Source organism: Ictalurus punctatus, chromosome 2 (assembly GCF_001660625.3).
Source record: "Ictalurus punctatus breed USDA103 chromosome 2, Coco_2.0, whole genome shotgun sequence".
Classification (NCBI taxonomy): domain Eukaryota; kingdom Metazoa; phylum Chordata; class Actinopteri; order Siluriformes; family Ictaluridae; genus Ictalurus; species Ictalurus punctatus.
The window spans coordinates 27,345,689-27,417,777 of NC_030417.2; the positions used below are offsets into that span (position 1 = coordinate 27,345,689).

Below are 72,089 nucleotides of genomic sequence, written 5' to 3' on the forward strand. Positions count from 1 at the left end.
AAAGTTTGGGGATAATGTGGTTATAGAGTTTAAATGTGTTTTCCATACAGTCAAAAGTTCCACTTGTTATTTTATGACTTGGCTTCTGTCTGTTACATTTCTGCAGGTTTAGGAGACATATTTCACTATAAAATGTTCATACAATGTTAAAGATTACATCTTTGTTATGTTCAGGGTTGGGCAAAATTGACAGTATTGATAGCTTGTATCTAATACATTTACATAAAAGTGACATATTCAGAATACATTTGTGAATAAGTCCTTAAAAGGTACACTGTGCTGTATCATCATTCTACAATATTATTATAAAGGAATGTAACTGTAGGCTAACTGTAAAAAGTTTTTATATTTAAAATACAAATGTTTTCAAAATTGTATAATGGACCAAATATAAATACTGTTTTGTATTAGATAATGGACTTACTTGCATTACATTCTACATTCATACTTTGTTTTTTTCATATTTTAAGGCAGATGCTTTTTGCAGTCGAGTAAGCAATGGAAATGTACACTTGTTGCATCCACTTTAGCCATTTCCAATATAATAATGTAACCTATAACATTAGCTTCCTTGCTAACTATTGTTTTTAATAACACACTAAAAAGGTTTGCTAGCTTCATGAATTTTGTCATTCCTTTAATTACATAGTGCAATAATTATCCTAATGTTAGGTAGCTTGGTTAAATACTATGAAATACAGACCAAGGGTGTCTCAAAAGTATCAATACTATATATATATATATTTCCAGATAGCCTTTTAAAATGCCTTTGACAAATGAAGAACGTATTGCAGTCATTTTCAGGGTTGAAATGGGAAGCAGTTGTAAGGTTGCGATAGACACCAGATGTCTTAACACGAGTTCATCATGAGTGGGAGAGATGTTGCCATGTGTGCTTACAAATAAATGTATTAAGCAAATTAACAGTGCATGCTGTGTTTAGGTAGTTAACTTAGTTGTTTTTGCTAAACCATTAAGACCACAAGAAGTAAAATAAAAGCTAGTGGTGATCAGGTTTGTGCACTTGTGTGTGTGTGTGTGTGTGTGTGTGTGTGTGTGTGTGTGTGTGTGTGTGTGTGTGTGTGTGTGTGTGTGTGTGTGTGTGTGTGTGTGTGTGTGTGTGGATACAAATAGTTTTACTGTGTCCAGTGCTACTTTCACCCGGGTGTAAATACACTCCTTATTTTGAATGGTCTCTGAGTAATAACAGGTTCACAGGGTCCTTATAGTAGTTCATCTGGAATAATGCTTGAAGCTGGAGGTTGACATATTTCACTAATAAATAGAGCCACCTTCTTAAACATGTACAGTGGGGGAAATAAGTATTGAATGCATCAACATTATTTTCAGTAAATATTTCCAATGAGGCTATTCACATGAAATTTTCACCAGACATCGGTATTAACTCAAGAAATCTGGAAATATAAAAAAAATTCACAACATAAAAGTCCATAAATAAAGTTATGTGTAATAAAGTGGAATGGCATAGAAAAAAGTATTGAACACACTAAGAAAAATCAGTTCTCCAAGGCAAGGTAAGGCAAGCAATCCGCTGAAATCCATAAGTAATTATACCCCCTATCTGTGCAAATTAATTTCAGCTGGGTTAGTAAATTGATGGTCTATAAAAAGGCTTTTCGTTTCCACTTTTTTCATTCCACTTTATTACATATAACTTTATTTATGGACTTTAATGTTGTGAATTCTTTATATTTACGGATTTCCTGAGTTAATATTGATGTCTGGTGAAAATTTCATGTGAATAGCATCATTGGAAATATATTTGCTAAAAATAATGTTGGCGTGTCCAATGCTTAATTCCCCCACAGTATTAAGCAAAGTTTGGGTCTAGAGACATTTGTAAAATGGGGAATCACTCTCATGAAACAGAGCTTCTGTTTCATTTGTAACCACAAACTGCTACCTATGAGAGAGTCATGGCCCTGAAGAGTGCCAAGGATGGCAACCAAAAATTGCTAAAAAAAAAAAAGAAGTATTATTCAGTAAAGTATATTGTATTTATAGACATTATACTAGATTCTCAATAAATTATTAATTGTGAATATTTAATATTTACTTGTGCTCCATTACAGTACATTCCAACCCGGTTTACCTTCTACATTCATACATTTTTTCATATTTTAAGGCTAGCTAGCTATTGTTTTTAATCACACTAGCTTCATGAATTTTTTCATTGGTGTAATTACAAAGTGCAATAATTATCTTAATGTTAGGTAGCTTGAATTTGACTTAGCTACTAACATCAAATACAGACTGTTGGAGATGTAACTGATCTATTAAGCTAATGAAAAGTGCAGTGCTGTGTTTCAGTAGCAAGTTTAGTTGGTATTACTAAACCATTACATTGTGTAATTAAAATAAATAAAATGTCAAATAAGTATTTTATACTAAGTGAATGTTTAATATGTAAATATTTAAGGTAAAAGGCTGTGACAGTGGAAACCAAAATGATCGAAATAATGATTTAGAAACTGACCCTCCATTAAGTAACAATTAACTAACTTGTGTAAAGTTATTAAAAATAAAATGTGTAAACATTCTTCAGCTTACTCATAAAAAGCCTGTCAATGTAGATTCCAGAGCAGTTTTGCCTTTACCACATGATTTCTACTAGGTGTTTTGATTTGGAGTTGTTTCAGTCCAGTGCCCAGTGCCAAAGCTGGGCTGTGTGCACAGAAAGCAAAGAGGAATAAAAAAAAATACTACATTCTCATCTTCTTCTTAATGCCTGCAGGGAATCAGCTACCAAAATTGAACAACACAGCCTTCTGGATTATTAAGTGTGAAAACACACTCTCCATGAAAATGTATTGCAATGAAGAAGCAGGTCTGGTCATTCTAACACAGTTCACAACAATGTCTGTCTCAAAGCACAGCATGCCTCAATCATTCTCAGTGTCCATCCACAGCCAGTTTGCAAGGTGAGTTAAAGTTACAGCTGCTTCTGATTGAAATTCAAAAATACTGGTCTAAAGCCAGACGTTTGGTTTAGCCTTGATATACAGAGCTTGATCCCTGACCCAAATGCAAATCCACAAACACAAATAATTGTTTCTCTCCAACTTCAGGAGTCAAATAGAGTCTGTTTGTGTATAAATAGCCTTGGATGTACTCTTTCCCCTTTATCTCCCCTGCCTACACCCACAGCCAAAAACACTTCAGGGAAACGTAAATCACAGCAGTGTCCTACAAAACCAGAGGACACCCACAGTTTGTGTATCTCTATGTGTGTCTGCATGCATGTATGTGGGTCCATGTACGTATGCATGTATATACAGTGAGGTCCAAAAGTCTGTGACCACATTGAAAATCAGGATTTTTAAACAGTATATATATTTAATTGGAAATAAACAGAAAGTTTTAGAATTTTTAAATCTTTAAATCAAAGAAACTAAATTTCCACTAGCTTGCATATTTAATATTCAAGATTCTGCACTATTTCTAGGTCTCTATTTAAATGTAAGCAAATTTGTGATATTGACCATGTTAACTACTTTGCACAAAAGGTCAGATTTTCCTCATGCCTAACATGTTCTACTGAATCTTTTGTTCAGATGACACGCTGATAGATTTATTCAAATAAGGCTCATAAGGTTTTGCACAAACATGTGGAGTCCATGCCAGCTCGAGTGAGAAATATTACTAATATTAATTTAATATTAATATTAAATACTACTTTTCACTCAAGTTGTCAATAATGTAATTTGTATAATTGTTGTATTTAATTAGAAAAGTGTGTGGGGGGAGGGGGGGGTCTAGAAAACAGAGCATATCAAAGTGGTTCTTTTACTCAAAGCATGAGACAAAAGGTTTCTATTCAATCCGAAAGAAACTAAGGACTTGCTTTGTGCCGTTTCATTTCAATCCACTTCCTTCCTCCTTTTCTACATTGCTTTTATTGCTGCACTTCTCACCATTTGTGAAGGGCCAAGGAAATTTCCACACTTAATTCTGTTTTCTTTATTAGGCACCGCAGTTTCCCTTTGTTTTTCTTCTCATCAGTCTTGCTGATAAAAAAAAACAATGCTGGAGATGTTTAAACAGGAAAGAAAACTTTATACATTAAGGGATTCTGGAATGTTATGTAGTAATTCCTGTTAATATACATTTGGCTAGAGAATTTTTTCCAGTCACATCTTTAATCACCCAATATAGCATTTTTCATCAAGATTTCATCATGTTTCCCTACACAGAGAACTTCAGATATAAGGGAAGTCTAAAGGCAGTCACTTGGACAGTCAAAACTCTGTGAAAGACATGCATTTCTGTAAAACACTTTTAATTCATTGTTAATCAAAGGTTTCTGTAAATGAACCTGTAATTCTGAATAATTTGTTCTTGTAGAAATGGGGCTACATAAAAATGGAAGTGCCTCAGTTTCTACCTGATTGTGGATGGATGGATTCCACAAAACCAGATTTAGTAAGACATTCTCTCATATCTGTTCATATGAAGACATTTATTAGAGTATAAAGATTGCATTTCTAAATTTACACTATATAAACACAAAGGTTTGTGGACACTTGACCATCACAGCCATATGTAATTCTTCCTCAAACTGTTGCCACAAAGTTGGAAGCACAAATTTGTACAGGATGTAGCATTTACAATTTCCCTTCACTGCAACTAAGGAGCCCAAATCTTTTTCCAGCATGGCACAAAGCGAGCTCCATGAAGACAAGGTTTGCCAAGTCTGGAGTGGAAGGACTTGAGTGTCCTGCACAGAGCCCTGCCCTCAACCCCACTGAACACCTTTGGGATGAACTGGAACACTGACTGTGCACCAGGCCTCTTCATCAGTGCCTGACCTCACAAGCACTCTTGTAGCTGAATAAGCAAATCTAGTGGAAAGCCTAGTGGAAAGCTCCAAAATCTAGTGGAAAGCCTTCCTAGAAGATTGGAAGTTTGTATGATTGTAAAAGGGAAACTAAATATGCAATGGGATGTTCAAAAAATACATATGGGTGTGATGGTCAGGTGTCTAAAAATTTTGGCAATATACTATTTAAAATGCTTATTGGAATAATTAAATAATAAAAAACTACCATTATATGTCTATTAAAAATGAGTTCAAAGCAAATGGGTTTTTTTTTTCAATTCTTCTCTGTGAAAATGAGTACACACTAGAGATTTGGAGATTAGTTTGTAAAAACATAGCCATATTTTAAAAAATAAATAAAAAATAAATATATAAATAATAATAATAATAATAATAATAATAATAAAGACTGAGTTATTACACATGTGAAATTTGACCTGTGACCTGTGACTCTTTAAAAAAGAAAACACTTGCACTTGCATAATACATTGTTCTCATCTTTAACCAGGAATGGACACATGGCACATGGGTCAAAGAATGGAGACTGAAGGGCTTTTCCTGAGGGCAGTGGAACATGTTTGACTCATAGCGGTGCACTGAGAAATGCCAGACATGCTGAGCATCGGCATATGGTGCAGATGCAGTGCTGTGACAGAGTGACCCAGGATAAAGATTTTCAGCTGAGGAAGTGATGTCCTGGTGAATGCTGGACATCATATTTATTGAAATAGTGATATAATATATAATGCAAAAAAAGGACTTTTCTGTGGATAGGATTATGTGTTTTGTTTGTGCGAAGTTAAGAGCAGCTGTTCGAACAGCTGTGTGTGGCACCTGCGATTCCTATAGTCCCTTTTTTCTGTGTTAATAAATAACTGAACACAATGACTGGATTCCACAAAAAAATTTGTCCCTCTACAAAGCTGCTGTGCTAGTGCTGTTCTCTGCAAGGTCTGAGATAACGCTGTGCTATACAAGAGTGCATATTTCAGCTAACTCACAGGCTGCCAAAAACACACAGTGCATTTGCTTGGCCTCACTTCTTCCACAATTCTTCTCCCTCCAGCTTAACTTCCATAGCCAGGATGGATAGAGAGCTCATTTCTGACAGCTGTCTTATCACACATAGTTACACACAGACACATATTGTCTCTCTCTATCTCTCTCTTTCTCTGTCACTTGGCATGAAGCACCTGCCTATGATAGTGTTTCCCCCTCTCACTTTTGCTCACACAATCAGCCGGACTTTCTGTATAATACGAGGTCGCCCTTGTCCCTGCTGATACAGGTTTACCTTTATGTGGCTTGTAATCTGAGCTTTTCTGGCCAGGCCAGCCCTCCTCTCCCTACTGAATGGACTGCACTGTGCCCTGCCACTGTTTCCTGAGCTTTCACTCTGCTTAGCTCGACACTATGATTATAGTAGAGCCTGTGGTGGGCTGGTTGCATTTGTGCTGAGGAGACACTGATCTACAGGGTCACCTCACAGTTGCCCACACAATCACCACAATACACAGAAAGCGGCACAGAGTTTGCAGAGACGTCTGATGACTGATGGCTCACAAGGAGAAAAAGATATTGTGAGACATATAGTTCAAGTGGAGCAGTAAATCACAGCAATTATTAGAAATCTGCAGCTGCTTTTATGTATAGGATTTATGAACATAAAGAGGTCTTATTACATACTGTAGGCATAGCTACTGGCCTTTATAAGATCATTTGGCTGTTACGTGCCAAGATCAATTCTGCTGACTTTTTTAAATGTAAAATCTAACTTTCATTCAGTGCCAGTGATATAGAATCTGTGTCAACCATCCATATAACTTTTTAGATTATATGATTTATTGTCATCACCATTAAATGCATGTGGCTGTAATATTGTATATTATCCTCATATTTTACATTCTAATATAATTTTCTAGACTATAGGAAATTGATCAATCTTGCTTTGTTTGCATTGCATTTGTAGTTTAACCCTTAAAACCTCCAGCGTACTATCTGCTTCATTTTTAAGCATACTATTCAGTAGCTACTATTAATAAGTCAGTAACAAATGTAATAACATATTTATGGCCATGGGGGACACGGTGGCTTAGTGAGTAGAAGGTTTGACTCCTACCTCCAGGTTAATTCCCACCTTCGCCCTGTGTGCGAGGAGCTTGCATGTTCCTGAGTACTCCGGTTTCCTCCACCAGTCCAAAGACATTTATTATAGGCTGGTTGGGATCTCTAAATTGACCATATGTGTGTGAAGGGGTGTGTGACTGTGTGTGACTGCACCCTACGATGGACTGGCACCCCATCCATGGTGTCCCAAGTTCCCTGGGATAGGCTCCAAGCTCCCCGTGATGATGTATAGGATAAGGGGTACATCAAATTGATAGATGGATGGATGTAGGGCCATATACAAAGCTGAATGTTGCGCCCAGAAAATGAACAGCTGCATAACTCATCTCTGAATAGGAGTAACTTTCCCTACATAAATATAGACATAATATTTGGACTTATGTGGCCAACTCTAAATGCAGTTATAAATGTAAGTCTTGACCCACTGACCGTTCTTGTGAGATTAAGAGGTTAATTGTACCTAGATATCCCATTAGCATAAAAATTTCTTTTCTAAATTCATGTCTAAAATACAGAGATGAAATGTCCCTTCCAAGGTGTATTCCCGCCTCACTTCCAGTGTCCCCTGGATAGGCTCTGGATCCACTGTGACCCTGATCAGGATAAAGCGAATGCTGAAAATGAGAACCCCTCTTCCACCATCAGACCACCTGGTTTTTCATTTGAACTATCACATACAATAACAGGCTGTAAATATACATTGTAGAAGGTTGGGAATGTTCAACCAGCCTCCTGACTGCATAGTTTTCTATCAAGTTAAAGCAAGCAATACACCCACTCCCCCCCTCCAACCCTTCTTTTCCCTCATACTACTTTTGTTTTTATTGCTCTAATTGGCAAAGTGACTCATGCAGACTCCTTCTCGAGGGAGCAAATTAATATGTATGCTCAAAACAACTCAGGAGCCTCAAAACAGACCAGGCACTACAAGAACTGCATGGATTTACAATGTGTGAGTGTTACCATGTAAGGAAAAAAAACAATTCTACATTTGTTGTTCATCATATTAAAAGGCATGTTGGTTGCACGTTCTATAAAGGCTTTCTATATATATCAAACGAACTATGAACATATGAATAAATTATAATGATTGCATTAGGCATTACAGGAATTGTTATCATTTTTTTGTTTATTGTGCATAACATGATGCGTTATAAGTAAGGTTTGTAACGTTATAAGGCAATAGCAAAGAAGATCGGTTTCATTTTGCTCTATGATTTTTTTTTTTTAAACTGACGTATAGTATACTGTTTATTAGTCAGTGTTTTAAGTGTAATTTTAGGTTTGATACAATTGTAAGTAATGTAATATGGTAATGAAAGTAAATGTCTCACTTTGTCAAGAGCTTACAAATACTTGTAATATACTGTATTATAAATGTTAGAATATGTTTGTCAATTATTTACATGCATTTAGGTCATGAGCTATGCCATTTCTTGTGACTACCAAATATACTGTAGGGGGAAATGCTGAGCTTCTTTGATCGTGCTATGTATACCTAACAATTCATAATGCACAATAAACATTGCTATAAAGTGTAATGAATTTTCATAATTTTAACAATGTGTGTAATGCTTTGAATTTACTATAATACGTTAATGAATCTATAGCTCATTATGCAGTTGCTATGGCCTTTATAGAAAAAGTTAGCAGCTTTTCTTTAGCATATACAGTATCTTTTGTCCAAAGCATTCATCTGTGATAGATTTTCCTCAAATCCTAGTTGAACGAATTTTCTACATCACCCCCTTATATTTATGTTTTAAGTTTTAAAAAAGGCCTGCAGAATTATAGTTATTGTGGGCGGCTGTTGTTATGAAGATAAGTATAGATGGGGAACAGAAATACTTGTACTCGATATTACAATGTCCTTGTGTTTTGTGGCTTGGCTCTCTACTAGTTCAAAGAAAGAAAAGCAACATGGTTTTCTCCCACACATGTTAAAGCAAGCACTTTTCCATTGTGCTTTTGTTATTTTCTGAGATGAAAACCTTTCCATCGCATTCCCTGTGGTGAAACAAGCACACAACCTGAATTTGCAGCAGTGGAAATCTAAAGTCCCACAGGGAACATGCTCTCTTCTGCACAGCTCTTTCCTCTACAGTTAAATATAGAATTGATTTCGAATTGAACCCAGACACTCTAATAAAGCAGCCAACGTCAACTCCAATGTTGCAGACACATCTCGCATAAAGAGTTCTAATTTACATGTGAACGACAGCGCTGTAGGCAGACAATGCTAAATTCTGAACGTCTGATATGTAGGCACTTTAACAAAACCGAGCAAATGAAAGGCGGGCTGTTCTGGAAGGCCAAGCACAAAAGCCATAGCCTTGTTCTGCACATAGGCCCCCTCACATATGCTCAGTGATTGGTTGCTTTTTTGCTAGCATGTGCTGCGTTGGTGGTGACAGTAGTATTGTGTGGGTGTGTGGGGATGTGTGTGTGTGTGTGTATGTGTGTGTCTACAGTGTAGCTGAGCGGATGGGATATGTTGCTAGAAAATGGGTGAGGTCAGGGTTAGAGGCCCCACAGGCAGGCTGCCCTAAAGCTCAGAGAAAACAACTGGGCTTTGTCAGTGTGTCGGCATATCTGTACAGCATTACAATGGACAGAAAAGAGAGAGAGAGAGAGAGAGAGAGAGAGAGAGAGAGAGAGAGAGAGAGAGAGAGAGAGAGAGAGAGAGAGAGAGAGAGAGAGAGAGAGAGAGAGTGAGTTTTATTTATTTATTTATTTTTGCAAATAAAACCCTGACATATGCAATATTTATTACACTCTGGGTAGAAAATAAATCACTATTCTCCAGCCTCGCCCTTGCCTCTTTTTTGCTTTTTAAATTCAAGCTGTATTATTATATAATTGCATTGTTCTTCAATGGCGATGAGCTACAGTAATGTCACTGAAATGTTTAAACTCCTAGCATAATGTGGACATTTGGTTCCCACAAAAGCCTAAATACATACTCCCTAGTGCCCATCCCTTTACGCACACACACACACACACACACACACACACACACACACACACAGAAGTGCACAAAGTTTAACTTGATCACCACTAGCTTTTATGTTACTTCTTGACTTGACAACTTGACAGTATTTAATGTGTAGCATAAATACAAAGATTTAAAGGACAAAAGTAATCTTTTATGCTTAGTATAAAATACTCATTTTACATTTTATTTACTTTAATTACGCAATGTAATGGTTTAGCAACAACAACTAAGCTAACTACCTAAACACAGCATGCACTGTTAATTTGCTTAATACATTTATTTGTAAACACACACGGCGTCATCTCTCCTACTCATGATGAACTCGTGTTAAGACATCTGGTGTCTCACACACACACATACACACACATACACACACACACATACACACAAACACACACACACACACACACACACACGATTCGGTTCACTTACAACTTATTGTGTTCTGGGTTTATATTTATTGATTTCATGTCAATCTCAGTTTCTATGAGGGAACAATGGCAACAGAGTGTGAACTGGATTAACTGTAGAGTAAAGGGGGGGGGTAAAGTAGTTAGTTGTTAGTAATTCAACCTTGACAGCAAAGGACTCTGCCTGTTATATAATGAGGATCAATTCTCTGTGTACTCATATACCATTTGTGTGTGTGTGTGTGTGTGTGTGTGTGTGTGTGTGTGTGTGTGTGTGTGTGTGTGTGTGTGTGTGTGTGTGTGTATAGAAATGGTAATTTAAGAGGATTATAGCTCTTCCTGAGTAGCAGTTATTATAAATTTCATTGTTCTTATAAAAACCATTAACGTCTTTGGATTTCTATTTCACTCTAAAATTCACTCACTTCCGTTACCCATCTGAAATTCCCTGGAATTATTCCAAGATTGTCTTACAATTAAATGTCTCTTCTATGAACTTTAAAGATCTGGTTAATAGGTGAATTGTTTAGTACAGTAAATCATTTACAGCAAGACAGAAGATTTATTTTCAAGAGCATGTTAATGTTCAAGCTGAGCATTTTTATGCCTTTAGCTAGTATGAATATGGATTGTTTGTGTCTAAAAAAAAATGTTTGCCCTTCATACCTTCATAAGAAATAACCTCTGAGCTAGCCAGTAGCAAGAAACTGAAAAGGCAGTAATTTGAAGTCGATGAACATATACACAGCGAGAATATCTGGTGATTAGTGTATTTTTAGTAATAGAGGTAGTGTGTGTGTGTGTGTGTGTGTGTGTGTGTGTGTGTGTGTGTGTGTGTGTGTGTGTGTCTGAGAGAGAGAGAGATTGTGCTTACACATATTGAGGTTTTCAGAGATGAACAGTGGGGTGTACGAAAACAAGAGCAGAGGAGTACAGCTGAGACAATTTTCCATCTAGCCATGTGTTTCTGTCTGAAAGAGTCTGTGCAACAGTTTGTCCAAGATAATGGTGTAAACTTATATTCTTTACTCATCTTCAGTAACCACTTATACTGGTCAGGGTCGCAGTGGATTCATAGCCTTCCCTGGGAACAGTGCGCAGAATACACCATGAACACGATGCCTGTCCATCGAAAGGCACCATGAACACACATTCACACACTCATTCACACCGAGTGGTAGTTTAGAGTAGCCAATCTACCTACCAGCATGTTTTTTGGGAGGTAAGAGGAAACTGGAGAACCTAGAGGAAATCCACAGAGACATATGGAGAATATGTGAAACTCCACACGAACAGTAATCTGAGCTCGGGCTCCAACCAGTGACCTTGAGCTGTGAGGTGGCATCACTACCCACTGCACCACTTTTCCACCATGTTCTTCTATTTTCTAATGGATTTATACCTGAACTTAATCCATGAGGTCATTTTTTGTTCTACTGAATGTGTGAGGCAATAAGATATTTTGATGAGCTGTCCCTAAGGACTCCACCTGCCAAGTACCAACTCATCCCACGGGTACATGGACAGGCAATCAGTGGAAATGAAATCAAATGTTTGCCTGAGGACACTGGCATAGTGAGCTGTTGTCATGGTGACAGTGCTTTGAGGGGCGTGATTTAGCTGACAGAGTTGTCCTGTATTCGGGAGTGTTGTTTAGGGAGATTGTTTCATAATCGCCGACTCATTAGTTTCTGATGCTTGGCTGAGATTAATCTGAGTGCTCTAGATCCTCTTGGCTCTGCATTTGTACTGCAAATGTCTTCAAAAAATGATTACTACTAACTAGCAACAAATTGTGGCAACACAATAACATCCATCCACCATTTTCTATACTGCTTATTCTATAAGGTCACGGGGATCCTGGAGCCTATCCCAGGAAGCATAGGGCAGGGTGCACCATGGATAGGGTGCCAATCCATTGCAGGGCACAATCACATACACATTCACACACCCATTCATACACTATGGACACTTTGGACATGCCATGCATGTCTTTAGACTGGGAGAGGAAACTCCCGCAGCACAAAAGGAACATGTAAACTCCATAAACACAGGGCAGCCGTGGCAGGAATCAAACCCTCAACACTGGAGGTGGGAGGCAAACTTGCTAACCACTAAACCACTGTGTGCATAAAACAATATCAGTGGATTCAAAGTTTTCATCATGTGTGATCCTTACAAATAAGGATTTCAAAATGTTTCCTTGTTCTATGAAAACAAGAGAAAATATTTTTACTGAAACTTCATTTATAATGGACGTCTGAAGACAGTTGTTGTATTCTTTCAATAAATGATGATAAATGAATAAATGTGATCATTACACTCTAGCAATAAATAACTCTAATTAGTGTTACACTGTTGTTACACAGGTCAGGGCTGCGGTAGATACACTCATAGACATGCATGCACTGAATCAAATGATCTAAACACAAGAAGCATAAGTGAGCAGAGTCTTTTTGTCTTAAGATTCAGTTCATTTATGACTTATTGTGCTGTAGGCTTATGTGTGTGTAATGTATAAAGGTATTATGAGAGAACTTGTAAAGGTCTCAGGAGAAAATGTCATCTATATACAGGAACACCTGCTCATTTATGTAGTTATCCAATCATCCAATTATGTGGTAGCAGCGCTATGCATAAAATCATGCAGATACAGGTCAAACGATTTAGGTAATGTTTACATCAAACATCAGAATGGGGAAAATGTGAGCACGGTGACTTTGGCTGTGGCACTGATGTTTGTGCCAGAAGGTTGGTTTGGTGTGGGTATCTCAGAAACTGCTTATCTCTGTGGATTTTTACACACATCAGTCTCTAGAGTTGACACAAAATGGTGTAAAACACAAAAAACATCCAGTGAGTGGCTATACACCAGGGCCTGAATAGCCACTCTTTACAACGGTGGTAAGGAGAAACTCATTTCAGAATGTGCAGCACATTGATCCTTGAGGCAAATGGGCTAGGGATGGGCTACAACAGCAGAAGCTCATTGGGTTTCACGCCTGTCAGCCAAGAACAGGAATCTGAGGCAACAGTGGGCATAGGCTCAGCAAAACTGTACAGTTAAAGACTGGAGAAATGTTACTTGGTCTTTTTCCAAGCTTCAACTGTCCACTACTGTAGGCACACTGAGACAGATATTCTTTTGTCTTTTTGAAAGGACAAATTATATAGATTTGGAGCTTAACATAAATATATTGGACTGATGAGTTCATGAAGGTGTTATACAAAATGTTTCACATTAAATTTTATTTATTGCTCCACCACTTCCACTTCCATTATAAACGAGTTTTAATTAAACACTTTGTTCTTTCTGCTCTCAGTACAGGACAACATCTCAGAATTATTGTCTGTGGTAATCACACGTATTCTACTAATGTGGTAGATGCAGAAGATTAGGTTGAACATGACATGTTCATTTAAAGATACAGTACATCAGCATTCTGCCACAAATATGAATTTTAAACCCTGTAAATATTTTTCATTTCCTGGCTGTCTTGCATTTCCTGCCAGACAAGACTAAGCCGAACAAAATAAGACTCTATAACACTGAACCTTCTTTGTAATGTTAATTGGTTTCTATTCCTCTCTCTTTAACAATGAGTCATATTCACGCCAGTCTTCCGGTGCCTTCTTTCAGAAAGACTTTTTGTGTGTATAAATCTAAGAGTTTGACATGCTGAAACTTCGGTTTCCTCACTCTTACCCAAAGACATGCGTTGTAGGCTGATTGGCATTTCCAAATTGGCCATAGTGTGTGAATGGGTGTGTGAATGTGTGTGTGTGTGTGTGTGTGTGTGTGTGTGTGTGTGTGTGTGTATGTGTGTGTGTGTGTGTGTGTGTATGTTTGTGTGTGTGCCTTGTGCCATGAGTTCCCTGGGATAGGCTCCAGTCTACCCTGCGACCCTGTGTAGGCGGTATGGAAAATGGACGGATGGATGGACATGTTAACGGCATACAAATGAGCATACTCATGCCTTGTACTATCATTATTCTTTTTATTATTCAGAGGAAAATGTTTGCCAGCACTCAAAACGCCTCTCTCTCTCTCTCTTTCCACTTTGATGTGGCTATTTGTCCATAGAGTGTGGGGGGGTTCATGGTGTAGAACCTGCCATCTTCCCATATGGCATTTTGTCATCATGTGATTCCTTTAATTCTTATCCAAGGAACAGCTTGTCCTTTTGGGCCCATATTCATTTCCTTTCATGCTGCTATCTTTGAAATCAAAATGGGACTGAATATGATGCAGAGCAGTTCTCTCCATGGCAGATGGTTAGCGGGTCGCGTGCCAATTCAGTGCATAACTCTCAGCAAAGATTATCTCCTTCCAATCTGAGCTGTACAGGATATTGCACAGGGATCCTGCCACGGGAGCAAACCAATGCCTTCACTTTCATCCGATTGTCTGTGAACTCAGATGAACACAGAGACAGAATGTAGGCAGACACCTTCAGCTGACCTGGTGAACAGTGTTGGAAGAAGAAGAGCCCAGAGGACAGATGACTCCCTCCAGTGGCTGTTTGTTTGGATACTAGATACCCTCAAGCGCTGGTCCTCTTTTGTCAGGACATGCAGAGGAAATGGATGTTTACCTTTACTTTGGCTCTTTTTGCAGGAACAACACACACATCCCTAAACACTAAAAGCATTGGTGTCAATCATTTTATCTTAAGAGATACAGGGATTAATATACATAAAATCAAGCTCCTTCATTTATTCAAAGACTTCATTTATGTGTCCTGAGAGAATTTCACTGGAAGCATACCTCTTCATATTTGAATGTTTTCTGGATATCTGATATCTGATCCAGAAATTCATTATGAAGGCCTCATTTTGAATGAGGTCCCAGGATGTTTCACAGTTCTTCATGAGCCAAGCTCTGATTAACAGCATGATGATTACCCTTTAGAGACAGCAAAGTGATGGCATTGCATTCCAGCAAAGTAGAATAGAATGTAAAACACTCTGTTCATGATAAAACAACAAGCATCAGGAATTTTTGTATGTATTTTCGTGCTTTACTGGAGAAAGGGAGCTCGATGATCCCCATAAATTTCTTCTGTGTGGCACAACCTGAAATACTGTCCTGCATCAGATCCTCAGATTGTTTGTATATTATGTGCTTGGATCATTGTTTTCCATTAGGTCTCCAGAGGCCTTCAGGAACCAAACATGGCCAGAGCTTCAGCATCTAATAATAGTCGCACCGCCTTTCTCCACACCACCCGTCCAGAGCGTCAGCATGCAGCCAGGGGACACTCTGTTCAAGCGCTACATGCATTTCATACACACACACATACACACACACACACACACACACACACACAAAGAGAGAGAGAGAACACTGCTTCATAAAACACAGGATGGCGCACAATGAATATGCAGCAGCATGGTCTCCTCAGGCTAAGAAAAAGGTGTGAACAAGGTTCAAAAGAGGTAAATGTATTTTCCATAGGCTTTTTATAGCACTCAGAGCTGCAATAGAGATATATGCACATGCCCCAGCACCCTGAAGTGATTTTTAAAAAAACAGCATACGTCACAGCTCTGTCATTTGATTAAGAAGCAGAGTTGCTCCTCACTGTGCTAATTATGGCCTCATTGGCAGGCAACAATGACAAAAAGGCAGTCGTTCCATGAATGAACAGCCCAGAAGAACATGAGAACTAATTTAAATGTAAATTTACTTCTCCCCCGTCCTCTCATGAGTCAGTGAACAGAAGCTTTATAGGGCCATAGTGGGGGATTTTTTTATGGATCTGTGGAGAATATTTGAATCTTTTCAATAATTTATTTATTTGTTGTTATTCATATTTTGTGGTTGTGCACTATAGTAGTTATGTTGCATATTCTACATAGAGGCATTTACAGTAGTTGTACTAGCGTCAATTAAATTGCATATGTTTTTGGTTTTAAATATTCAGCCATATTATGTATGTTGACAGGATAAGACATTCAATTATGCCAAACACGCCTCTTAGCAGTGGTTGTAACAACTGTTAGACTATTTTATTATGTCAACCTACAATAGTGTGGCCTGTATGTAACATGGACACACTCACATTTTTGTGATCACTATAGCAAACTCATAAAATGAATTAATAACATTAGTTGACATTGACTTGGAAGACCAAAGCATATCATGCAGATGTAAAGTATTAGTATGGTATGTTAGTGAGTTATGCCTGCAGAATTCACATTATAGAGCATATATGTGAGATCATGTATTTTAATGTTTTGCATATATATATATATATATATATATATATATATATATATATATATATATATATATATATATATATATATATATATATACATACATATACTGTATATATAGTATGTAGTACACACAGTATGACCTTAATATGTATAAAGAGTATAAAGATGAATTTGTGCATATGTAAAAACACTTCATCCATCACCATGGGGAAAACAGAGAGCTTTCAGTTTTAAACAGACAGATGATTGTTCACTTGCATGAGTCAGATAATGCATATAAATTAAATATATGCAGGTTAATAATACAATTAAGCACAAACATGGCCATACATTTGTAAATTCACCAGGAAAAACATGCAAAAGTTTAGTTGGTTTTTAAATAACAATTAACTATAGTATAAGCCACTACCATCATCTCAACAAGCTATTGAGATAGATTGTAAGAAAGAAGCCGTTCCTGAGAGCATCTCACAAAATGCACTCTTGGACCTCACCAAGCACTGTAGAGCTACAGTTGAACTTGTGACCAAATCATCCATCCATTTTCTGTACTGCTTATCCTACAAGGGGTCACAGGAAGCCGGGAACCTATCCCAGGGGACTCAAGGGCATGGACGGGGTGTCAACCCAGTGCAAGGCACAATCGCACACACACTCACACTCCCATTCACACACGACGGACAACTTAGACATCTACCAAGAGGTTAAGACATGTACTGTAGGTGGATAATGACTCTAAACATGCATGGAAATCAACACAGATGGTTTTGGGGGAAACGTCATTGTTTCACAATTTCCAACTGGCAAAACCTGTGATCTGAATTAAAGATAGCAGTCCACATGCACATACTGAAGAATATAAAAGAGATATAAACGTTCTCCAGATTGGACTGGCATCCAGTCCAGAGTGATTTCCCTTGGATCCACCTTAATGACACCCTTACCAGGATAAAGCGGTTACTGAAAATGAATGAATGAATGAAGGATAAAAATGTCCTGAATTCAGGGATTTCTACCTAGATGCAACTCAGTTTCAACTCAGTTTCACCTTAATCTTCACCATGCCAAAGGTAAATAAAAAAAAAAACCCTGGACATGCAATACTGGAAAGACATTAATCCTGTGAGGCAGTATTATGTTCTATAATTTAGAGACAATCTAAATTAATCGGTATTAAATGTATGTCTTGGAACAACATATCAACATCATAAAAACTTCCTTCGGACAGTTAATTATTTCTAATCCCAACACCTAGCACTTTTACAGAGTGTGAGAGTGTTCTGTCATTAAGATCTCCAGTCCTAAGAGTTATTGCATACATAAAAGAAATAAAATTTATGACATTTCTTAATGAGAACACATCAATTGAAAAAGACTGGTGAGGAGCAATAAGTCATACTATGGTGGAAGCTGACACCACCCTGTTTAATTTGCCTTTGAGCTCATGTCTGTATGCTACATGCTTTTCTGGGGTTTTCTAAGCACTTTTACAATATTCTGTTTGAAGACTTACAAAAGAAGACGAGAGTTCCCAATTAACAATTTTTTTTAAGGTTTGCATAGAGCATAGTTAGTTGGAATTCCTAATCAACCTAGAGATCTTAAGCCTTCAAATAGGACAGTACAATGTTTATATTTATAGCAAGCCAAAAATAAAGATTAAGGACTTGAGTCAACAGTAGCATGACCACTGGCCACAATTTACAGTCTCAGGCTGGAAGCTGACTATTCTGCCAAGTCTGGAAACTGACTTTTGTGCCAAGTCATTCTCTGTATTTCATATTTTCCTCTTTTCTGTGCTTGACTGCTGCTTGGTAAGTCACCAAACTCCATATTTGCCCTTTTTCAAAGATATACACAAATTGCCCACTTTATTAGGAACACCACCAAACTAATACTGGGTAGGATCACCCTTTGCTCTCAGAACAGCCTCGATTCTTTGTGGCATGGATTTCACAGGTGTAGGAAACATTCCTTCAAAATTCCAGTCCATATTTGACATGTGTTATATGAGTTATTTGGCATCACATAATTACTGCAGATTTGTCAGCTGCACATTCATGCTGCGAAACTCCTGTTTCACCATATCCCAATGGCACTTCAATGGATTAAGATTTGGTGACTGCGGAGGCCACTGACGTATACTGATGTAAATATCAGGAAATGAATGCTGAAATTCTGATCTGTCGTCTCACATTCATTTTTTGATCTCAAACCCAAATATCTTCAGTGTATAGCAAAAACAAACACATTGGCCTTGTTGTTCAAATTCTTTCAGAGGGTACTGCATGTGACTGGAATGCAGGGAGCAGTTGATCTTACTGCTGACAATCCTGAGCACTAAGAGAAAAAATGGTGGAGAGGAACTGATGAGCACAGCTCTGTCTCTCTTATCATTTCTTTTGGTAGTTACTGTAAATATCCTCCTTTATGCTGTCCTCCATAATCATATTCTCACTCAATGTGCATCTCCTTTCCAGAGCATTAAATGGCATAGTGACCTGTGATTAAAATGGCCACATCACATTATACAGCCTTAAAAGTTTATATTCTATAGTCATTGTGTGTCTTATTTCTATTTTAATACTGCAGTGTTAATACCTGTAGCCAGGAATGACTAGAGTGAGATCAGCACATAACATCTAGCAGCTAGCAGCAGCAGGGTCTGGTGGATGATTCATAGGCAGTGCAGCACTTTCAGGACAATTTACCAAGCCATCTGCTGCAGCGTTTATGATGGTGATCCCTACCAGTGATTCCTACCAAGAGTCTCTGCACTCTTTTTGGCAGTGCACTCTAAATATAAAGAAGCACCTGATGATCACTCGGGAAAACACACACACACACACACACACACACACACACACACACACACACACACACACACACACACACACACACACACACACATACACACAGCACAGTAAGAGATGTCATGGTGTGCTGTCTGGAGTTATATTTACCAGCATTTCCTATGTCTCAAGTGCAGACATAGGAAAAAGTTTCATGGTCTGTGCTCCAGGGCTGGTCAGTATTATATAATATAATATGTATACCATGACAATACCTCACACACTGTCCAGTAGCTGATTAGGTTTGAAATATCCTTGCTATTACATTTAAAATATGTTAATTTATGTATTATATTATATAAAAATATGACTGAAATATAAAAAGGTGGCACTACTGTTTTGCTAGAAATGTCAACACATCCTAATATCACATTACACATAGTGTATAGTCTTTAGGTATCTCAATCAGGGCTGGCTGGTACAAATGGGCTAAGCCCTTCCTGTATTTGAAGAATAGAAAGACAGGATCAATAAGGTTTTTGCCAACCATAGAATCTTATTTGCTGTAAGCAGATTCAATTTTAACGTTTATGGACCCATGAGTAATAATACCACCAGCAATCATAAGAAAAAAAATATGCATGAAGTAGAGGCTGGGGCTGATTCCTTTCTAGCCCAGACTTTAGAGCAGTGGTCACCAATCTTCTTCCTTGAGATCTACCCTCTTGCAGGTTTCAGCTCCAACCAAAATCTAACACATCTGTTTTAGTTGATCAAGAACTTCTTAAGGCAATGATTAGATGGTCAGGTGGGCATGATTCTGGTTGGAGCTAAAGTCTTCAGGACCAGGGTTGGTGACCACTGCTTTAGAGTTACACAGCATATTATTGACAGCTATATCAAGTGTTTACTCCAGGGGTGTCCAATCTTATCCGGAAAGGGCCGGTGTGGGTACAGGTTTTCATTCCAACAAATATACATTTTCCAACCAATATTCCAACCCTAACAAAAGCATATCCGAGAACAATTTGTGTTCATTTCTACCAAATTAACTCATGCTCATGTGAGCCATGACTGGCAAGAGAGAACCAGAACTATAATCAAGCAGCTGTCTATATTGTTATATCAAGAGATTAATTTCTTTGCTTTTAAATGAAAAAAATTGTAATCCTGAGAGTATTCCAATTTTTTTGTACAAAATGTACCTGTAATCCATTTACTTTGTTTTTTGAACAAAGTACTTTTGTTTTTTAACTATAACGGATTACAATTACCAGTTTTTTTATATCCTGATTACGTAACGTTACATGTATTCCATCGTCCAATCAAAGTACAAATTACACAATGGGACAAACTACAGAACTATATGTTCTGGGTACCTTGGTTTGAATGAAAGAATTGGCTAATGGAAAATGTGGCTTTTCTGTGCTTGTTATTCAGTAGAGATGTGACATGAAAAATAGCTCCCTATTTGTAAGAGTTTTATGCCTATGATGAGACAATACGCTCAATTGTAATGGTTTCCTAAATGTAACAGGTACATAGTTCTGATAAATAGTAAAACAATTTTAGCAGTCCGATTCCATTTCACAATCTGATCTCAATATATTTCATTTATACAAAACAGAAAATGAAGGAGATTTGCTGCCCAAATGAGAGAGTACTTGTTTACATCCTTGTTTCCTCCATATCCATAGTGGTGCTACTACTGTATGTATGAATGAATATGAATATTTAGGCACAGCACCCAATCAGTATTTTTACTTTTGGTGCCATACAATCATCTCAGCCTGCAAGAACTTTACGAATTCAAAACACAAGGCATGTCTTTTTTTAGCCATAGACATTATATGGCCTGTGAGAGTATTAAACACATGATTTATTTATCACTGTAAACAGTTACATGTCATCTATGTTCATAAAGTGTCACAGTGATATACTGTGGTGAGTCTTCCCTATCCAGTATCTGCTGTATTGATTCTGACTTTACAATCAGTAAAGCAGATGATTTATGATGTTGATCTGACTAAATTACTGAATGATTAAATTAATCCCTACTCCATTCTACTTCATTCTAGTTATTAGGCTGTTCACATCCTCTTGTTTTCTTCCACCTGCTACAAGCAATAAGTAATTATGGGACATGAATTTGACATGCTGATGCACCCTCACTGGCCAAGAAGGTCAGCGAGCAGTGGAGCAGAGTTCACTGCCCATCTGTGTCAAGCCTCCAAAAAGAGCAGAGAGCAGCTGTGGAGTGGGTTTTACAGATTTTGATATCTCCATACTGCCAATGATAGAACAGGTAGGAGAGTAAGCTTCAGGTTGCTTTAACATACATACAAAACAACCACGTACAAAAAATGAATCTGAAATAATTTACCTAATACACACCACAATGCATTTCCTACAGTGGGCATCCTGACTGTATTTAGGAGACATTCCCACACACTAAACAGCCAGAGGAGTGACTTGGCACACAAATGTTTCACAAGGTGGGATGGGCATCAAATATTTGTTTCATTATATTTCAGACTCTCTGTGATGTCCAGGTTCATGGAACACTCCTGACCATCCATTACCACAAGGTTAACCTTTTTATTTTTTCCAAGTCTAAGCATGATATTCAGCAGTTATTCACCATACAGCATAATCAGTAACTACAATAATGCATGTTTTTGCAAGAGTGAGGATTATCAGTCTGGACCCACCAACTAGTCAAATTGTTCTTGGACGTATTATATACAGAAGCATGCATTAAGCCCATTCTCCTAGCGTGCTAAGGAAAGAAAATCTGTATGTTATGTGTAAATTAATGAGGCCTGTACATTTTTCAGTCACCAAAACAAGTGCAAGGACAAATGAGGTCATGCCTTCTGAATCATCTCATGTTTCATTTATGTAGCCACACATCAGAGGCAGACTACTTCTCCAATAGTCTATTTTAATATGACCTGATCTGTAAACCTCTGATGACTAATATACATTCATAACTCATAAGCAATGACACTGCGTAATATACTGAGGTTCTAGTTCATTTGGTACACGCAATTAGTAGATACTAAATGCAGCATGTGGTACAATGAGTTGCAGTTTATTAGGTTTATCTACTAAAATGGTAGCTCAGCATAGAAAGAAATGATCTAAAAATAAATAAATAAATAAACAAGAACATGTATCACATATGTACCTTCAACCTATAAAATAATAATCTGCATATACATATACTACACATGTACTGTAAGAACATCAGAACACACAAATGCTATATTGCCATCTAGTGGAGAAAAGAAGACAGTACGTGAGTTAACAACAACATTTCACTGTCCAGCACTGAGATAACTGTAAATTTGTAAAGCACAGAATTAGTCAATTTGATCACAGACCAATATAAATGATGAAGGGAATGTCTGTTTGTACTGTGAAAAACTACATGTTAAAACTACTTGGTTAAACATGCATTCTAGAGCCACAATAGGCCACCAACGTGAGCACTGTATCATCTGCCTTCTACCCTCTCTTTTACCTGCAATGATTAAAGGACTTGCATCACTTGCAGCACTTTCCTTTCTGCCCAGCAACACAGCCAGCCATGCATGAACTCATGAGTAAGTGGCAGAAAAGCAATCAAGGCCCATAAGAATTAGAAAGAAACTGACTGTAAATAATGAGAACAGCTTAGTGCCTGATGAAGGGGCGTGTCAGCAATTACTAGCTGAAAGTGATAAATTGAATGTGGTGATGTGGTCTTGAAAAAATATGTATAGCTTTACATTGCCAAAAGAGGTACAGTGGATATCAAAAGTCTACACACCCTGTTAAAATGGCAGGTTTTTGTGATTTAAAAAAAATAATAAACCATGATAAATCATGTGAGAACATTTTCCATCCTCAATGTGAAATTATGATGTATAAAAAAAAATATGTGAAAAACAACCAGAAACATTTTAGGGAAAATAAGAAAAATTAAAAAATGTTACAATAACCTGTAAGTGTACACACCCTTTTTTAATTGGGAATGTGGCTGTGTTCAGAATGAACCAATCACATTAAAGCTCATGTTCAAAAGTAATTATCAAACAGCTTTCATCAATGAAATTATTTGGATTTACCTAAAATAAAGAGCAGCTGTTCTGTAGGATTTTCTTGAACTCTCCTTGGTTTCCATCTGACCGCAAAGAGCTTACAAAGCATGCACGGTTTCTCACTTGTCAAAAGATATCAATAAGTAGAGACATATAAAGGAATTTCCAAAATATTAGATGGACCATGGAACATTGTGAAGACCATCATCAACAAGTGGAGAAAATGTGGCACCACAGTGACATTACCAAGAACAAGATGGCCCTCCAAAATGTACAAAAGGACAAGACAAAAACTTACCAGGGAGGCTGCCAAGAGACCTACGGCAACATTAAGCTTCAGTAATTAGTATAAACCTAACAAAAACTTATATATAGTTTAAAAATGTATCATTAACAGTTTGACGACACAGACAGATTCTTACAATGGACAAAACACACCTACCATTACATAATCCATATGTGTGCTCTATTTAGCCAAAAGTGCTAGTTTTGCATTCATTTGAATAACAAAAAAGGTTGGGGTTTTTTTCAAGAAAACCATTTTTCAGGAAAGTGCAATCTCTTTTATGTATTATAAAATATCTTAAATAGTTGTATAGATAACGCTTTTACCACCATAACAAACCCCACCACCAACCATTTTGAAATCTGATATGCTGGTTAACCATCTTAGCTTTGTCAACTATCAATCATGCTAACTGATGTCAACTAGACAATTCAATTCAAGTCAATTCAGTTTTATTTGTATAGCGCTTTTTACAATAGACATTGTCTCAAAGCAGCTTTACAGAAAAGTCAACAAGGTATACAGATATTAAAAGTGCGAATTTATCCCAGCTGAGCAAGCCGGTGGTGACAGTGGTGACGGTGGCATGGAAAAATTCCCTAAGATGTTAAGAGGAAGAAACCTTGAGAGGAACCAGACTCAGAAGCGTAACAACAGATAGTGTGAAAAAGTTCATTATGGATTTATATGAAGTCTGTTTGGCCTTAGAAGCAGCCGTAGTCCCAGAAATCTGGAATTGGAGTAGATGAGAGCTCAATCCAGTGGTAGGACATCAGAACGGATCAGGCAGGTCCGGAGAGTAGAAAGGATCAGGATCTCTAGTATCTCCATAAAATCGTCTGTGGCTCGACAGAAGGATTGAGGGAGAGAAAAGATTATTAGGACTGTGCTTAGCATAACAGTAAGTCTAGTCAGGGTAGGCTTGAGTAAACAAATACGTTTTAAGCCTAGACTTAAACACTGATACTGTGTCTAAGTCCCGAACACTAATTGGAAGACTGTTCCATAAGTGTGGGGCTCTAAAAGAGAAAGCACTTCCCCCTGCTGTAGCCTTCGCTATTTGAGGTACCGTCAAATAGCCTGCATCTTTTGATCTAAGTAGGCGTGGCGGATCATAGAAAACCAAAAAGTCATTTAGATACTGTGGCGCGAGACCATTTAGTGCTTTATAGGTTAATAATAGTATTTTATAATCAATGCAAGATTTCACTGGGAGCCAATGCAGTGTTGATAAGATCGGGGTGATGTGGTCGTATCTTCTGGTTCTAGTTAAGACTCTAGCAGCTGCATTCTGGACTAACTGGAGTTTGTTTATGCACCTACTGGAACATCCAGACAGTAAGGAATTACAGTAATCTAGTCTAGAGGTGACGAATGCATGAACTAATATTTCTGTGTCATGTAGTGACAATATATTTCTTATCTTAGAAATATTTCTGAGATGAAAGAAGGCTATCCTAGTAATATTATCTACATGAGCATCAAATGATAGACTGGAGTCAATAATCACACCAAGGTCTTTTACTACTGCACATGACGAAACAGAATGTCCATCCAGAGTTACTGTGGGATCAGAAAGAATACTTCTAGCTACACGTGGTCCTAATACAAGTACTTCTGTCTAATCAGAATTAAGTAAAAGGAAGTTAGTTAGCATCCAACGTCTAATGTCCCTTACACAATCCTCAACTTTACTAAGCTGCTGTCTGTCCTCTGGCTTCGCTGAAACATACAACTGTGTATTATCAGCATAACAGAGGAAGCTAATTCCATGTTTATGAATAATTTGACCTAGAGGTAGCATATATAAAGTAAAAAGCAGTGGGCCTAAAACAGAACCTTGTGGAACACCAAACTTAACCTCGGTATGCGTGGAGAAGTCTCCATTTACATCTACGAACTGATAACAATCGGTCAAATAGGACCTGAGCCAGGAGAGGGCTGTTCCCTTAATGCCAACAACATTTTCTAATCTATCAAGGAGAATAGTATGATCTATAGTATCAAAAGCTGCACTAAGGTCAAGTAACACAAGCAGCGAGACACAACCCTGATTATATTTAAAAGTGGTTCAATTACTCCAGGACACAGCTGTTTAAAGAAACATGTAGGTCCAGGATCTAGTATGCAAGCTGATGAATTTGCTGAAGAGATTAATGAAGCTGGTTCAGTCTCTCTAAGGGGAGTAAAACATTCTAAACATTGATCTGATATTGCTTTTTTATCGTCTATAGGGTTAGTTATAAAACTGCCTGGTTTTAATTTAATAGCCTGAATTTCACATCTAATATTTTCAATCTTACCAATGAAAAATTCCATGAAATCTTCACTGCTATGTAATGATTGAGTGCTTCTTTCTGTAGTGGTTTTATTCCTAGTTAATTTTGCTGCTGTGTTGAATAGAAATCTAGAATTGTTTTTGTTATCTCATATTAAGGTAGAGAGATAGACTTTTCTAGCATCGCTAAGAGATTTTCTATAGTTCAGTAGACTCTCCTTCCATGCTGTTTGAAATATTACCAATTTGGTTTGATACCATTTACGTTCTAATTGTCGAGTGGTCTGTTTTATGGTACGCATTTGATCATTATACCAGGGTGCTAGTTTTTTCTCTCTAATTAATTTTCTTTTGAGTGGAGCCACTCTATCTAGCGTGTAGCGGAGTGCTGACTCTAAGCATTCAGTCGCCTGGTCGAGTTCTATCGGATCAGACGGTGATCCAAATGTAATTGATGTCTCTGCAAGGTTATTTATGAAGCTCGGTGCTTAGTTGATGTGAAAGTACGTTTTACACGGTAGTGAGGCGAGATGGAAATATTATGATCAATACATATTATGAACAAGATAAGATAATGATCCGAGACAACTTCAGACTGCGGAAAAATTACAATGTTTTCTATATTCAATCCGTATGTTAGTATGAGGTCAAGAGTGTGACCACCATTATGAGTAGGCCCGATTACATTCTGATTAATTCCTACAGAATCTAGGATGGACACAACCGCTGTTCTCAGAGGGTCTTTGGGGTTATCAAAATGAATATTAAAATCATTGACGATTAAAGCTTTATCTACAGAAACGACCAGGTTTGAAATAAAGTCTGCAAATTCACTAAGAAATTCAGTATATGGCCCTGGGGGTCTGTAAATAATAATTATAGGAATTGACTTATTTTTTGTGGCTACAAAGTTATACTGGTATAAAGAATTTCCAAATAATTAAATTTATGACTAGGTTTTTCTGTGACGCCTACATTTTGACTATGGATGAGACCAACACCTCCTCCTCTACCAGTTGAACGAGGCTTATGTCCATCCATCCATCCATCTTCTATACTGCTTAATCTTTTTCAGGGTCACGGGGAAACCTGGAGCCTATCCCAGAGCATCAGGCACGAGGCGGGGTACACCCTGGACAGGGTGCCAATCCATCGCAGGGCACACTCACACACACAACCATTCATACTATAGACACTTTGGATATGCCAATCAGCCTACCATGCATGTCTTTTGACTGGGGGAGGAAACCGGAGTACCCGGAGGAAACCCCCGCAGCACGAGGACAACATGCAAACTCCGCACACACAGGGCCACAGTGGGAATCGAACCCCCAACCCTGGAGGTGTGAGACAAACGTGCTAACCACTAAGCAACCACTCTGAGGCTGATGTATATAACTGTATCCAGGAGTACTGTGATCAGATTTCATTTGCATACAAAATGAGCACATTTCAATCTTCAAAACAATTCTCCAGATGAGGAACATCGCTTTCACACCTCAAAATCAGACTTTTGGCAATAAATTTTTCAGCACTGTTATTAAGTTAGTTTTCACACTGGTCATATTTGTTTCAGTCCAAATCCAAGTGAGATTGTTCCCGGTGGTCTGGATTTAGACTCACTTGATTCTACCGAACTCTGGTGCATTTATTTTCATTTTACGTCATCACAAACTCATTATATATTTTTTTTTATTTGTTTTTGTTTATTTTAGTGGTATTATGCACAGCAGACATTCACAGCAATGGATCTCTTCTGTGTCCCACAAAATCCCCTGCCACTCATGGTACACGTGTTTTGTGGAAACTAATGAGGTCATCATCGGCTAAAACACATGTGCGGGTTACTTACTTCCTGAACCAGATAGCAAAATTTGTCTGGCCCACTTGTGGCCCACATACTTGTTCTGGCCCAGTATATGCCTGGGTCCTCGGCCTAGCCCACACACTGTAAATTGAGCAGAATTAATGGATGTGGCCCAGATCTGGCCCATGCACTTTTGTGAATAGAAATAATAAGTGTGACCCGGATTTGGCCCAGATGTTATTAAATTAACACATTCATTTTTTCATAATTTATTCAAAATTGTCATTCAAATAAAATGACAAAAATAAAGCAGTTTAAATTACTGATTTTTTTTATTTTTATGTTCAACTCAAAATAATAAAACTGTATAAAAATATTTTTCAGCCCATCAAATTTCAAGAATTACATTACATTAAATATTAACTTTTAACAACAATGACATAAATGAACAAAACAAAAACGTGAATTTAACATTTAGAACAGATTAGAACAGATTATCAGTTAGAATGTAATGTAAATGTAATGTAATGTAAATGTAATGTGTAACTCAAGGGCAAGCTACTGTTTGTTGCACCTCTTCTGTCCTCCTTCAAGGTCTGATGCTGCCACCTTTTCATGACTATCTCAGTCTCAGCATTTGTTGACCTTGATATTAATGGGTTCTTTCTGACAGCATCTAATGAACATAAGTAGAAAAATCAAAGACATTAAATTCTGACAGAAATGGGATACACTGACTACTGCACAATTTTATGATTCAAGTCTCTCAGAGGCAAAACAGACAACTTCTCCTGCAATTTGAGACACGCGATTTATACTTCTGTATCAGATCTATGCGTAGCCTGCGGTGTAGCCTGATGTGCACCCATGGACGTATGCAGAGTTTAAAAAATACAGAGTTCCAAAAATTATGTTTGTTAGCAGGGTTGGGGGGGGTGAAAAATATTGATGTCCCTGAATGACATGTGCGTTTTAAGATGTTACATAATAATAGCTTTAAAACCATGTCAGTGTAAAGTAGCAAATTGAAAAACACCATTATTTAATCTTTGTGTTTGAGTTTGCATTATTTTGGATTTGAATTATGAATGTGTGTCTCAAGCAGCACATAAATGTAGGAAAAATGTCCTTTATACTAAATGATATCTATAAATAGTACTATTGTCACATAATGGAGGCTGAGACGGAGCAAGTGCAGGTTAGGTAGTTTACAGTAGTCCAAGGGAACAGGCAGAATCAATAAACAAAGACATGTAGAGGTCTGGTGATCGGGCAAAAAGTCCAAACTAAGCAAGGCAAAGAGACATGGTCATAAACGTGAGCAAGGTCAAAACCAGAATAAACTAACACAGTATCAAGGCTTGGAAACACCAGAGACAAGGTAACTGCACGTATACTTCGCAAAGTGTAAATGCATAAGAAGTCCTTTTAAACTGTGGTTGTGATTGTGCTGTGAATTGGATGCATGTGTGCGATTAGAATGGATGCGAGTGTTTTGGGAATTGCAGTCCATGGCGGCCATGTTTGTGGGCCTCGGTGCAGGATGGGAAACGTAGTCGCTGGTTTGCTGTGATATGACAAGTATATTGTATTATGACACCATACTTATTTGAACCTATAGGCTTCACTGTAATTACCAAAGACCATATATCTCTGTGGTAATTAGACCTACATTGTTTGAATGAGACCAGGTCAGTTTCTATTTGTGTTAAACAGCACAGTAACATAATGCTAATCATATTCTGGGCACAGTAGTACCTGCTCTTCCTCTTTCAACTCCATCATCTTCCCTTTTTCTTTTTCTCTCAGTCTCATCTTGTTCCCTGTTGCTTCCCTTCCCAAAGCTGAGCTTTAATTGATGCAGTCTTTTCATTTTCATCTGTGTCAGTAAAGAAAGTAAACAGGGTAAACTGATATTTATTTGTAAATGTTACCGGCCTCAGCTAGGATAATCTTGCGATGAAAATAAAAATATATAGTGGGACCTCATCATTTTAACAGGCATATGATATGAAAGAAAAGCATATCATTATCCGTCCATCATTGGATGGATGGAATTAATGTTGGCTGACACCTAACTAGTTAATTCACTCAGGATCAAGGGCCACTGTTTAAAGAAACATGGCCATGCAAAGGAGTTATTTGTCAGATGATGTCTGACTGGGTTGGGATGAATCGTGGCAATGAACGTCAAGCAGACGACTTATAAAATTTTCTAGTTACCTCATAACACTTCAGCGGATTAAGGTGCCTGTGTTCTGTCGATTTGTCCTACCTTGTCAGATTTTCCTACCATAGTGCAAAATTATAGCTCTATCTATCGATCCATGTTACAACATCGAAAAATCCTACTGTGGGTTTCTGCTTCGCGTCTATGACTACATAAAATAAGTCAGTGTAACTTTGCCGAAGATTCTTATTAGGTAATGTTAGGATGATTTTAGAGTGCAAAATACCTTATCAGATTGTCCTACCCATATAAAATAAACAGGTAGTATGCAGTGCCATCAGCTCAGACCTGGCAAAAACCAGTGGGACCCTAGTACACCCATCTACTGTCTGAAGAAGTCTGGTCAGAAGTGCCCAAAAAAATCCATATTTCCGATGTGGAAACAGGGCCAAGCGACTCAACTATGCACGAAAACACAGGAACTTGGGTGCAGAAAAATGGCAGCAGGTGCTCTGGATTGATGAGTGAAAATTTGACATATTTAGATGTAGCAGAAGGCAGTTTGTTAAAATGCTGGAGAGCGGTACAGGCAACAGTGAAGCATGGTGGAGGTTCCTTGCAAGTTTGGGGCTGCATTTCTGCAAATGGAGTTGGGATTTGGTCAGAATTAATGGTCTCCTCAATGCTGAGAAGTACAGGCAGATACTTATCCATCATGCAATACCATCGAACATACAACAAAAGTCATTAAGCACTATCTTCAGCATAAAAAAGAACAAGGAGTCCTGGAGGTTATGGTAAGGCCCCCCACAGAGCCCTGATCTCATCATCATCATGTCTGTCTGGGATTAACTGAAGAGAGAGCAGCAACTGAGGCTGCCTAAATCCACAGAAGAACTGTGGTTAGTTATCCAAGATGTCTGGGTCAGCGTACCTGCCGAGTTCCTTCAAAACTGTGTGCAAGTGTACCTAGAAGATCTGATGATGTTTTGAAGATTTTTCTTCTGTTCACTCACTTTGCATTTTGTTAATTGATAAATGTCTGTTTTTGAAAGCATTCGTACTTTACAGCATTTTTTCACAACTGCATAAAACCTTTGCACAATACTATATATATACATATTTATATATTTATTTCATGCCCAAGTACAGTACATATTCATGGTTCAGTCAGTACTGGTAATTTTTGTAACAAAGCTCTGCGAACAGTAGTAAATGACTGTCATTTTCCTTAAATTGTCATTGTCATTGTCATTAAATGTTCATGTCATTGTCCATAATATGAAAAAGATAAAGAAATGCACAATTACTTAATTAGCTATCAGATAGAAGCATGCACTAAACCAGTGTTTCTGAAGCTGGAACACTGAACCACTGCCAGTCAGGGAAGGTAGATAGCTTGCTACTACATATAAAAATTGTAACTGGTTGGGAACACTTTAGAAAAAAATACACGCTAAAAAAGAGCTAAAGATGATACACATACACACAGTTCTGTGCAAAAGTTTTAGGCACAATGATGCCTTCAAAATAATGAAATTAAATGTTTCTACATTTAAAAATATGAGCAGTAAACAGTAGTAAATGAAACAAAATCAATATTTGGTGTGATGAAAAAAATAATTTAAATAAAAAGTGTATTCTGTGCAGTTTTATAAGGAAATGATCTGTAAGTTTTATTGAGCATCTTGCAGAATCAGACATACACAGCAAAATCACCCGTGTTGATTTAACACCCACAATGTTGAATTCACACCCTACAATGTTTATATAAATCCATTGAACTCATATAAACACTCTGGGTGTTAATTCAACAGTAGGGATTTTACTGTGTAGTTCTTCTGGAGACTTTGTTGCTGTTGCTTCTTATTTCTGCAGCAAAACCTAGCAACTTTCATTGTGTATTGTGTTTTTTGTCTGAAAAGTGGCTCTTATGTAATATACTGCTTTCTTTACTAACTGACATTTTTCAGTAACATTTAATTTTGTGCTAGAGAACTAGTGTTTGGGAATCTAAAATGTTTTTTAACTGACTTGAAAATGTACAAGTCATAAAATAAAAAATCTATAACAAAGTTTGTACTAAAAGAAATAGGGTGCCTAAAACTTTTGCACAGTTGTATTTTATCTTCAGTGAATGGAGGTGAGACCAATCAGACAGGGTTTACAGGAAAATATGTGGAAATACTCCTGTCTTATTGGCTGACAGCTCTCAATTGTGCCAAACGCTAGCTCACACAGTCAGTGTGAGGGAAATTTGGAGATACACCAATTTTTATTTATTTATTTTTAACCAGTAAAGGGGTTGAAACAGAAGCACTAATTCTCTCTTGCTGAGCAGGAAAACAAGGCGTGTACATGTCTATATGAGTTCCATATTCAAATAATTCAGAATGCAGCAGCACACCTCGTCTTCAACCAGCCCAAAAGAACCCATGTCACACCCCTTTTCATCGCCTTCCACTGGCTTCTTCTAGCCACCCTTATGAAAATCAAGGCCTTGATGCTCAGTAAACAAAACCTTGTCTGGAACAGCACACCCTCCTACCTCAACACTCTCCTTGAGGTTTATGTTCCCTAACGCAATCTGTGATCAGTTAATGACCGACACTTAGTAGTGCCTTAGCGTGGCTCAAGGTCCCTTTCCAGAACCTTCACACTAACTGTTCCTCGGTGGTGGAATGATCTTCCAGCCTCAGTCGGGACCGCAGAATCTGTCACTATCTCCAAAAAAAGCTAAAGACCCACCTCTTCCATGAACACATAACCAACCCCTAAAAAAAACTTTAAAAAAAAAAAAAACTTACTCCGGCTCTTAGACCTCTTCTCAGCGCACTTTGCTTCTTCTAGAACTCAATTAATGAATCTTGTATAGCAGCACTACTTGCATTGTTCTCTGCTTGATATATCGCTTTGCTTGTATTTTTAAGTCGCTTTGGATAAAAGCATCTGCTAAATGAATAAATGTAAATGTAAATGCAGGACTGCAGGACTGCAAACTCAGCCCACTTGTTAAAATCAGAGCTCCTGTCTAATAGGGTTTACAGTCCATGAACAGTTTACAGGTAGACAGAGATGTTGCACATATTCTGGTGTGCCACAAAACTGGCATACATGTGCTCGCATATGAATGTATTTCATTTTGTAGCTTCATGTACATGAACCTTTTTGGCTAAACTTGCTGTAATTCTGATTTCCCCTTCTTTTTTAAGTTATGACTACACAATCACATTACATAAACACATTGGATTATATTGATAAAAAAAAATAGTATGTTAAAAAATACAAGCAAAAACATTTGCATAAAAACAAGGAGAAGAGAAAAATATAATACAAATATCTAAAAATCATTTATATTGTATATATCAATCATAATTGTATGTATATATTTAGCACTTTAATTAATCCTATATATATGCATGTAATTAATTAAAGTACAAAATACCGTTTTATTATTAATAAAAGGGTGATATACATACAGTGCAATAAGCAATGATACATACAATGCGATATGATTTACTATTTATATATTATTGAAATATAAATATACTATTATTATGTGAATAAATTATATATTTAAATATTAAACAACTGCTACAATACCAGATAAAGACATCATTTTTATTTTCATAATATAAAATAATAACAATAAGACTGAATGAGTTATTGACTCCGGAAGAAACAGTGCTATTGGATGTGACGTCATGGGCCAGGGTAACGGCTTTTAGAGCGCATGTTTTTCAATGTTTATTTTCAAATGGTTGCAATGTTTATTTTCAAAGGTTTGCAATGTTTATGTTTCTTTTCAAAGGTTTAGAAGTTTATTTAAAGCGTCTGAGCGGTCGAACTCTGAATTTACAAGTGAGATTTTTACTTTGAGACCATTTTCTACACTGCGATCATCTCCAGTACCGCGTCATCTCTACGATCAACTCCAGAACCGAGTCATCTCTACGATCAACTCCAGTACCGAGTCATCTCCACGATCATCTCCAGAACCGAGTCGTCTCTACGATCAAATCCAGTACCGAGTCATCTCCACGATCAACTCCAGAACCGAGTCAGCACTACACTCATCCCTGCACCACTTGGGTCTTCTCAGCCATGATCTTTAGGATGGACGAAGCGCCGCAGCCCCAGGAGGACGAGCCTGAGACTGGAGTGAGCGGACTGCCTGACCTGCCTGTCAGCAACGGTAAGTTACCCTGTTTCCTTTCAGCATCACACACACTTCATTCCGGTTTTCAGTTAAGCACAAATACTTTAAACACCGCGTTATCAAAACAACACTAAATGTGAAACACAATCAGTAATAGCGTTAAGAGGTTTTGGTAAAAGCGATCTGCCGTTATTCTTTAGCTAATGGCTCTACACACGTGAACATAGCTATTATTGTAAGCCCCGTGGCTCGCGCATTTGTGTTTTTCTATTTATCCATCGATCTGTCTCACATTAATTTTCATCAGGCTACAACACTGCAAACAGACACTAAAATATATGAACAATGTTAAAACAGGCTGCTTAAAGCGGCATGTCGCCACCTGCGCTTAGTGATAATTAACCGAATGTTAGCCGGCTTGCTAGCACATGATTTAACGTTGGCGAGCTTCCTTTTTACAAAATGTCTCATCTCCTTTTAACACAGAAACATGGAGGGAGGAAACTGTCGAGGATGTGCACCAGGGTAGGAGGAGACGGAGGGAGCAGGTTAGTGATGAAGAGGACAACACTGAAGAGGCCCCTCATAGAAGAAGGCAACATGAGGAGCAGGAAGAGGATGACGATGACGTGTTTGAGCTCAATAATTTGGAGAGTAGCTCACCCCCTTTGTGGAACTCATTCCCAGTTTTGGAGTGGATTCACAACATACGAGTGCGTTGCAGCAATGAGCAATTCCGGGAGAGGAGACGGAGGGAGCAAGTGAGTGATGAAGAGGACAACATTAAAGAGGCCCCTCCTAGTAGAAGACGGCGTGTAGAGCAAGACTATGATGAACATGAGGATGATGACCATGCGGATGATGACCATGAGGATGGACCCAGCTGGAATTGTTTCCATTCCTGTTCCTAGAATAATTTTTCTAGTTATTATTAACTATTAGTATGGTACTAGCTTTGTAGCTACCATGAGATAAGGTCCAGTATTCAGATTTTTTTTAAATCTTTGGAAAATATTTCACCTCAAGGTTGTAACATTAGTCTTTTTTTTTTTTTTTTTTTTTTTTTTTTTTTTTTTTTTTTTTAAATCTGGTATCACCCTGATACCTTATCTTATGTTCTGTCTACATGAGGTCATTGTTCCCTTCCTTCTTCTTGTCTTATGGATCTTGGACCTCAAGTACCACTAGGAGCTACACTGACCAGCCATAACATTTAACCACTGACAGGTGAAGTACCCTGTCGCCGGTTCACTTGTTGTCCTTCCATGTATACAGTTGTTAACCACTGTATACAGGGAGCACCTCACAAGACCTGCTGTTTTGGAGATGCTCTGACCCAGTCATCTAGCCATCACAATTTGGCCCTTGTCAAAGTCACTTGCCCATTTTTCCTGCTTCCAACACATCAACTTGCTGTCTAATATATCCCACCTCTTGACAGGTGCCATTGTAATGAGATATTCAATGTTATTCACTTCATGTTAGTCTGTATGTTTGTATACACCTGATTTCAAAACATAATGGTGAAATATATCAAATTTGTAATGTCATAAATTCTATAAAAATATCAACTGCTACATAGGTTAAATGTATCAATTGCTATAAAGGCTAAAGACTTGCATCATATCTGGTTAAATGTATAGGCTTTGTACAGTAGGATTTGTATTGTGTATTTAGAATATATGCATTATTATAATGTATAGTTATCAAATTTACATTAATTGTGTAGGCTAGATATTAGTGCTAAAGTGTGTGATGTCTTTTTTTGTTTATTAAATACAATAAACTTTTTTGATTAACTAATGATTGCTTTATTACATTTTGTAAAATAGCCAATAATCTGAAATAATGAATAAATGACCATTTATTTTTCGTGCAAAACAAATGTCTCAAGTGTCTCTTTCTTATAACACTATAAGCACTTCTCATTGGTTTCTCATATAATTACAATGTGGAAAAATACACCTTCAGTGGAAACCTTGGTGTTCAAATGTAATTGTTTTCCTCCCACAGGTATTTAACAACATTGTTGGACATTGTTTAAATTGTAATAAGCAAAAATATTCCAACCTGTCAAATCTACATAAATAATAATCTGGTATAATAACACAAAATAAACTGATGAATCCCAAGGTGCAATTTTACTGTAGAAACAAGTGATGGTAGCATGTTGGCCAATTTATTAGTTTACAGGTGAAACAGCAGATATCAGAGAAATGCAGATAGACGGGAGTGTTTGAATAACCAGTTTCCATTTTATTTCTACAATACTTAATAGGCTGTGAATATTATTTAACAGATACTGTAAATCTGACTCTAAATATGTTACTCCAAAATGAAATAGAGAAACAATTTCTGTGTAATCTGTCATACGGACTCAAACCTTAAGCATTTTGCCTTTCAAGATTTAAGCAATAAATAATAGGAAATTATGTTTTCAAGTCAGTGTTGCATTAATTAATCAAGTACTGGATGATTTAAGGTGAAAACCCTGTGCTGGTCTTTCAATTAAAAAGGTATTTGATTTGTGTAGCTCTTTTAACAATGGACATTGTCACAAAGCAGAAACCCAGGTATAAGATTTATATTTAGATCCCTAATCAGCAACCTACTATATAGGTGACAGCAGCATAGAAAAAATATGAGATGACACAATGAGGAAATCTTGAGAGGACCCAGACTCAAAAGAGAACCCATCCTCTTCTGGGTGACAGCGACTTATAAATCATTACAGTTACATATACGAGTGTAGAAGAGTAAAGACAAACAACACTCCGTGTTTTGATGATTAATAAGAGCACATTCTGAAAGAACACAGATGTGAATGAGTCTTTATGATTATAGCAGCAAGGTGGTGACTTGGTCATGAACTATTTTTGGGTAGTGCAATACCTAGGGTATCTGTGTGGGACCATCCATAGAACCCATTAGAAGTATTTTCACTTAATATTTTGGGAAATATGGTTAAGCAAGTTCAAAAACTCAATCTATAGGCTAATAAACAAACAAACAAACAAATAGTTGTACAAGCTATTAATGGTGTGACTTACATTTTAGAGTGGTGAACAGTGGCGCCGTAACGGGGGGAAGATTAGGACGATTCTAAGGGCCCTGGTGAGACAGGGGGCCCAGCAGAACCCCACAATTTCCTATATGATTTTGGTATTTAAATGGCCTCTTTGCCATCTATCTGCGGTGAAAGCACAATTGCTGGACTGTCTGGGTCCATGAAACAATTTGGACTCACAGTCAGCATGGCGGATCAAGCTTCACGTGCGCTTTACTATCTTCACTCCCGTTGATAGTCGCTGCACCAAGTCGCTCCAAATTTGCATAAAGTCAAAATTTTCTCAATTTTGTTGCATTCACACATGCAGTGTCTTGCAGTGACAAAGTGTGCTTTTTTCCACCTATTTGAGAATGATGAGTTATTAGTTAAGATAAAGAAGTCGTTTTTCTTACATTTTCTTTTATGTAAATTATTATTCAAGAAAATCAGTTACTTTTCTTAATTTATTCCTTTTCTTATTTCATACAATAATTTTCCAACATTGACATGGTCGGTGTTAAGTCATAGAAGGGGGGCGTGGCGTGGAGCGGAGTCGGTGTGGGGGAAAACAATCCTTTCCCCCTGACTGGAAAAGCATGGTGTTAACTCAGTATGGCCTACGTAGAATTACTTCTTAAAATCGACAGAGCAAGATACATAGATAACTGAGCCGTATTGGGTCGGATTGTCCGTACAATATCTGTGACTGGACAAACGACCCAACAGAATGGCCAGAGGTGTCCTTTCCCCACATTTTTTGTTAACTGATTGAGTCTCCAGGTGAGACAGCTAATCTTAGATTATTCAGTCTGACTGTAATATAAGTATCCCAGGGTCCTCCAGCAGTCTATATTGTTAACTCATGTTAATTAAAACTATGATATAAAAGACTAGTATGTCTTAGCATGTTAAATGAATACATTCCATGCACAGTTTCGACTGTAGCAGCGACGTTAATCAGTGGTATTAGCCTATATTCGGCGATGTGCTATATCACACAGGAATCTACTCGCAGAGCAACATGAACAATTACAGGTCCCTGGAGGCTCACAGTTTTTACACCAGTGGCTGGTAAAACTTCCTATCCGGCCTTGACACATGATAAGATTAAATTGGGTCTTATAATGGAGGACAGGAAGCTGAAATCTTTATATAATAAACTAATAATTTTAGCTAAACTCTTTCTACATAAATGTAATAATAATAATAATAATAATACCCCACATTTCATTGTATTTCTGAATAAGCGATCTCTTTATTTAGATTCAAAGTAATTAAATCTATAAAAGCGAATTTACTCCATACACTTATGTCAGTCTTATAATTTAATTGGACCCCAATTAGAGGTTAAACTATATTATCTTCTTGTTGTTTTCTTTTCTTAAATAATGTATTTATTTGTTCTTTCAATCGTGCTGTAATTTTATTTGAATCTCTTTATATTTATGACCTGTATGCTTATATTTATGATTTGCACCTTGCTTGCGTATTTTGTCTTTGCTCAGTCCTAAACTGGTCCCCTTTTTTTTTTTTTTTTTGTAAGTTGCCATGTTGGTTGGATTTGTAATTTCGAAATAACAATAATAATAATAATAATAATAATAATAATAATAATAATTTCTATCCCTCAGATTACTGCCTAATTCTGTCACATTGAGGGTCCTTCCGCTGTTAACAAGGCGACGCCAGTCGTTTTGAGGGGTCCAAATTATTTGCCTGATAACAAAAGCTAAACGAAAATTGTTACTTTAAAACAAAAACTGATTTTCACACATCATTCTTCATATAACAATTATTATAAATTTGTTAAGCATTTACATAGAAAATCAGACGTGATAATGTGTGTGTGTGCAATATTTTTGATTAATCCACCGTTCAGGCACGACTGCGTAAAGCGCGGCAACGAACGGCTCGGTTTGAAAACAAAACGGCAGTTCAGGTTGGTGTAATGATTTTGCTGATCAATAGAAAAATTGACTTTTTTAAAACACAACTCAATATATCTGTGTTGTAAATACATACCAATATGGCATTGTTCTTAAGCCTTCTTGATGTAAATTTACCTAACACGAATAACATAAATATTCGGAGCTAGCTTAGTGGCTGAATATTAGCTTGAAAGTCACGTACGTGGACGTTAAATTTTTATATTTTTTAAACCGTCCACGTATTCTTTTATTCAGAATGGACTCAGTAAAATAAAGAGCATACGAATTAAATATAGGTGCAGTCAAAATGTTAGCCCATTTAATACAATATATAGAAAAATAAACACAATGTAACTTAAACTGCACTACGTGTGCCTGTCCCTTAGTGTTATAGATATCAGTATAACAGTATATCTTGGAAAAAAATAGTTTGGGAGATATTCCTGTGTTAATGTTATAGTTAATCACTTCGTGGGGAAAAAAAGATGACTCATCTGGTACTAGTCATGCTTTTGTCCAATGAAATGCTCTTTAGTATGTATATGTCCTGCCCCAGGGGTGGGTCTTTCTCTACAATATCAGCACATTGCAGCAAATATGGTTGAGGAGGAAAAATGGTTTGGAGTTTATTCATTTCAAAGACAGTGGAAGATGGCGGTTATGTGATGGGCCCTTTTTGGAGGTCTATATCAGACTGATGGAGAACACAATTCCATCTTTATACACCATCAGGGCTTCTCCATCAGTAAGAATAAGTAATAAATGTATCTTTATCTATTTAGACATTTTAGATTCCTCCTAGTGACGACCCTGTGACTCTCCATCACCACTAGAGCCTCTGGTTTTCGACTTCAACACGCCACACTGATTTCCTGTTTCAGAAGGAAATACATTAGAGTATGGAATCAAAGCATGGCTCTCAAGCCATTTTAAAACAAGGAGGCACCATGTCTTAGTTATAATAATATTGTCTGTTAAATTGCATGAAAACGAAGTAAAACACTTTGCACAAGGGCAACATTTGATTGTTACCATCACCATATAAAAATAGCCTTTTTTTCTTACTGATATCAATACCATTGTGTTGCTGTTATCTCCTAAAAACAAAAGCGCAAGAGTTTCTTTTCTCATTCACCATTTTCCTGAGATGTCCAATACCATGATTGAAAAATCCATGTTGGTGTTGACAGCAGCATTACCATGAAAATTGAAGCTTGGGAATTTTGTTTGTTTTATTTCTATTACTTACCTTGCAGGAAATTGCAGCTCAACTGGACAAAGATGTTACAGAACGATGCATTGCATTACGTTGACCTGGAGAACACCGGGGAGGCTCTTATTGTGCTCATCGAGAGCAGTAAAGCTGAAGACGCCCTGAGGGTGGCACGGAAGAAACAGCAGGCACTTTTTGACCACCACACCGAGGCTAAGAAAACAGTTACTGAGCTTTTAAACAGTAAGTGATCAGCTACCATCATCCACCTGTCTGGCTCTGATCGTTCTAAACATGAAGCTGTAACATGCATTGATTTTATGATGTATTGTTCAGTGATTTAACCTTGTGTACATCTTAAGTACAGCTTCTGTTTCTGCTCAAACACTGAAGATATAGGAAATATGGTAAATTGAATATGAATCACTCCCCGTCCCCTCAATCTGTGCACACAGGCTTGGTGCACTCTGAGGAAGTTGTTGGACAGAAACTTTTGGATCTGGAGGGTCAGAAGAGCCAGATGATGCGGCAGCTGGAGAAAGTGGAGCAGGAGGTACAGCAGAGCCTGGCCAAAAGCCACACCTTGGACTCAGAGCTACAGTATCCTTCAGTCACATGCTGTTTCTGCACAGTATAAAGCTTTTGCTGTGTTGTCATTTGTGTACACCAAAGGAGCAACATACACCAGTAACAATCTGCATTTCTCATCTTATTAAAATTAAAAAGTGTGGAAACAACAGTTTATAGTCGTTTTAACAAATTATAACCGGAAGTAGCTTGCTTAATGGACAATATTAAATGTAGCTATGAATGAATACAAAAATGGTGTTATTCTTTAAAAAAAAAAAGTGTAAATGTTGCTAAATTGCTGTGCTATAAAAGGACTGAAAGTCTTCAGTATGTGCTGTTATAGGAAAATAATCAACCTTAGGGTGGTAGTCATTATTTTCATATAATGTTTTATTCCTTACATACAACTTCTCTTTCTATGCTTTCTGCTGTTGTTGTTGTTTTGTTTCTTTGACTTGTGTCAGATTTCTACAGAGAGAGCTGGAGAGTCTCAAAGACAGTGAGAAGGAAATTCAGGCTCTGCGGCAGGAAGTCGATGAAGACACAACTGAAGTAATTCCCTCAGCCATGTAAGCAAATCCAGCTGATGGAGTACAACAAACTAACACACTGTCAGCTTGAGTTTTACATGGCACAGAATTGAGCTGTACGTTGGTGAATCCCTGTCCTTTGACAGTTTTATGTTTTCGTTTTCTTATAAAATTGACTTATGACTAGTTGTTGATGGTAGTAAATAACAGTTTGAAGACAACAATTCGATAAAAAGGAAAAGCATGAAACAGTGAGTTGCTAGGACTCAAAGTATTGATAGTGCATGACTTGATTTCACCCTTCAAGTTCTCCCACTCCACTGGTTTCCTCTTGCTGCTTGCATCAGATTTAAAACACTGATGCATGCCTGCCAATCCCCTAGCACTTCTTGACCAGTCCCCTCATCTCTCAGGGTACATGGAAGGCATGCATCAAGACTCTTCTCTGTTCTGGCGCCTAGGTGGGGGAATGAACTTCACCTACATGTCCGAATAGCTGAGTCACTAGAGACCTATAACTTCATGGAATACTTCACTACCAGTCAAAATTTCAGGGTCACCCAGGAAATTTCACAGTTTCCATAAAAACTCATAATTCTATTAATCAAATGAGCTGTAAAATGATCCGCAAATGTAGCCAAGACATTAACAAGGAAAGAAATAACGATTTTTGCTTGAAATAAGATTTTTGTCCTTCAATTTTTTTTTCTTTCATCAAAGAATCCTCCCTTTGCAGTAGTTACAGCATTGTAGACCTTTGGCATTCTAGCTGTCAGTCTGTTGAGGTAATCTGAGGAAATTTCACCCCATGCTTCTTGAAGAACCTCCCACAAGTTGGATTGACTTGATGGGCAAATTTTATGAACCATATGGTCAAGTTACTCCCACAAGAGATCACTAGGGTTGAGATCTGGTGACTGCTCCCTCAGACTATCACCTTTCATCCACCCTGTTTGAAAGAGGCATCTCTCAAATGTTCTTCTTTGTGTTCCAAACACATCAAACTTAGATTTGTCTGTCCATGACACCCCCACCCCCCATCTTCATCTGTGTTCTTTGGCCTATCTTAATCTCTTCCTTTTATTTGCTCAGATATGGCTTTTTCTTTGCAACTCTGCCTAAAAGGCCAACACCCTGGAGTCGCCTTTTTGATGTTGAGACTGGTGGTTTGCCGTTCAATAAAGCTGCCAGTTGAGGATCAGTGAGATGTCAACTAGAGGAACTAGGAGAATTATGTACTTGCTCTGTTGTGTTCTGGGGCTTCCCACTTCTTTCTTGGTTAGAGCCAGTTTGTGCTGTTCTTTGAAGAGAGTAATACACGCCATTGTATGAAATCTTCCGTTTCTTGGAAATTTGTCACATGGAATAGCCTGACAAGTTTCAGAAGAGAGTTGTGTTGGGTTTTTTGTGTGACTATTTTGAGTCTATAATCAAACCCACAAAAGCTGATGCTCCAGATACTTATTATAGCCCGAATAAGGCCACTTCTATTGCTTCTTTAATCAACACAATGTTTTCAGCTGTGCTAACATCATTGCAAAAGGATTTTCTAATGATCAATTAGCCGTTTAACATGATAAACCTGGATTAGTTATCACAATGTGCTATTGGAACACAGGAGTGATGGTTGCTGAAAACAACACTTTATGCCTTCAGGTATGTAGAGATTCCATAAAAATTTTATAGCTATATCACTCATTTACAATATTAACAGTGTCTAAACTGTATTTTTGATCAATTTATGTTAATTTAAATGAAAAAAAGTGCTTTTCTTTCAAAACCAGGGGAATTTCTAAATGACCCCAAACTTTTGACTGTTAGTGTAAAAAAAAAAAAATCTTCTTGTCTGTGTGTATTTCATACTATAGTACCTCCCCAGCAGAGGTTTTTTTTTTTACACTGATAGTATTCTAGTGATCTAGTGAACCAGTATGAGGATGTATTTATTGATAGCGACTTCAAAGCACTTCTGTAAGTCGTTTTGGATAAGGACGTCTGCCAAATGCCATAAATATATGAAAGGTGCTAATGTAAACACTGTTATATTATGTCCATAATAAATGTACTTTAGTTACACCAAGCATGCTGCTTATGTGTTGCAGATATTTAGCACAGCTCTACTGCAAGGTTACCAGAATTCGACTCGAGTTGGGTACAGAGCCTCACATTTTACGTGGAGGTAAGCAACTCCATCCACAATATGCTGTCATCTTCTCTTTCATCTTCGTCTCACTATATTTAGAGTAATACTCCATTATAGTAAATATTGTATAAGTAATATAAGTTGTATATTACTTATAAGTAAAATATTGTTAAAAAGTGGTAAGTAGTATATTGATAAGTAGTATAGTATAAGTAAAAAGTGGTGAATATTTCGGACATTAGTGCATTGATTTGATGGCATTAAGGGTGACTTTAGCCCTTGCAGAAGAGCCTTGTTGACTCACAATCTGAGTCTGTAGTGTGAGACTAGTCTGTCGACTGTTACGTAAATCAGTTGGGGGTTTGAATTCCACCTCCACCCAGTGTGCACAGCGTGTGCATGTTCTCACCGTGCTTTGGGGGTTTCCTCCCCCAGTCCAAAGACATACGTTGTATACTGAAAAATTGTCCATAGTGTTGTGCGATTATATCCTCCGATCGACTGACACCCAGTCCAAGGTGTCCTCTGCCTTGTGCCGGGAGTTCCCTGGGATGGGCTCCAGGCTCCCTGCGACCTTGTGTATGGATTATGGATGGATGGAAGTTCTACACATGAACAATAAACAAGAAGTGGGATGTGGCGTCAGCTAGCAGGGACACCAGAATGCTGTAATTTCCTTCCAATCTGTCTATAAATAGATTGAATATGCTTTACCTAATTATTACATTTATTTTTAATTAAATACTTAATATATTTAAAAAGTAAAACTATTTGAAGCTTTGGTTAGGTATTTGTATTCAGTCGGGGGTGGAGGGGGTACAGCAATGCTATGATCTGGCTTAGAACTGTTTAGAAATAAATCTCAAGTGATTCAAGAAATAGATCAATTTTGCTTACACTATATGAATGCTTGCTGCAATTGTTTTTCATTTATTTCATCTTAATTATAATTTTGTTGAATCAGCTGAGAATTGAGAAAACGCATTTAATTATTAAACGCTTTCAGCAATATCAGGCATTATTACTGCAGCATATTCTTAACATTTGAGTATTGAATGAAAACAGCTAATATGCCAGTCACTAGAAGGCGCTGTGAATTCAGATGAAGGGTGCTTCTGAGGAGCAGTCCAGCACTACTAATCTACCCCACTTTTTAATGCTCAGATGAAAGTTATTAAAGGATTAAGATCTGAAGCAGCTGTTCTGTAACGGACAGCAAATCCGTCTGTATTTCCACTCAGTTTATCCAAACCAAAGTATATTTCAGTGTGCTCCTTCAAATATGTTTTCTCTATAGTAACAGCTTATTTACAAATTTACATGGACTTGTATGGTGGATTTATGGGCGTCAGCGCTTTGTAACAGTTGGTAAGATTTCAGTCACAGGAAAGTCCTCAAGATAGAGGACTTTGTACTTTCCACTTTCTCGGTTACATGACAAGCTGCATGTTTGTTTTTTTTCTGCCTGGTTAACTTCAAAAGGGTAGGCTGGTGAGGGGACTGCTGTTTATAGTAGTAACCGGAACTAAATTGTTTCGTGGACATTCCACAACATTAAATGTGTATTAAAAAGTGTCATTCTTTAATAAATAAAAATCTTCAGTATTGGCACATTGCTGTGGTACAAGAGCAATAAAAGACTTTGGGATGTTGTGCTATTGGACAATAATCAACTTCATGCTAGTAGCAGTGACTCTGCTTTGCGACAGATCACATCACACCAGCTTGTCGTTGATTATTTTCCTACAACAGCACGTCATGATGTTTTATTACTTGTTTTCGAGAATAATTATTGTTAATCTTGTTTACATTGTAATAATATTATAATATTATAATGTTTTCCTTCCCCCAGTTCACTATGGTCGAGATCTAGTAACTCCCATCAACATAGACACATTGAGCTGCTCCCCCTGTGAGGTCAGTGATGAGCTCTGGAGCCTCGTCAGCACAGACTGGTAGAATTCTGTTGGGCCATGTTGGATTTCATCTTAATCTTCCCTTATCATTTTTTTTTTTTTTGTATCTTTTTATGTTTTTATAAATAATAAATAAATAAGTCCTACAGAATGAACTGAAATCTAGTGTACTACATGCTTACTAAGTATGCAAAGTATATATAACTTTATATACATAATGTACCAGTTCCATATTCACTTGTGTGTATTTTGGGAAAGGAAATGTCATCTTTCAAACAGGAACATTTTATTTTCATATATTTTACACCGTTTTAAAATGACAAGTTCATTATATGATTTAGTTTTATTGTGACAACATAACTCTTGTTAGTGCATATTTTAGTTGTTCCTTCTAATTTTTGGAATTGTTGAATATTTGAAAGTCAGGAGAGTTGCAGATTGTAAATGTCAACTTCTGTATGACATTATAGGAAGATAAGCAATGACCGGTTGGAGATGCATTACCACTGACACTAAAGTTAATTAGTTTCCCATAACAGCATGTCGCAAAGTGTTTTATTCTGAATGCAACAGCTATTTACCAGCTACACATTTTTATTATTAAAGAATGGCACATCATAGTTTTAATGTTGTTTAATGCCTACGAGACAAGTTAATTCCTGTTTTCATTTACGTTATAACAGATACAAATGGGATTTTTAAGCTGGACAAATAACAGTCCATCAACTTTAAATCTCTATTCAGCAGCAGCCATGTGGTCAGAAAGTAACCACTGAGAAAGGGCAAGTGGATGATTAACACTCTGTGAATGGAAAAACTAAGCTAAACCTACAAGGTGTTCAACAAGTGTGACTTGTATAACAAAATGCCCAGTAAGTGTGTAGTTTTAAAATTCACTTCATGTTGCATCACTGTACCTGACTAATGCATGAAACTTACTGCAGTGTCTGAAATGTCAGGAAGCAATGGGAGTATGTTGAACAAATGTCAATTAGAATATGTTGAGCAAAATCTGCGAAAACATTATACAGTGGCTGAAAAAATACATAGCACGTAAGGGTGAATGTTTAAAGTGCATGTTGTAATTAATCAAAACATTGTTCATCAGTTCCTGACTTTTCGACACCCTGTAGTATTTTGCTGTGTGTCCCCTCTGTCATCTGAATATGTAAGTAGTGTTACTTAGGAGGCAGTTCCTGGTGTTGAGTTACATTGAACGAGTGTAACAGAATATTGTAAATATTTGCCCTGCATGTTTTTGTTTGCTGTGCCTCACCTGAGACAGGTGTGTTTAATACTTGGATTGAGAATCAGTTGGGGAGAAGTTCATTGTGTGTAGTCCTCTTTCTTGTACATCAGAAGAGGACTGCTCCCTTAAATGGAATTTTCTCTGGTGCAGATTTTCAGCTCTTAAGATTTAAACAGACATACTTGTTTGCTCCTTTTATTCAATTAAATGTTCTCAGAAGAATCTGTTTCTGGATAAATACAGATATTTGCTGTATTTGTGTGAAAGGTTATCAGAGTAGAAAATTTCTCACGCCCGAAAATCATTTTAATTGCGTGACTATTTGATGTTTGTTTGTTGCTTACTGTCACTTAACAAATGACTCATGGTGTATGTATGTGCAGTTTCTGTGGTGAGGTGGGTGGGCAAATGTGTGTTGAAGTGTTGAGCATTTACGCTTCGGGCCGATTCTACCCTGGCACGAGTCTGTGACCTTGTTTCAAAATTTCCTGCCAAGGCAGTGGCAGAGTTGGCACACGTCTTGCATTGAGGTTAGACCACACTGACACTAGTGCACCTTAGTGACATTCCGGATAATGCAATGGCATACAAGGTCAAGTTCACACAAAGCCGCTTAATAACATAAAAAAAAAAAACAGGAAATGATTGTAAAACTGCGAAGTTATCTGAATTCTGTTAACTTCTTTAATATGTACTTAATTTTAACATACACTACCTGACAAAAGCTTAGACACACTTATTCTTTATTTTTATTTTTTTCCTCCACATTTTATAATATTAATAAAGTGATCAAAACTCTGGAATAACCCAAATGAAACTATGGGAATTATGCTGTGATAAAAATAAAAAAATCCACAATAAATCAAAATAATTCAGTATTTTAGCATCTTCAAAGTACACACCCTTTTTGCTTAGAATTTCCAGAAATGTATTGTGGGCGTTTTCTCAACCGATTTCTTGAGGAATCGCCCTGAGATGCTTTTTAAACAGTAATAATGCTGGACACTTATTGGCTATTTTTTGGAATATTTCGCTCTGAGTTGTCTGTTTAAAAATATATATATATATATATATATATATATATATATATATATATATATATATATATATATATATATATATATATATATATATATATATATTTGTAAATAAAATGTTAGCTTTCTAACAAAAGAAATGAATATATTGGCACAACTATATTTTTGTCTTCAACACCGATTTCAATCATTTAATCATACACCTTCAGATCAAAAAGTTTTTAAGATCATGAGAAACATTTCTCCAAACTTTGACCGGTAGTATACTTACAAATGTTAAGGAAAAATCTGACCATTTCATTTTAATTAAAGTCTTAAGGGGGAAAAGTGCAAAGTTTAAAAGTGCAAAGTTAACAGGCTTATGTGTGATATTTCAATATTTTTATATTTACTTATTTGCTTTATTGTCATCATGCATTTTATATATCAGTATATTAAAAATATTAAAGAAAATTTTCTGACCACCTATTTTTTTTCGTGATGAATAACACTAACTAAAGGCCAGTTAATCAACGATGAACTGGATTATATATAAACAAAACAAGCATGGTGCTACGCTGATGTTATCTCATTTTCGCTAAGTCACGAGACCCATGCTTCACTGTTCATTTGTGACCAAACAATGCATAAAAAAAGCCTCAAGTCTCGCTACATCTTCCTGTCGATCATGTGATATAGTAGAACAGTTGGTTTGCCATCTGACGTAGGAGGCCAATGTAAGCCACCTTTGCCACAGGGGGAAAAGTGGATAGAAAAGGAACACAGGGCCAAAAGATTTCATATGAAGACTTTATTATAAAAGGTACATATATACATTTGTGTATCATAATTTAGCAAAAGTACAAACCATTTAAAAAAAATTATCAAATACTACCTTTTATTAAAGGTAATAAAGACAAAGATATAAATATTTTTTTTAATATATATATATATATATATATAAACATTAACACTGGATTTTTCACTTTCTAATCAGCTACAAAACATGTCATCATCCCATAAAGTTTATTTTCTTTCCAATGCAATTGCTACAAAAATGTTTTTACTGTGTAACATTTGTAGTTACTGTAGAAATGGATGGCTTGACCATGTTTGTTGGTATGATAATGAAACTGCCATTAATTCCCAAAAGTGCACTCCCATTAAACTGAAGGCTGGGGGGGATATTAGCTACATTACCTTCAGTCTGTCTTGTTTGCTGTCCAAGGATATATGAAAAGTTAATTTTGCATGCACCAGATCTTAGTGAACACTGCATGGTGTAGAAACCAAAATATTTCCCGAAGCACAATATCTTCGCTTTTAGACCATATGGTAGGTGCTTAACTTGAAGCACATTAACAAATATCATGTGACATGAAAGACACTGGTGGACAACCCCAAAATCACAGTTACTGTAATATCTACCACTATGTCATACTTGCATTTTGTTTGCGCTTAAGTGCATGTTGCTTCACACCATATTGGATTTAAAGAGAGCACAGTTATTTTTTAAAATCCTCAACGTCACTTTCATCATCTCATAGTAAATTAGAACACAAGAAAGTTCTCAAATGTTGGTTAGGCCCATACTGAAAGTTGTAATACGTTCTGAGGCTGTCTGTCTCTAATGCTTTCCTTGATATACAGTTATTAAAGCTATGTAATCAGTTCGGGAGTAAAGGATGCTCTTTTCAGTACACTCTGACCAACTGGCTCATTCTCTCAAGATACCCTTCATTATACCAGGCCTCAATAAAACTCAACCTTAACATTATTGTCCCAAAACTACACTCTTTGATATTTTGGGAAAAATAGCTTTGATAGTAGATGGTGTAAAATTCCCAGTGGAGACCGTCTCCAGGCCCTCTAGCCTGTGTGATGGCATCTCTGTTTTACTTGTGCTGCACTCCAGGAACGTTATTCCAATCTTCCTCACCTGTCCATCTTTTGTGATCAAGCAGTAGCTGCAGAGCAGTCTCAGTATGGCCTTACACATGTCTTTACTGGTTAATGTGTAGATTATTGGATTAAGCAATGAGTTAATCATCGCAAGTCCAAGAAAGTACTCTGCCTTTAAGAGTACCGGGCAGCTTTGGGCTTGAAAAAAAAAATCCAATAAAAAGAGAAAAAAGAGTGGGAGCCAGCAGGCGATAAAAACACCCAGCACTATGGTGACTGTCTTCAACAGTGCCATGTACTTCTGGGACTTCTTTGCAAAACCTTTACGCTGTGGAGCACCAGCCAGCCGCTGTGTGTTGGACTTTACAACACGGAAGATACGGACGTAGAGGACCACAATAGCCAGTAATACAGCAGAAAAGACTGTAATGCAGAAGAGAATGAAGCTCCTGGAGTACAGAGGCAGGACGGTCGAGCACTGGTTCAGGATACCCATGCAGTTCCAGCCCATAATGGGTAGCAGACCCAGAATGATCGAGAGCACCCAACTTACGCCAATCAGAGCAAACATGCGCCCACGCTTGGCCCCTTGGTATGGCTTCATCCGCACCATAGTCACATGCCGCTCAATAGCAATGGCCAAGAGGCTAATGATGGACGCAGCTAATGTGATGAAAACACCACCTTCTCTAATGAACCATTGGACAGGTGTCATTGTGAGCGTGTTGGCCCCTGATGTTATGATATTCACCATGTAGGTAAATCCTGCCAACAAGTCTGAAAAAGTCAGGTTGCCCAGAAGGTAGTACATGGGCATGTGGAACTTTTTGTTCTTCCAAATAGCTACAAGAACCACTGCATTCTCCAACACAATTAGCAGACAGATAATAAGGAACACAATGTTTACAGGTTTCATGCCTTCTGTGTACCTGTTCCCAGTCAGCTTTCCGGTGAAGTTGTAGTGGTCTACGATGACCTGGTTACTTTGGTACTTCTTGAACATTCTGCTCAGGTATGTTGTATCAGAGGTCTTCGTGATCGTTGTTGGAGCTACAGCAACAAAATGCGATGCTTCCATCACGCCTGTAAAAATTTCTTTATGAGGATCCTCATCACAAACTAGTCCTTTGGGAGTTCATGATTCCACCATGAAAAGTTAGAACTGATCCAAAAATGGTTGAGGTTTATTTAGTCAGATCTGCGTCGAAGCGCAGTTCTATCAGGAATCCATATGTCCAGAGGGCTTTTTGTTTTGGAAGAACCTAAAGTAACACAAAACGGATTTTTTTTTTTAAATCAACAAACCTTGAATGGATAATACAATTTCAATTATTTTACATTCTTTTGGTGTAGTAGCAAAACAGTCCTGGTAAAAGAAGGAACCAAAAAAAACATCACTACGTGGTGTTGATAATATAGAATTATGGAATAACGAACCAGGCAAGATTTCTCACATTAATAGAGGATTATAAATAGGGAGGATAAACAGAGCAAATGTAAAGCTGTTGAACAGGCCGTGAAGACAAACCAGAAAATCTGATTGATTAAAGAGGGAAAATACGGAGGGTGTGTTCAACATCTCAGCGCAAAAAAAAGCCTCCAGGCAAAACAATAAAACCGTTTACAAAACTGTTCTCATGGTTGAAACAAGTGGTAGGAGCGGTGTGGTGACTTCATCAGAAATACCTGTTTATGAGACGGCACAGTTGTGGGGATGGAAAGATGAGGTACTGACGGCGTATTTACATGTCTGCACGCCTACAAACAGCCTTTAAGTAAATGTAACGGCTCTCTCTCTCTGTCTTTCTCACGCACAGAGTCAAACAAGGGTCTCTTCAAGTGCGCAAAAAAATATGAATAATCTAACCAAACAAAAGGAGGAAATCATTTAAAATGAGCGAAAACAGAATACGTTACTGTTTTACACAAAACGTGAATTTACACTGTACACGACAAAGCTTTTTCTTTTTTATATATATATTAGGAAAAACCTCATACCTGCATACTAGAAAACAGTATGTACATTGTCTTCCTGAGTAAAAGTTTACATAAAGCCTGAGAGAGTAACAATGAGATTCTGCAGAGTTTAAAGCGTGTTCAGGAAACAAGACTCGACTTTGCTCGTATTTCCTAAAACATGGGCTAAAAAATTTTTGCCCCTATGAAAACGTACACTGATAGAACAAGCAAATATATAAATTAGCGTATATAAAACATACGCACCTCGGTAGTTTTCAGCAGGGAGATGTGAGCCTCTGTGCTCTCACTCTAGTAACTGAGCAGAACAGCCTTCAGTGAAAAGAGTGTATAAGACAGGATTAGACTTGCAATTTACTGCTCCTCCTTTCATCCCGCTTCTCTCTCTCTCTCTCTCTCTCTCTCTCTCTCTCTCTCTCTCTCTCTCTCTCTCTCTCTCTCTCTGCTTGGATATATTTAACGAGGTGAAAATGAAAAACCACTCCTCTAGGTAAGCACAACTACAAGGCAAAGGTAAGCTTTTCACATGGCCTCGTTTGTGTGGAAATTAGTTGACAAGATGGCTAATGTTTGATGAAAATGATACACAGAGCCTTCTGTTCAAGCCTGTTCATGAAAGTGTTTTGTTATGTAAAGATGCTCCTGGAGAGGGTGAACAAGAAACATGGTGTAAGTTCTGCTTTGTGTATTTTCACGCCTATGTTCTTTCACCCGAAATCACACTCACACAAAGGCAAAAAGCATTGAAAGATCAAGTTCACAGCTATATATCAGAGTCATGGCCCTGTATGTATCACTGTGGCTCTCTGATTGGATTCCAGCGGGACTGTAGAGTTTACCCAGCTCTCTGCTTTAACATCTGCATCAATTCCATCAGCCATGTATCTGTTCATTAATCGAATCAGTCTCAAGGGAATAAAATACCTTTAAACTCTACATTTCTGTGGCTCTCTTCAGTGGTTTGACATCACCGATGCAGCTTATGGTTTGATGCCTCCGTTCCCTGCTGAAAAAAAAGAAACCCTCATAGAATTTGTAATGGTTATAATGTGAATTGTATTGGTTTTAACGGAAACTCTAATGGTCCCTGTGGGTCTCTACTGGTATTTTGTTGCCTTCTATTGGTGGCATGTTATGTCTAGTGGATACCATTAAGGACCAATAATGGTCATGGTTTTAATGGTTAGCTGATGGTTTGAAATGGTATTTGTAGTGGAAACTATTCATTTCTGTTATGGTTTCTATTGGGGGTTTTTTCAGCAGGGTTGTTACATTGGTAAAAACTGCCATAGAAACAGAACAATCACTTGCTTGTAGATATGTGAAATGTGTATGCAAGCCATTTTTTGGCAGTTTTTGCACACATCCTGTCTAAAAAAAGAAAGAAAAATATGAGTATTTATCACAAATAATGGCAAATATAGGGATTAAGTAAATAAAAGATCCAGCTATGGTGTTTACTACAGTAGGTGGATGGCTTTTTTAAACAGGAATTTCTGTCATTGTGACTGGAAGGAGAGGGATTTCCTTAAGAAACACCTATGAGGTCATTCCGGGCTGCGCTGTTCAGTGTACTTGCTCCATGGGGAACACACTGTCCTCTCATTCAGACTGACCACCACCCTTCTTCTCCAGAGCGCAGCACACAGAACAATAGAAATACACGTCATCTTTTTGTGTGTGTGTCAGAGCAAAGCATGGAAGCTACATTCCAAACATTTGCAGACATTTTGGAAATGAATAGGTTTTTTTTAAAAAACATAAAATGCTTCTGCTAAAATTGCATTTTGCTTCTCTCCCATGACTTGTGTGTCCTGTTCACCTGTCTGAGGGTAGCACATTTTAACACTCTGCACATTCTTATGATTTTCAGTTGTGGTCAAACTGCCGCTGAGATCTGTCCTTTCGTCCTGTCAATCCCCTGCCCCCAGGCCCACCCACTGACTCACACTCTATAGACACCCCCCACCCCCCCCCCCCCACCTCCCCCCTGTGTGAGTGCAGACCCAGCATGTTACCTGAATTAACACACAAAATAGCCTGACACTTCTGTCTCAACTGCCTCCTACAGACAAAAACCCAAGCTCTTCCTTCATTTCTAGAGCTTGGCACATATTTTTTCTTTGGTTTAATCACCAGACGTTTATACAGTTTATCTCCAAGAGACTTGCTGCTGTGACATGAAACCTCTTGAAATCAGGAAGTCAGTAAAGGCTCCTATTAAAGACGGCCTTTTCTAAGTGGTTTTTCTGTTTATAATAATGCATCCAGCAGATTCTTGCTGACGTGGGACTATACGCAAATAAAACAGCAGAGTCTGTTTGGAAAGAATTTTCTCAGCAAAAATTATACTATCAGACAGCCCTTTTTTTATTAACAATTCTAGTGTGCATTGGCTAATTAGTATGCAGACACTTTGTCACCATTAGGCTGGTGTGGTTAAGGGATTGTAGGTTTCTTTTGTTTTTAGTGATCACCTATTCATATTCATTCATGATGGTAGACCGCCCTTTAATGCAAAGGTTGAACGACTCACCAATTCTTCTATATTGAGCTAATTATACTTGACTCAAAGGCACAGCATGTGATCACAAGCTGTAACATTATTAACCCAAACAACCATTAATTTGCTTTGCATTGAATAGAGAAGGTGGGCCCTCATAATGTTAATCCAGGTTCTTGTTAAACCATTTTCTTACCTTGCCATGGTAATGTACAGCAGAGCTTTGGCATGATCTTGGAATAAGATCCAGCTTTCAAATATAACATTTTTTGGGGAATGGAAACAAAGGCCTTTAATTAATCAATAGTTAAAACACACTAAAAATAATTTTAAAAAGTTTCAGATGTTGACTATTATACAGAGGAAGTGACCATTGGAATTATTATTAATCAGACTCGCAACCAAGGTTCCTTTAAAAGAAATGTAGCACCCCAGTTGAAAACAGATCCTGTTTGGGTTTTTTTTCTTTCTCCAGGCTTTTGTTTCACAGGAACATGCCAAGATTACAGTACATGTATCCCACCAGCCTTACTATAAAACCCTCTTTCTACTTTGTGGGAAGATCTGTATTTTTCCTCACTATTTCCCACCACTTGTTTTGTCGTAATCATCATGATGCAGATTTTTCCAGAAACGGTGGTGTGTTATTTTAGGTGTCCAGCCTGAAATTCATGTGGCAGTGGATTAAAAGAGCAATTACCCTCATATTCCTGGCTGTTGTTCCTCAGCTGAGTGGAAAGCCTGGACCCTGAGGTCATGAGATTTCCTCCCTCATATGAGGTGGCTGGCCATGACCCTGGCTGTCTGTCACAACGCCTCAGCTACCTCAATGTAACGAGAGCGTTCGCACATTGATTCGAACCTCAGGTGACATTTTAATCACTCATTCCTTTAAGGCAGTGTACACACCTTACGGATGAACAGAAGCTGTGAAACGAAACTGACTAGGTAGAGATCAGATGTGACACTGTTGATGCATTGTGTGTAAACAAGTTGGGCTGTATAAGCAGGGGTTAAATTGCTTTATGAAAATGTATGTTAAGAGGCTTGAATGAAGTTTTTTGACATTTGTATTTGACATCTGGAAATGATTTTTAGTACACATATATTAACGAAAGGAACTTCTAAAATCAGTCTTGCTTGACTCTTATTCATTTATTCTTAGCAGTTTGCAGGACTCACTGCTTGTCTCTCTTCTGTCCCAATAAGTGTCCTAGGCTTCGTCAACAACCTTTGGACTGAATGCCACTTTAACAAATACACCTATAATCACCACAACAAAGCTTTCATTTGATTGATGAATCCACTGTTATCCTGACAAGCATTCACTCTGTCACACTCGACCACTCTTTTCAGTGGTTAATTCTATTAAATCTATAATTACGTTACACAGGGCAAGTCTTGCATTTATGGAAACGCTCTAATTTCTTTCCCATCCACTTTTCCCTTTAATTAATGCAGTCACATAACCTTGTGTTGCTCAGCTAAAGAGTGATTTATTTAATGAGGAAACTTTCTCTTGAAGTTTTTTTTGTGTGTGTGTGAAAGCCAGACAGCGTTTATTGAAAGAAGGCTAGCTATAAAATGCAGATTATAGAGGAATGTGTCCATGTTCTGGATAAAACGCTGTAGCTGGTTTAATCTCCATCCAAATCAGAATTTCCTTCTTTTTTTTTCTTTGTGTGAGAGAAGGAGGGAGGGAGGGTGGGAGGGTCAGAGAATAGAGGCAGTGTTTTGTCTATTTGTTGTAGTCAGTAGGGATTTCTGGAACAAATAAACACAGGAAGAGACTGCCTTTTGGGATGACTTGATTATAACTGAAACTCACCATATATGAAGATATACTTACATAGTATTGCAAACATCCTTGTCTCTTGCATAAAGTTTTCAACCAGCTGTCCACCTGATTACAATAAGAATTTCCTGTAAATGAATCAAGATATAATTCTTTCCATGTAGCGAAATGAGAACTCTTTGGTTGGCTTTCTGGGGAGCCCTCAAAGGTTGAAACGTATGGGAGTGTTTTCCAATCAGAACTCTGTATAGGAAGCTAAGAACCCTTTACTATCCAAAGAAGCATTGAAGAACCACTGAAGGCTTCTTTTGTCTAAGAGTATATGTTTTCATTAATGGAGTTTTGCTTATTAAGTCCTTGGTTCCTTATGTTAAAGCTGATTTTGTAGATTGGTAAGATGAATTTGAATATTTAATTTTATAACTCTTTTTTTTTTTTTTTTTTTTACTTAAACATTTAATTGGAATAGTCTTGTATGTCACAACTTTCTCAGCAGTCCATCCCATCCTTGCTAACTTCTAAGGCAATCATTTTGTAACCCCCCCCCCCCCCCCCCCCCCCCCCCCACTAACTTAAAGTCTCACGCCCCAACAGTTAACCCCTTCCCCCTTGACTCACTTATGGTTCCCCGCTCCCGCAGTCCCTTCTCTTATCTCTCCACCCACATGCTCTCTGATAAGCCCTCAGGCTTGTGGAGATTGCTCCCTGTAAAAAGACATTCCTTTCCAGAGTGTCAATGATACTGATGTCCCACCTACGGGTCTCATTTCGTGTACTCCACTTCATTACCATCACTTCTGGTTCACTCACTCCCATGATGCCATAGTAAATGACGTCAAATGCCCTTGTGGTGTGGTATGGTGAGGTGTGGTGGTGTGTGGTGTGGTGTGATGTAGTGTGGTGTGGTGAGAGCCACGTACTTTCCCACCTTTCCCTAATAATTGACAGAAGATGACTTCCAGATACACCAAGTCACTTTTCTATTAAGCTTTGAAATGATTTTGGTTTGGGACGGATTCCTTCTTATGAAGGATGAACGTCGGGAAGCTTTCCCACATTAAAGCGAAAGTAGTCGTAGAAAAAGAGCACACTGGTCATGAATCATGAGAAGAAATAGCTTCAGCCCATCTGAATAATCATGCTGAAAAAGTCCCTCATGTGGCTGCGCTCTGTCACACACTCCATCGTTTTATTTGGGGGAGGTGGAGCGGAGGGTAGTGATGTGTGCAAGCATTCAGAATGAGAAACTGCATGCAGTACACGTACAGCTGTGTGGGAAAATTCAGACTCTGAGATATTTTAAAGTGTTTGTTAGTTATACATCTGTTTTTTTTTTCTCCACATCCTTCAAACATTCATAGCTGAATCAAAGAGTTGCCAGGCTTATTTTAAAAACGGTGTAACTAATAGAAAGAGCTACTGTTCCATCTAAGACCTATGTGCACCCATAAAAATGCTGCCTTGTTTATATTTACATAAATAAATCGCTGGATTGATAGGATGGGCCTTTTTGCTGGATTGCCATAAAATACCTATTGTTTAAGTAAAATTACATAATATTTACTAAAAATGTATAGTGTGTGTGTGTTTCCCCTTTGTGCTGCCAAAACAGCTCTGACCCATCAAGACCCCTGTAACTTGCGAGGTGCACCCATCATGGATCGGATTTGTTTGTCCAAGTATGGATTGGATTGAGATCTGGGGAATTTGGAGGCCAAGTCAACACCTTGAACTTTTTATCACGTTCCACTTGTAGGCACTTTCGGTGATGGACAGCGGTCAGCACAGGCACACTAACGGGAGTTGATTTCACTCTGACCGGAGGTGTGAGGCAAATGTGCTAACCACTATACTAGAACAGGGGGGCATGGGGGTTTACTGGATAGCACGTTTCCCTCGCAGATTCAGGGTTGGGGGTTCAACATGCAAGACATGCATGCAATTTCCAAATGTGAATGGGTGAATGTGTGTGCGATTGGTTGCCACCCTGTCTAGGGTGTCCTCTGCATTGCGCCCTAAATTCTCTGGGATATGCTCCAGGTTCCCTGTGACCATGTGCAGGTTAACAGTATGGAAAATGAGTGGATGGATGGACTAGGTCAAAAAACTCAAAAATTGTAGGATTCTTCATAAAACCTTTAAGGGTTCAGTCAGTGAAACAACCAATTAACCCCTAAGAATTTTACATTTTCTAACAATAAAAATAACCTGAAACTAGGTCACAATATCCAATATTTGAAATACCCAAATTGTGATCCAGCTGACTTGGCTTCTTTTTAGTGTGGTAAAACCACACTGGTTGTACTACCAAGCTGTTCACTTATTGATGAAATCAGTTCCTGTTTAGACAACGGTACAATGTACAGAGCCTAAGATCTAGACTTCCATCCAGCATCTTTCCTACACTATTAAATTACTGGCAGATAATGGTTAAAAATGATTGGGGAATATAAAACCCACAAAGTTCTTTTCTACTCAAACAATTGGAAACCCTACTTATCTTTCTTCTTGCAAAAACAAAAAATAATAATTCTAATAAAATAGTTGTCAAGATCAGTGAGTAATGGCTTCACTAAGTACCAGGATATTTCACGCAAGTCCTGAATGTGTCTGCCAAGAGGTTATGATCTGGCCATAGGGTTAGAGTTAGAAACCACAAAACCTTGAAGACACCCACATGGACATAGAGTGAAACTCCACGTTAACATTAACACAATTAACACATATACAAATATTCACATAAATGGTTGCAGGGCAGAAAATTAAAGTTTTGCCATTGTCTTCTCAGTCTCCAGATTTGAACTTTAAATCTGTCCTAGGAGGTCCAAGATCCAGATACAAGTGTCTCCAATCTTATACCTTACAAAAAAGAGCTGTTATTCTCAGTGCTGTTATTCTCGCCAGTAGAGGGTTCATCATTGCAGGGGTACAAAAGATTTTGAAACTGCCCTACTGAAGTCTTGATGTATGAAGATGCATTGTTTGAACTATATATGATCCTCAAATTTTAAGCTTAAAAAAATTCATCATGGCATGTATATAAACTTTTTCAATAGTTCTAGAGTTGGCTGTATGCTAAACACAGGTCAAGAATCTTGTGTACCAAATGTGAATGTTTTGCTTCTTATTACAACTAATGACACAAACGATGATTAAACAAGTCAGTCCAGTGTTCTCGTTGGGTCTCACGCTATTGTTTTTGGATGGTGATCTTGGCCAGCTGAGGCTAATGTTGCATGACAAACGTTAACTTTCCACACAAGTCTATTTCATTATTTTCACATCGCACATATAATGTTTAGTTTTGAGAGAACATTTTTATTCTCACACAGCTACATTCAGGATTCAAAAGGAAACATTTAAATCTTCATTATTCGTGACCACATGGGGTTTTTTGCTGTTTTTCCCTTCCTCAAACATGCATTAGATATGTGTTGCAGCTTCAGTGCTCTTTCAAACATAGCACATTAGCTTCAAATCACAAACATACACTTTTAGCATGTTGTTAAGTATGCTGCTGGACTCGTTCATTCCTTTCTGGTACCAATGTGGGTTTCGGGCACGGACACACTGCTGTTTATGTAGTTACTCAAATCTTAAAGAATTGTTTTCCTTTCTGCTGCTTTCCTGAAACTGTCTCACATATCAAAAGATGAATTATGGCCCTCTACTCTCAAAATTCTGGAAAGTGGCTTTGTTTGGATTCATAGAGCCAAGATATTTACCCCCCACCCCGCATGAATGTTTTTCTTCCATAATTTCTGCACTACATTGTGATGCTAAGCATCTGCTCTAGTGTTGCATGTTTCTCTGTAAATGATATATGTGCACCCTTATCACTAATTTCCTTTAAGCCTAAGTTAGGCTTAGAAATATTTTCTAGGTAGAGTTTTAAAGCTTAATGCAGTAACAAAGAGCTTGATGTTGCATTTATATGTACAGTATAAAAAAAACAAATGTGTATATATATTCATATATATGGGCCATGCTGTAGGGGCAAAACTTCACTGTACATGAGAGCTGAATGTGGTTACAGCAGACTGCTTTAACAGGAACTGAACTACTTTTGCTTTTTGTGGCTTTGTTGTTATTGGCAGCCTCACGTGTCCAGTGTTTGCATCTCTGGAATTCATTAAATCTGTTGCAGTCTGGAGCTTTATCATGAAAAAAAACTCTCATCCATGGATAGAATGTTTAAGCTCAGTGGGACTTGCACTTGTAGCCATAGTGTTTTTTTTACAGTTGAGGTCATAAATTTACATATGCCTTGCAGAATGTTAGTAATTTATAAAATAATAATAAGAGGGATCATAAAAATTGCATTTTGTTTATTTAGTACTGCCCTGAATAAGCTATTTCACATAACAGACGTTTAAATATAGTCCACAAGGCATAATACTAACTGAATTGACACAAATGAACCAGTTCAAAAGTTTACATCACTTGATCCTTAATACTGTGTGTTGTTATCTGGGTGATCAACGACTGTTTTTATGTTTTGTGATAGCTGTTAATGAGTTTGTCCTGAGCAGTAAAATTGCCTACTGTTCTTCAGAAAAATCTGCACATTATTTGGTTTTCCAGCATCTTCTGCATATTTGACCCCTTTACAACAGTGGCTATATGATTTTGAGAGCCATCTTTTCACACTGAGGATAACTGAGGGACTCGTATACAACTATTACAAAAGGTGCAAACATTCACTGATGCTCAAGAAGGCAACACAATACATTAAGAGGCGGGGGTGTAAACTTTTGAACAGGATGGTCGGTGTAAATTATTTTGTTTAAAGATTTTTTTTCCATTTAGTACTGCCCTTTAGAGGCAGGAGAAATACATTCTAAAATATGGTGTTTCTGAGCAGCTGCAGATTTGCAGGCCTGTAATAGTAATTTTCTGTCAGAACTGTTCAGGTCAAATTTGGCAGGTATTCCCTATACACCATCATTGTAGCTGTCAGATTAAGCTATGTGAAAGGGCAACTGCAAAGTTGATTACTTTTGACAGGTCCCAAAGTGTTTTATTCTTCTTTTTCCACCACAACAATTTGCCAGTAATATCATTTTTAATGATATTGTTTTTTTAATAAATAAATTGTACTTTTTGTCCATTTATAGTAACATTTATGTTATGGAATGACCGCAAAACAAGTTCAGTTTTGTTATACCGGCTATAAACAATGGTTCTGTCACTTTCTCTTGATGTAAATGAGACTTAAACCACAAAATACAACATCCTCCATACAGGGGACTTTTGACTATTACAAAGTCAACACTGGAGACTCTTTCCATAAAAGTAAAAACGAAATCTTGAACTACTATCAGAACTATTATATAAAAAACACCTTCTGACCAATCAAATTGCAAAATCCACCAGCACTGTGGGAAAATATTAATGCATTACGTTCTTGTTTGTAGATTTAAAGCACAATTGACTTAAGGTTACAGGCTGCTAATGCAAGTGAGAGTCTGATCTCAAGTTGTTAATTGTTTTATATGTTAAAGAACTTTTATGGTTGTAAGCTTTTTTTTCTCTCTGTTTTGTTTTTTTGTTTCAGGTAGATAAATACAAGTATGCATTTTGACAGCTTGTCAAGTAAATTAGCCATATATGTCTAACATATGGGGACCACATGGCATCTGGCCAACATCAACCCACAATTATTTTGGGGAGATATATTTAGAGAACCATATTTTTGTAACTCATACATGATCAAAAATAACTTTTCCAGTCATGTTTTTGTTGTGTTTTTCCCATGGTAATTTCACTGGTGTTTATCTTAAAACTTCCTAAAAGAGCATTTTGAGGACTTGATGAACCTGGTCTTCTTGCAAACCTACCTACATCTGGATGGCAGCAAATGGTTGTCATCACTCAATCATATAAGGTGTCATCGCACACAAAAGCTCAACACAAGCGAGCTTCGAAGATGAGAAACAGCTGAAGGGGCCCAGTTTAGCAGCCGGTGAGGGTCTGTCTTGTAAATCTGAACACAGTGATGTTGACAGGCTCCAGCACATGGCCAGTAAGGCACCTCTACTCCTGTTGTTTTAGCATTTCAACAGACAAACTATGTGACCCAAAGTTATGTGAAGTATTTTGCTGTAAAATATACTCAGGATACAAGACCTATGTTCTTTCCAAACTGTTTGGACGCCTCTTGCACTTTAAAACCTATTCCTTGAAAAGAGCCCCACGTCCCTGTGGGATATGTCAAATGGTTGAGGCATGTACAGAAACATCCTCAGATTTCTCAAGTTCTGCAGAAAATGTTTTACCGACCGTGTCATGACATTTGTTTATTCTTTTAAATTCCAGTCTAATTCATGAGCTCTGTGGTTGTGGCTAAAATAGATATACATCTTACTGAGGGAAGTTGGAGTGCTGACATGAATTGTATGTTTTTGTAAAAACAGAAAATGTATTCACCTGCTCTGATTTATTTACACTATAGCTTGTGACGTGGGATATCCTGACTTCATGATTCGTGTTTCTTGAAGTTTCCTGATAACAAATATACAGTGCATACGGAAAGTATTCACAGCGCATCACTTTTTCCACATTTTGTTATGTTACAGCCTTATTCCAAAATGGATTAAATTCATTATTTTCCTCAAAATTCTACAACAATACCCTATAATGACAGCATGAAAGAAGTTTGTTTGAAATCTTTGCAAATTTATTTAAAATAAAAAACCAAAAAAGCACATGTACATAAGTATTCACAGCCTTTGCTCGATACTTTGTTGAAGCACCTTTGTCACCAATTACAGCCTCAAGTCTTTTTGAGTATGATGCTACAAGCCTGGCACACCTATTTTTGGGCAATTTCTCCCATTCTTCTTCGCAGGACCTCTCAAGCTCCATCAGGTTGGATGGGGAGCGTCGGTGCCCATCCATTTTCAGATCTCTCCAGAGATGTTCAATCGGGTTCAAGTCTGGGCTCTGGCTGGGCCACTCAAGGATATTCATAGAGTTGTCCTGTATCCACTCCTTTGTTATCTTGGTTGTGTGTTTACGGTCGTTGTCCTGTAGGAAGATGAACCTTCACCCCAGTCTGAGGTCCAGAGTGCTCTGGAGCAGGTTTTCATCAAGGATGTCTCTGTACATTGCTGCATTCATCTTTCCCTCAATCCTGATTAGTCTTCCAATTCCTGCCGCTGAAAAACATCCTCACAGCATGATGCTGCTACCACCATGCTTCACTGTAGGGATGGTATTTGCCAGGTGATGACTGGTGCCTGGTTTCCACCAGACATGACGCTTGCCATTCAGGCCAAAGAGTTCAATCTTTCATTTCTCATGGTCTGACAGTCCTTCAGGTGCCTTTTGGCAAACTCTGTTATGTGCCTTTTACTGAGGAGTGGCTTCCGTCTGGCCACTCTACCATACAGGCCTGATTGGTGGAGTGCTACAGAGATGGTTGTTCTACTGGAAGGTTTTCCTCTCTCCACAGAGACACGCTGGAGCTCTGTCAGAGTGACCATCAGGTTTTTGGTCACCTCCCTGACTAAGGCCCTTCTCCCTCGATCGTTCGGTTTGGCCGGTCGGCCAGCTCTAGGAAGAGTCCTGGTGGTTCTAAACTTCTTCCATTTACAGATGATCAGATGATGAAGGCCACTGTGCTCATTGGGACCTTCAATGCTGCAGAAATGTTTCTGTACCCTTCCCCAGATCTGTGCCTCGATACAATCCTTTACAAAAAAATATTTATTTATTTATTTTTTTAAATACATTTGCAAAGATGTCAAACAAACTTCTTTCACATTGTCATAATGGGGTATTATTTGTAGACTTTTGAGGAAAATAATTAATTTAATCCATTTTGGAATAAGGCTGTAACATAACAAAATGTGGGAAAAGTGAAGCGCTGTGAATACTTTCCGGATGCACTGTATTCAAAGAGGACTTGTCATCTGGACGTTCTCAAGTTATCACCATCTTGTATCACAGGCCCTTATGTAACTGGTGTTAATGCTGATGTATCACAGTACATAGACTATGTGTTTTTCCATGAAACCCACACTTTCCTGCACATTCCTTTCCTAGGTTCATAGTACGTTATAGTATTGCAACATCATGCATAAAAAACGGTCTCCCCATAGGCAAAAAAACTTGTGCAGTCAAGTACTACATTATTAACATTTAATTTCCAGTGCTGGAGCATTCTGCTTTAAACAGAATTGTTTATTTACCCATTGTGCCATTATGTATTGGTATTTTATCTAATAATACCAGTTAATCTTAATTTAAATAGAACCTTATAATACTACAGTCAAGATCTGACAAGATTACATTAAAAATGCAATTTTTGGATGCTGTTTCAAAGTATTTACCAAATTATGTTTAGGAATCTTATATTAGTCATATTAGGACAAGCACACATATCCGTTACTGCTTCCGGAGCTTATTTCTGTTCGTAAGCACTGGCTTCTACTTTATGCTGACAAAATGTTGACCTTGTCGGGCTTCCTGAGGAAATATAGAGAGATAGTCACTGGTTTTGTAGCCTTGAGCCTCTGGCACTTTTTGGAAGGAAGCAAAGTGATGATAGCTGGGTGTGTTAAGAGGTGTAGAAAACGTTGTATTTTTGTTGTTGTTGTTGTTTTTTTTTGTTGTTCTTGTTTTTTTTTGTAAGATTGGTTTTTACAAAATCTTCCTAGAACACATATTTGTCATTTGTGTATTTACTTAGTTTTACTCTATATTTTTTTCTCCCACACCATACTGTGATAGTCACTGTGAGACATGACTCACTGATATGTTTACTGGGAGTTTGTCACACACACAAACTCTTATGGTTCTCACATCCCTTATCCTAAAATCCACAGACAATCGGTTTCTGACTCATTCACCCGAGATTTACTAGCAACAATGAGGTAGCAGTAGTAAATAACGATCCCTACTGTATCTGTGTGCTGAAAAATAAATAAATATTTAAAGTATCACTTTATATAAGGCCTTGTTAAGCCACTGAATGGCAAAACATTTGTAAAAATCCTCACAGTTGTGGCCAAAAGTTTACATACACCTAGGCTAAAGACTTGCAAACTCAATCTTACTATACATGTCCTGTGTTAAGTTATCTACTTTATTTTCATAAGACAGGTGTATGTCAGCTTTTATTGACTATATCAGAATTTCAGTATGTCAAAGTTTACATATACTTTGTTAGTATTTGTTAGCATTGCCTTTTAATTGCTTAAATCAAGCACTTGGGGTTGCCTTCCACAAGCTTCTCCCAATACTTTGATGTTCATGTTCATTTCTCCTGACCTGCACTATATTGCCAAATTGGATAATTGAACACCGGCCCAAACACACCCATTTATGCTTGTTGAACATCCCATTATATATTTAGTCCCTCTTTGCTGTTATAAAAACCTCTACTCTTCTGGGAAGCTTTCCACTAGATTTTTGAGCATGGTTGTGGGGATTCGCCCATTCAGACCCAAGCCAATTAGTGAGTTCAGGCACTGATGTTGATGGTCTGCTTTCCTGTTCATCCCAAAGGTGTTCAATAGGATTTAGGTCAGAGCTCTGTGCAAGCCACTTAAGTTCATCCAACCTCGGAAACCATGTCTTCATGGACATTGCTTTGTGCACAGGGGCATTGTCATGCTGGAACATGTCTAGGCTAGTCCAGATAGTTAAGTGAAGGGAATTCGTAATGCTACAGCATACAAAGACATTCTAGACAATTTTGTGTTTCAAATTTTGTGGTAACAGAAGGCCCACATAGGTTGGGGAAGGCCCACAGGATGTGATGGTCAGGTGTCCACATTCTTTTGGCCATATAGTGTAGCTGATATAAATCAGTCAGGTTTGTGGGCTTCCTTTCACAGACATGCTTTTTTTAGTTCAGTCCACGATCTTTGTGATGTCCACTCCAGTACTTCCAATAAAGCCATTTTTGTTACAACTTTGGAAATTTAGAAGTTTGTATTCACCTTGCCCTTGATGTCATCTATTTTCTGAAGTGAGCCAGTCACTTTTCCAGCAAAACGTAGCCACAACACAATGCTGCCACCCCCATGCTTTACACTTTAGATGGTGTTCTTTGGATTAAAATTCCCACCCTTCTCACCAGTTACACATAGTGCTGATCATTATGGCCAAACAGTTCAATTTTTGTTTCATCATGTTTTTGTTCACCACTCCTTCAAAAGGCTGGTGATAACCTGCAAACTTCAGAGGTTTTTTTATGCCTGTCTTGGAATTGGGGCCTCTTCTATGCGCAGCAGCCTTTCAGGCCAATGACGATATAGAACTGTCTTAATGGTGGATGTACATACTTTGGTACCTGATGCATCCAGTTCCTTTGCTGTTGTCATGGGGTTCAGTTAAGCCTTTTGGACCAAAATGCATTCATCCCTGGGAGTTCATTTGTGCTTCCCTCCTGAATGAAGCAGAGACTGTGGTCCCAAGACTTTTATATTTGCATACAATTTGTTTGTATAGATGCTCGTGGTATCTTCAATTGAGGAAGTGGACTTGTGGCGGACCACAATTTTTTATTCCTGAGATCTTGGATGAGTTGCTTGGATTTTCTCATCATTCTAAAAGTGGCCTTTTTACAGCCACAGGTGTATTCCCACTTATTGGCCAGCCAGAAGCTTCTGAATGTAACAAATTTAGATTGTCTTTAGCCTATGTAAACTTTTGGCTTTGACTGTAAATAACACAGGCCAACATGCTATTTTCGAGAGACTGAGTTAACATGTGTATCACAGAAACTCTTGTTTAGAGGGCCCCCAGTGATTCCAGCTCTCTGCACCATATGTGTGATGGTATGGGGAAAACACCGGATATTGCTGTGGCTGAATTCTGGCAAACAGCTTAAAAAGAAGGAAAAAACACTTACTAACCATAAAACTTAACTATAAGTATATTTAACTAAAAACTAGATATTTTCTGCAAAGACCATGCTGGGTAAGAAGCCAATTTAACAAATGCAGTGGTAAAAACTTGGGCTCCCAAGTGGTGCAACAGAAAACGGTTGGCCGTATTCTCAAGAGATCATGAGTATGAATCCTGACAATGCCAAGGCCACCCATGGCCAGGCCTAGGGAGCAAACCTGGCTGTGCTCTATAGGTGGGAGTGATAACATACACTCTCCCCCATGTCAATCACTGCTTCACTAACCAATCCTGGTTATTTGTGATCACATGTATTCAGAAGAGGGCAGGTAGCACTTTCCGCCATGTGTGTTATGTGATGCAGGATGAGCAGCAGTTTGAAAAGGTTCAGTTGGCTGGCTTTACGTGTCTCAGAGGACGCATATTAGCCTTCACTCTCCCCCGGTTGGTAATTGTCATCTGAAAGGGGGAATTAGTTTATTGGATAGCTATGTGCCATTTGAAACAGACATAAACCTAATCAGTTCAGTTGTAATCAGATTCCAGCTGTCTCGGTGTCTGTTATTCTCAGAAAGTATTTGGAATGTAAACACAATTTTCTCCCTTTTCACTTTTGGAGGTAACTAGATAGAGATGTTATATCTTTGCTTATCTCTCTTGAGCTATAAGCAAACAAAAGCAAAGCGTATTTCTGTTGAGAAAAGTGTTTTTCAGAACTATACAGTATATTAAAATGTTATAATTTTGCCATATGACATCTTTTGCTAGACTGCAGCATATCTGTTGTCAGTGGCCACTATTCTGGTAGCCTTTATTACCCAGCTCATGTACTGTATATGAGAACTGAAATTGTGAACTGGTTGTTGTTAGGAGAATGTTTGTGCAAAACAATTACACAGGCTGACCTTTAAGGTCTCAAAGTACTCACGACATTACCGATCATTAGATAAAATTTTTATTATCGTTGCACTGATTAAATTAAATTGATTAAATTTTACTGTCATTGCACTGAGTACAAGTACTAAGACAACAAAATGCAACATGATGAAATGATAGTAATAATGTTTTGAGTCATAATTGTTTAGACTTATGTTAGATGTGTTGCAAACAAACCACAACTGCAGTTCTCCATTCTAAACCCTTCAGCATCACATGACATGTCTTTCAGTGTTCTGATGGCTATCTCAGTTATCATGAAGATATTATACACATGTTACCGAGTTGGCTAAATTTGGACTAGAGTAAAATTTTTTATGAGAAGGTTAAATCAGGCTAGGCTGGCCCACTAAAGGTCAGTCCATTCTCATAGGGAAATTACACATAATTACAGTTAGTCACAGTGATGTGAGTGAAGTGTTTTTTATTTATTTATTTTTTTTACTTTTGTTTTATGTTCCTCTTGGGCTTTCTGTAAAATAAAATCATCTTATTTATAGCTGATATATTTAACACTAACCGGTAGTAGTATTATTTTCTTAGAATGTTAAGTGGCTGCTTCTCCTGAGTGTGTGGAAGAGACCAAGTTTCATTTGCTTCATTTACACTTGTGGTTATGAGGGTGGAGCAGCTGTAAATTTTATTTATGCTATAGTAGCAGAAACAAGCGGAAGCATTTAGACAGCTGTACAAACAGCAACAATACACTCACCTGCCACTTTAATAGGAATACCCGTTTCCCTGCTCATTTATGCAGTTATCCAATTAGCCAATGTGGCAGCATAAACATCAGCTGAAGCTCTTCACCTGTATCTACATTAGTTTCTGCACTGCTCTGCTGCCAGATAATTAGTTATTACATTTACATTTATTCACTTAGCGGACGCTTTTATCCAAAGCGACTTACAAATGAGAAAGATACAAGCAAGTTGATTGGTTGATTGAATAATTGCATGAATGATCTGGAATACAGGTGTTACTATTGAAGTGGCCAATGGGTGCATATTAGAATCAATTTATCCACTGTAAATGCTTTGTTGTTGTTTATATCTGAGCAGACAGATCAGAAACCCTTATAGAAGCAGAAGTCTTTGGGCAGGTGGTAGAGCGGGTTGTCCACTAATCATAGGGTTGGTGGTTCAATTCCTGACCCACATGACTCCACATACCGAAGTGTCCTTGGGCAAGACACTTAACCCCAAGTTGCTCACAATGGCAAGTTAGCACCTTGCATGGCAGCTCTGCTACCATGAGTGTGTGTGTGAATGGGTGAATGAGACACAGTGTAAAGCGCTTTGGATAAAAGCGCTATATAAGTGTGCCATTTACCAAGTCGAGCCTAGTTTACTTTAAGATTTCGTGCAGAACAAAGAAATATATACATTTTAGTAAGGACAATGGGCAGGCAGGGGCTTAAATCTCAAATTTCCTGTTATTTATCCTGTTTGCACTTTTCCCTTTGCACTATTTCACTTTTTTTCATTTGTATTTTCGACCTTGGGAGTCTTGCACTTTTTGAACTCCCCCACATTTCCTGATGATTCTGTTGATTCTGTGGTTTGTCCCCAGTGGTCATAAACATTATAAATACAAACTGCAATGTTTGTATTTAATAGCGATTTCCTTCATTAAATCATTTGGGGAAAGCAGCATACAATACCATTAAGCCATATACAGTGTTTTTTTTTCTAAATCATTATTAGTGTTGATATGCATTAGCAAAGCAGTTGCAATTATCCACATTATTTTATACATGTTAAATCATTCAATACAGTGAGATAAACCATTGCTGAAAAATGTGCATAGTTAGCACTATAGCATAATTTTCTTATTTGTTGCAAGAAACTCCCTAGAACCTATTTTAGTTTCACTTAGCGGAATGAGCTACTGGGCTACAAATGCAATTCAGTGGAAAGACACAATAGTGACTTGCCACAACCTTACCATCAGATGCGTCATCACTTTCTCATATGATACACCATTAATTTATTTCCAAACAGCTCATGACTCAGTAGTATCTCTTACAAGTACATCGAGGCATACAAGATAGTTTTAATATTTTTTCCAGCAGTACTTTGTTGTAATTGGTTCAATCAAAGTTTTTTATTCCACAGGAAAAGACACTGAGCATAGAATATAACATAAAGTTTGAGTGATGTGCAGACCATACTTTGGTTTGTTTGGTTAATGAGGTTGCATGTGCATCTTTGAGAATGCTATATTTTTTTCAGCTGTTGGTTTTCACACCTCTGCAGGGGAAAGTTGCAGTTCTCAATAATCATGCACACTTCTTTAGTATGTTATCGTCTTAGTCTGAATGCGTTTCATAAGCTATAGAGGATATTGTGCATTGTCACATTATAGTGTGTAATGCATCATCTTTTCTAAATAAAGGAGGTCAAAATGAGTTCACACCCTTTCAGAATTGCCCACTACAGACCTGGAGTCACCTGTACCCTGATATTAAGCCCCATGTAGTCAGTCTCCTGGGCCAAAGGCTTCACCACCTCCATTTTAATGTTAGTGGGACTAGTTCCCACCCATATCCACCTACTCATCCGCATTTTGCTTCTGCCCTGTGGGTTTGGGTGTTGGTGAGACCTGTCATTATAGGACACTGTGTCTAAAAAATGCTCCCTTGCTAAGTTTGCAATGCTGGGGGAGCCCTGAATGGCATACATGAAAATAGGGGAAACCCAGTAAGAGTATGGCGAGATGTGCTGCTTTTGCTTTTTGGCTTCACTTACTCTTTCAAGCAACACATTTTTTCCATTATATGCTTTTGCATTTTCAGTGGCTTCCCTGAAGTTCATTCAACAGCCACAGTAATTTTTTCTAAAAGCCTGCCAGGAAGACCATATCTGTGCTAATTCAGTTCCAATTGGCTTGATTTTCCATCTCTGCCCATTCTTGGATTTCTATTCTGTCTCTTCCTCCTGTGTCCCACCAAATTCTTTCCATGTCTCCTCAGCAGATTGAGCTGCTTTTCACCACCACATCTGAGACGCAGCTCATCAGTTCTCCAGATGGTGGGCCTTTCCTTGCTTCAAATGCACTTTTCTCACCTTCATCTCTGCACTCCTATATAAACCATACTCTCTTCAAACACCTTCAACATCTGTCTTCAAAGCTTGTTCACAAACAAACAGAATTCCACCATCAACCGCAATTCTCTTCATAGTTACCTGGAAATGACAGGAATCAATGACTTCATAGAACTGCACTGTTTCACCGAGTGACATTGCCAGGCCATCAGCTTTGCCTGTGTGTCTAGACACTGTGATATGGTTATCTAAATTGCTTGCTAATCCTACATAGACAAAGCAGGAATCCAGAGCCTATTGTCCGGTAGAATAGATAAAACACATTGAGGCCTTCAAGAACTGATAAAATGCTCAGGGACACATGCAAGATGTTTGCTCATCACTTGCACTGTCTTAGGAAATAGAGTGCAATGGATAGATGATTGTTTTCCACTGGTCTTAGGTTATCATTACCTCATCAATCTGTCCTGCTGCTGGATGACTGGAAACTGTGATGATCTACCAAACTATGTTTTTCATTTCTTTTATCATTAAGGTTCCCCGATAAACCAGTTCCTGTGCATCTGCCATTATGATATAGTTACAAACAGAAATCTGCTTCACTAAACCGGCTATGGAGATATCAGCTCTCATAACTCATGACAGAGAATTAAAGCATAAATAAATAGTTTGCTTCAAGTTTTATTTGGTGGGTAAAAGGTTCCATCTGAGAGTATATTCCTTTTGAACCTTTAAAACAAGAAAATTTGATATGTTAATAGCACATATCTTTATTCAAAAACTACTGACAAAACTAACCTCACAGTCACACCAGTCAAGGTCTCTCAGGTTTATGTGTACTTTTTGTCATGTTGCTCTGGAACCAATGACTGTCAGTGAGAAAATTGGTCCTTGTTGGGCCCTAGGCTTCCTTCTGTTCCTCTACCCCCCCCCCCCCCCCCCACCCACCCCCACCCCCCGCCCCTCCCTCTCCCATGTGTCTTATCAGAGCTTGTCATTAAACAGTCATATCCTCACATTGTCCCTAAGGAGAGCTGACCTCCCAGCTGGAGATCCAAACTAAATCCAACCCCCAGGTTTCTCTCTTTTCCATTTTATCCAGGCCAAGGCTGAGGTTGAAAGGGCGATTGATGCATAAGCGTTTTCTATTTATACAAGTTTAAGAACGTTTATTTCATTTCTTTGTGTACTCCATGTCCTTAATAATTTTCAGATTGAGGTTGAAGGTTATAACTGCCACTCCGCATCGTCACGCTATCCCATTGCTCATTGGGAAGCAGCTGG

General features: G+C 37.8%; 3 protein-coding genes across 5 annotated transcripts; 2 read left to right on the forward strand and 1 right to left on the reverse strand.

The window, feature by feature from the left end:
• The first annotated feature begins 33,840 nt into the window (after nucleotides 1-33,840).
• LOC128634920 (sarcoplasmic reticulum histidine-rich calcium-binding protein) lies at nucleotides 33,841-35,217 on the forward strand. Its single transcript, XM_053685748.1, has 2 exons — nucleotides 33,841-34,210; nucleotides 34,661-35,217. Exons 1-2 carry the CDS (start codon nucleotides 34,120-34,122, stop codon nucleotides 35,083-35,085), a joined length of 516 nt encoding a protein of 171 aa, XP_053541723.1. The 5' UTR covers nucleotides 33,841-34,119; the 3' UTR covers nucleotides 35,086-35,217.
• Nucleotides 35,218-38,092: 2,875 nt separating this feature from the next.
• spc24 (SPC24 component of NDC80 kinetochore complex) lies at nucleotides 38,093-46,143 on the forward strand. 2 transcript variants are annotated; one of them, XM_017482809.3, is made up of 6 exons: nucleotides 38,093-38,294; nucleotides 40,408-40,607; nucleotides 40,820-40,964; nucleotides 41,399-41,503; nucleotides 43,567-43,643; nucleotides 45,460-46,143. In XM_017482809.3, the coding sequence occupies exons 1-6, from the start codon at nucleotides 38,245-38,247 to the stop codon at nucleotides 45,564-45,566; spliced, it is 684 nt and encodes a 227-aa protein (XP_017338298.1). In that variant the 5' UTR covers nucleotides 38,093-38,244; the 3' UTR covers nucleotides 45,567-46,143. The 2 variants fall into 2 exon arrangements, with proteins under 2 accessions (XP_017338298.1, NP_001187365.1); NM_001200436.1 differs by lacking the exon at nucleotides 38,093-38,294 and adding an exon at nucleotides 39,120-39,162.
• Nucleotides 46,144-48,736: 2,593 nt separating this feature from the next.
• On the reverse strand, nucleotides 48,737-52,070 carry s1pr5a (sphingosine-1-phosphate receptor 5a). 2 transcript variants are annotated; one of them, XM_017461392.3, is made up of 2 exons: nucleotides 51,914-52,070; nucleotides 48,737-50,952 (listed from the first exon to the last, which is right to left on the reverse strand). In XM_017461392.3, exon 2 carries the CDS (start codon nucleotides 50,766-50,768, stop codon nucleotides 49,563-49,565), a length of 1,206 nt encoding a protein of 401 aa, XP_017316881.1. In that variant the 5' UTR covers nucleotides 50,769-50,952; nucleotides 51,914-52,070; the 3' UTR covers nucleotides 48,737-49,562. The 2 variants fall into 2 exon arrangements, with proteins under 2 accessions (XP_017316881.1, XP_047005797.1); XM_047149841.2 differs by lacking the exon at nucleotides 51,914-52,070 and adding an exon at nucleotides 51,377-51,867.
• Nucleotides 52,071-72,089: the final 20,019 nt, after the last annotated feature.

What these genes read in the sequence shown, in the direction of transcription:
- LOC128634920 (XM_053685748.1), top strand. Translation starts at nt 34,120, where the DNA reads ATGATCTTTAGGATGGACGAAGCGCCGCAGCCCCAGGAGGACGAGCCT. An exon ending in TGACCTGCCTGTCAGCAACG is followed by an intron (nt 34,211 to 34,660) that starts GTAAGTTACCCT and finishes CTTTTAACACAG; the next exon opens with AAACATGGAGGGAGGAAACT.
- spc24 (XM_017482809.3), top strand. Translation starts at nt 38,245, where the DNA reads ATGAACAATTACAGGTCCCTGGAGGCTCACAGTTTTTACACCAGTGGC. An exon ending in AGTTTTTACACCAGTGGCTG is followed by an intron (nt 38,295 to 40,407) that starts GTAAAACTTCCT and finishes CTTACCTTGCAG; the next exon opens with GAAATTGCAGCTCAACTGGA. An exon ending in GAAGTAATTCCCTCAGCCAT is followed by an intron (nt 41,504 to 43,566) that starts GTAAGCAAATCC and finishes TATGTGTTGCAG; the next exon opens with ATATTTAGCACAGCTCTACT.
- s1pr5a (XM_017461392.3), bottom strand. Translation starts at nt 50,768, where the DNA reads ATGGAAGCATCGCATTTTGTTGCTGTAGCTCCAACAACGATCACGAAG.